This window comes from Solanum verrucosum, unplaced genomic scaffold (assembly GCF_900185275.1).
Source record: "Solanum verrucosum unplaced genomic scaffold, falcon-dt-bn FXZP01000252.1, whole genome shotgun sequence".
NCBI classification, from domain to species: Eukaryota; Viridiplantae; Streptophyta; class Magnoliopsida; order Solanales; family Solanaceae; genus Solanum; species Solanum verrucosum.
The window spans coordinates 5,589,344-5,661,432 of NW_026019988.1; the positions used below are offsets into that span (position 1 = coordinate 5,589,344).

The following is a 72,089-nucleotide window of genomic DNA, read 5'->3' on the forward strand; positions in this document are numbered from 1 at the left end:
GAAATTTGGCTAAGTGTGGAAATCAGTGAGTTTTTGGCCAACTTTGAGCAGTCATAACTCCTAGCTCAGGATGATTTAGGAGTAGTTCCAGTTATGGTTTCGAAGCTTGTGGAACGATCTTTCCAACGCCACTGAGTTTGCTCAATTCCGAGTTCGTATGAGCGAGTTATGATCTTTGAAAGTTGGGCAGTTGGCAGGGATTCCGTTCCGGAAATTTAAGGGCGTTTTGGTCTTTTCACAAATCATTTCTTTTGAGCTTATATTGTTGTATTAGGCTGATATTTGGATCATTCTGTCCCATTTTGAAAGAGAAAGAGTTAGGGTTCAAGAGAAGAAGAAGAGAAGAAGGAGAAGAAGAAGAGAAGAAAGAGGAGATCAACAAGATTGGTCAAGATCATTGTGGATTTTCGTCGGGGGTGATCCCTATCAAGGTATGTGAGTCTTTAGTGTGGGTTTATCCTTTCCCCCCACATACCAAGCTCGTTTTTATGATTTGAGAAGAGATTGGATTTGTTGTTGAAGTTGTTGAAGTTGTTAGTTGTTGTTGATGTTGTTAGTTGTGTTGTTGAAGTTATTGTTGGTTGTGGGACAGGATTGGGCTGTGTATTTGAGTTGTGATCTATTGTATGTTGAGAGATTGATGATCCTTAGTGTTGGTTGGTTCATACCCCCACACACCAACTCGTTTTTAATTCCAAGAGAAGATTTATTGGTTGTTGAAGTTGTAGTGGTGTTGTGTTGAAGTTCTTGCTGATTTAGTACAGATTTCTGGCTGTGATTTTTGAGTTGAATCTATTGTATAATAAGGGTCTTTATGGTTCTAAGTGTTGTTGCTGAAACCTTGAGGTTGAGAGGGTTTAGAATTGGAAAGAAACAAGGGGAAAAAGTCGGATTTTTGGGGAAAAAGGGGTTGGGCTGTTGCACCTCTCCTAGTGCCAAGGACACCAATCCTTCCCTTTCATTCACCATTTCTTTTTTCATACATGTTCCTAGGTATTATACCTATGTTTCCTAGTTGTTTCCAACACTCCAAGGTACTTCCAAAAGTCAAGTAAAACTACAATTCAAGTGAAGTTAGTTTCCAAGTCAAGTGAAGTCAAGCTTAGAAGTAAGTTAGTCAAAGCAAGTCTTTAAGGTTTTCCAAGAGTCTTCATTGAGCGTTTTAACTTCATTCTAAGACTCAAGTTCCAAGTTAAGTATTGAGTTTCAAGTCAAGTCAAAAGTTAAGAGTTTCATGTTAAGTTAAGAGTTTCACATCAAGCCAAGAGTTCAAGTAAAGTAAAGAGTTTAAAGTTGAGTTCTTTTCTCAAAGTTATTAGGGAACTATGTATTCCCAAAGAAGTTTTAAAGAAATGTTTTTACATTTAAACAAGGTTGGAAACTGAGATTTCCAAAAAGCCTTCGGGCTAGTTTTTGAGTAATTATCTCATATCAGCAGGAAGAAATATGTTTTAAAAACATAAGAGCCAGTACATTTTTGGGAGTAGTATCGAGCACCGAATTGGGGGAGCGTTCAAAGAACCCACAGCCCCCATAGAACCATGTTAGCCACCATGGGTAGAAAAGGATCATACTTTTTAGATGAATCCTTTTCAGATTAGACTAGTGGATCCATTAGGCAGTTCAGGTCTTATACCTTTGGCCGGGTATAAGATGCTCTGGCAGCGTGAGGTCGATCGCTGTATCATCACTATAGCTCTTATGTGATGGTTGTCGGTTAGAGAAGCTCCCACAGCAGTTATTGTATTTTTCATACACAGAGATTATTGTATTTTTATATACATCAGTTCATTGTATTTCTATATACATTTCAGTCTTATTGTATCTTTGTATACACACAGAGTTTATAGCATGTTTTAAACAGTCTTTCTTTATATCACCCTTGTTTTAAATTGCCTTATATTGAAAGAAGTCAGTCAGGTTGAGTTGAGTTGAGCCAGGTAAGCTATTCAGTTTCTTCCAGATTTCCTTCTAGCCTCTGTTGCTTAGTTTTCCAGCTTGCATACTCGTACATTCCATGTACTGATGCCAGTTGGCCTGCATCGTTTGATGATGCAGATTCAGGTACCCCGGATCAGCATCCTGCACGTCGTTGATCCAGCTGAGCACTCCAGAGTCAGTGGTGAGCCTCCTTGCATTCCGGAGGACTCAATTATTTTGTGTTCTTAGTTTTTGTTTTATTAGGATGTTCCGGGGTCTGTCCCAACATCCATCTCAGTATTTTAGAGGCTTCATAGACAGACAGTCAGTCAGTTAGTTTTGAGTCTCTCATCTATATATATATGTAAATATTCTATTTTGAGATTCGAGTTGCCTTTATGGCCATATTTTATAAGTTAAGTTGTTTTGTAATATTGCATTGCATTGAGTTATTCTGTTGAGGTTTCCGCTGAGTTAAGAAAGCCAGGCCAAGGGTTCGCTTGGGGCCAGAAATGGTCTCCGGGTGCCGGTTCCGCCCAGGGTGTAGGCTCGGGGCGTGACATAAGTGATAGATACAACCCTTCGAAACTAGCTTTCTTGCCTTAAGGTGCGAAATAAAACGACCCTTGGGCACTGATGAACTGCTACTCCACTCTATGACTGGCTCATTCGGAAACTGAAACTTGACCACTCGAGTTCTACAATCTATCGATGCATAACAAGCATGAAGCCAATCCATACCTAAAATGACATCGAAATCTACCATGTCTAACTCAATCAAATCAACCATGGTGCCCTTGTGATTGATAGAAACAGGACAATCACGATAAACTCTTTCAGCTAGAATAGATTCCCCAACAGGTGTAGAGACACAAAAGGGTTCACAAAGTCTTTCAAGAAGAACATCAAACTTATTCGCAACATAAGGAGTTACAAACGATAAACTTGCTCCTGGATCTAACAAAGCATATGCATAAAAAGCAAAGACTTTGATCATACCAGTGACAACATTTGGAGAAATCTCTTGCTCATGGCGACTGGTGATAGCATAAAGGCGATTTGCTCCTCCACCGGTACTAGAAGTAGCTCCTCTAGGTGCCATCATGTCTGGGGGAGCAACCGATGAAGATTGGGTCCTACCACCCAAACTTCCACTACCTTGATTATTCTTAGGGCACTCCTTCACGAAGTGACCCTCTTGCCCACACTTAAAACATCCTGTCTGGCCATCACGACATTTGCCTGGGTGGGTTCTACCACACCTAGCACATGCAGGAAACAAACTGCTTCTTTGTGCCACACTACCTGAGGACTGTACTGGTCTAGCCTTGAAGTCCTTCGAATTCTGGCCATTATGACCACCTCTATACCTTGGTGCGGGTGCGCTAACAGATGATGGAGCAGGTCCCTTTTGCCTTTCTTGGAAGGACGAACGATTCACATTACCTTTCTGCTGCCCAGGATCATTACCGGTCTTGGCTCTCTTACTCCTGAACTCTTCTCTATCCCTCAGCTTTTCTTCCTCAACCTGCTGTACATAGACCATTAATCTGGATATGTCCATGTCCCCGATAAGCATTGCAGCCCTACCTTCCTTGCTCGACAACCGAGACAGCCCAGCAACAAACAACTCATTCTATTTCTCATGTCTGCAACCATCTCCGGAGCATAGCGGGATAATTGGGTGAACTTCAGACTGTACTCTTGAACACTCAAAGACTCCTGCTTAAGAGTAAGGAACTCACGTACCTTGGCCTCTCTCAATTCTCGAGGAAAGAAATGCCCCAAGAAAGCTTCCTCAAAACAGGCCCAACTCGCAGGTGGTGCATTCTCAACTCTGCCCCATTTCCACTAGTCGAACCAAGTTCTAGCTACATCCTTCAATTGATAAGCAGCTAGTTCGACCCGCTCATATCTACCACATGCATCACATCAAAAATCTTCTTCGACTCTTCAATGAAGTTTTCTGGATCCTCAGTAGTGCTTAACCCATGAAACTCGGAGGATTCATTCCCCAAGAACTCACGAATCCTATAAGTGTCAGCTCCTTCCTGTCGAGCTCCCCTTTGCTGACCAATTTGATTAGTTACAGCTTGACTCAGAATTCTAATTGCCTCTCTGAACTCGGCATTAGAAACTTCCCCTTGACCTTGCACCCCAGGTGCATCAGGTAACTCTTGCTCATCAACATAGCGTCTAGGAAGACGCCCTCTGCCAACTCTTCGTGGAGGCATGACTATCTGAAACACGCGCAAGCACGGATTAGAGAAAAACTTTTTAGAGATCAACTCTAACGTACGAAATGAGTGTGAAAGAAATGAGAAATCTTCCTAAATGTTGCAGCCTCCCAATTATAGATGTGGCGCGCTTCACACCGATAACTAGGACTCTACAGACACGGCTTCATAGATTCCCTAGGACTCTTGAACTCTTTGCTCTGATACCAAGTTTGTCACGCCCCGAGCCTACACCCTGGGCGGGACCGGCACTCGGAGACCATTGCTGGCCCCAAGCGAACCCTTGGCCTGGATTTCTTAACTCAGCGGAAACCTACTCAACAGAATAACTCAATGCTATGCAGAGGCATAAACAACTTAAATGATACATATCTGGCCAAAAAGGCAACTCGAGTCTCAAAGTAGAATACTTACATATATACATAGATAAGAGACTCAAAACTAACTGACTGACTGTCTATGAAGCCTCTAAAATACTTAGATGGATGTTGGGACAGACCCCACAACACCCTAATAAACAAAACTAAGAGAACAAAATAACTGAGCCCTTTGGAAGCAAGGAGGCTCACCACTGACTCTAGAGTGCTCAACTGGATCAACGGCGTGCAGGATGCTGATCCTGGGTACCTGCGTCTGCATCATAAAACGATGCAGGCCAACTGGCATCAGTACATGGAATGTACGAGTATGCGAGCTGGACCGCTAAAAACAACTTAAGCTTGAAAAAGGAACAAGAGATCACTTACCTTGACTCTGAACGACTCATATACATAACTGGACTCAGAGTAAAGCAATAAGACACGAGCCACACATATAAAGCTTGTAAACAACTTAGATCGCTAAGGATAAAATGACAACAAACTCCACTTTTCTTTTATAAACATAAAACAGCTTTTGTGGGAGGTTCTTTAACCGACAACCACCACTACGAGCCTTAGTGATGATACAACGTTTTACCTCACGTTGCCAAAGGACCATCCTATACCTTGCCATCGATATAGGACCTTACTTTTGCTTAGTGGATCCACTAGCCTAATCTTGCGTGATCATCTAAAAAGAATGATACGACAAGTCCCATGTTGGCGCATGGTTCTTATGGAGAGTTGAGTTAATATGAACTCGTGTCCCCAATTCGGTGCTCAATACTACTCCCAAAATACTTTGGCTCATGCTTTTAAAATAACTTCTTTCTTTGATTGAGATAATTACTCAAAACTTTAGCCCGAAGGCTCCTTTAGGGAAAGAAAACAGGATTCCCTTCTTATTCAAATATAATAGCATTTACAACCTCCTTTGGGAATACTTAGTTCCCTAATAGCTTTCTTTTTTCTTTTTCTTTTTGAAGAGAATTCAACTTTAAACTCATGACTTAGCTTGAAACTAAGACTCTTACTCGACTTGAAACTTTACTTGACTTGGAACTATCTTTCCTTGAATTGGAATTATGAACTCAAGGTGTTCGATCACATGTTATGGAAGGATTCTTGAACGCTTAGACGCACTTTGGAACGTCGAAAACAACTATAAAACATAGGTGAATTTCTTTGGAACATGTATGAGAAAGTGAGAAAAGAAGAGGGGAAACTTGGCTGAGACTTCAGATTTCTGGTGACACAGATGGGACTTACGGTCGCCATCGACGGACCGTAGATGGACTTACGGTCCGTAGATTACGTCAGAGATTTTCCCCAGAATTTCATTTAAGAAAAAGACTAAGTGTTGACCTACGATCATGACTTACGGTCCGTAGGTCAGGCCACGGACCGTAGGTCGTGACCGTAGATCGATGCCCCAAAAACCAACTTCTGTTCCGATTGATGGTTGACCAGTACGGACCGTTGATCGATCTACGGTCCGTAGGTCAGTCCCGTAGATGGGGATCGACAGCCTAGAAATTTCTGCTAATCGATGGTGGATCAACCTCTAAAGGGTCATAGCTCTTAGAATCATAATCCCCTCAACATACAATAGGTTTCAACTTAATGCACGACCCAATCAAGCCTCACAACGAACAATATCAACAACAACTAACAACTTTGACACTTCAACAACAATTCCCAAATCTTTTCTCAAAGCATAGAATAAACTTGGTGTGTGTGAGGGAAAGGATCAACCCACACGGAAAACTCACATACCTTGATAGGGATCACCCCCGATGAAATTCCACAATGGTCTTGACAAATCGCCTCTTTCTTCTCTTCTTCTTCTTCTCCTTCTTCTCTTCTTCAATCACAAGAACCCTAACTCTTTCTCTTACCAAAAAAAATGGGACAAAAAAAATGATCCAAAGATCATCCTAATACAACAATAAGAGCTCCAAAGAATTGGCTAGGGAAAAGACTAAAATGCCCTTAATGATTCCCGGACGGATCTCCTTGTCAACTGCCCAACTTTCGAAGGTCATAACTCCCTCATACGAACTCGGAATCGAGCAAACTCAGTGGCGTTGGAAAGGTCGTTCCACGAACTTTGCAACCATAACTGGAATTCTACTTAACTCATCCTGAGCTAGAATTTATGGCTGTTCAAAGTTGGCCAAAATTTCACATTTTCCATACTTAGCCAAAATTTCCAAAACTTTAAATTCTTTCCAAAAATGAAAATTTCCAATTCTAAGCCTCTTCAATTATTTCATATTGCCGGATGTTACATTTCGAGTGTGGAGGAATCGCGCTTAGTCTTTGCATGTCCCACAAGGTGGTGTTAGAGTTTTCTCAGTATTTCTTTTAGTATAGTTTTTTTCTCTTTTTTCTTTTGATTCGTTCAAGTTTTGCAATTATTAACTTTTGCATATGCATGATGTCTTTTTTTCAATCCTAATAGGTGGGAGACACATGTAGCGCTTACTACTTGAGGGATTGGGCTGAGTTAACTCGAGATCCAAAATTAACATTATCTCCTCCATACTTTGCTAAGGATTCACTAATGCCATCTCCATTTGATGGTCCTCTGCTTTCCCATGTTATTGAGCCAAAAAAGAAAAGATGTATTCAAAAGAGGTTCATTTTCTCTGAATCCAAGATAAACGCGCTTAAAGTCTTGGTTGTTGCAGAATCATGCGTGCAAAACCCAACGAGGAACGAGGTCGTGAGTGCCCTTCTCTGCAAATGTGCCGCTTCTTCTTCTGCAGCCAATTTAGTGTGATCTTAGTTAGTCCTAGCCTTAAACTTCCGAAGTCAGGCAAGTTTACAACCACCACTACCACCAATCACCATAGGAAATATTCTCACTATCTTTTCCACACCAATATATGATACTACGAACGAGACCTCAAACTGCCAAAATTAGTAACCGATATAAGAAAGTCCAAACACGACCTCTCCACCAGAAACAATATACAAGAAAATATGTTTGTTAAAGAGATGTAGGAGGCATATAGAACAGGTAAGTTGACATTTCAACAAAGGGATTGTGATGTTTATATGATTAGTAGTATATTAGCATTCGAATTCGAAAAATTAGATTTTGGACTTGGGAAGCCTGCTCGCAAGCAAAGGAAGTGGTCCATCTAGTAACACTTTTATCTTAATGAATACACCAGATGATCATGACAGAGGATTTGAAGCCTTTGTAAATTTGAATGAAGAAGATATGTCTGTTTTCATCAATGACAAAGACCTCCTCCAATTTGCTACTCCATTTTAGGGGACAAGTCAAAATGAACTAAGTTGATAGCGTGCTAGTTTACTGTACTGTTAGTTTAAATACAATGTTTGTTTTGATTGTTACTTATATTATATTGTATCGTATCGTTTAAATCAATCGTTATGTAACGACCGATTTGGTGTGATCACTTTGCTACCTTAATATTTTCTTCTTATTTTATCTTTATTTATTATTTAAAAATCACATTTCATCTTTTATCCTACCTTTTCTAAAGCAAGTTAGTAACAACCATATTTTCTAAAACTTGAAGAACATTATAAAAATGATCACCTCATGACTACCTTAAGTTTTAATCTTGGGAAAAAAAACAAATAGACGATTTTTACTGATGATTTCAAACGGAATCCAATGCCGTTTGGTTTTTGTATTCACAATAATGGGTACCCATAATTCTTGAGAGTTGCAAATAATATGAATAAAGTTACTGACTTTAGGCCTATAAGCACAGAAATTCCAACACCCATTTCAGTTCTTCACCAAAAGAATAAATTTTTAAGCCAAAACAAAGTCGAAAATTCAAATGGGTTATACCCAATTCAAGAAAATACGAGAAGGGAAAATCTTTAAGGCAAATAGCCAAAAGAAAATTGAGAATCTAATGGAGAGAAAGAGGGAGAATAAAAAAGACAGAGACAAATCGCTTGATGAGAGGGGAAAGAATTAGGAGTTGTTTGGTTGGGAGTTAGGAACCTAATTAGAAAAATCATAGTATCATATAATATATATAAGAGAACCTTAGGCCCGCTTACGTGAAGCCACCACAAACCAGGAATACCTTTTAATTTATTTATTTCCAAAACCAATCTTCCCCTTTCATGAAAATTGTAACTTTTATGAAAAATGTGACTTTTATGAAAAGTTGTGGCTTTTATGAAAAATTGTAACTTTTATGAAAAGTTGTGACTTTTATGAAGAGTTACGACTTTTATGCAATATTGGGACTTTTATGAAAAGTTGTGACCTTTCCGAAGGGTTGTAACTTTTCCAAAGAGTTGTAACATTTCCGGTAAGGCACAATAAACATTTGCTCACACTTTATTTTGTTGTCTATAAATAGAGAGATTTCCTCTCATTTTAAAACAATGAAAATTCTGAACTACTACTTCCTCTTGTTCTGCACAATTAAATATTCGTGTACTTTGCTCCTTTTGAATTTGAATGACTCACTACACCTTTATTTTTGTATCAATACACTAGTGAGAAGATCTAATCCTTTAAACCTCGGGTACTAGAGGGAAATAATTTCCTTAAGGGGACACTGTGCATTCAGTGGACTCAATTTTTTCATTTTTGTTTCATTCTATTGTTACAAATCCTGATATTTTTTTTACAGTCTTTAATTTATGCTTATGTTATTAATTGTTGTTTTTGAGTATATGCTTCAAACTTTGTTGTTTATGTTTTCGCAAAGTTATTGTTATAAGTATTTGTTAGTACAGATTAAATAACACACGTTAATTGAGTATTCATGTAAGTTTTCTCTACTGAAATTATTGAAGTTACAGTAAAAAAGTCCTTAAAGATCTATACTACCATCTCTTGAAGACAAAATTTAAATTTGGTATGCCATTGTAAAGATATAAAGACCTTAAAAACTTATGTGCAAAGTGAACCAGAAAAAGAACACGAGAATTAATAAACTTTGACATGGGTTCAAGGATGTGTCAGATGACCTATAGAGGGATTTGACTAGACTACAACCTCTTTTAATCCAAAGACATAGACAACTACACAATAAACTAATTGTTCATATTCAATATAAAGTTATGGACAAATTCTCAAGTTTACAGGAAGTTGTAAATACTTTTCTTGAAGTGTAATAGATGTGTTTCTCGACATCGTGATTGGCATAGGAGTAGTTTCAAATTGAACTTAATTACTCTGGTATGTTGATTTTTAAAAAACACCCAAACAAACTGAATAGTTTTGTGTAATATTTTCCCTTTCAAGTATATATAATAAGTTGAATTGTTGTCCAATATGATACATTCTCCCTTTAATTTTTCATATTAATAATTACTTATGATACATTTAAATAAGGAACTTCAAAATGATAGATGTAAAGCAAAATGTGGGGTTGAACTTTTTACAAGTTAGAATTAGAATATTTGTTCATTTTTTTCAGCCCTGTAAAATTTATTTATCCCTTCACCAACGATTATTTATTTATTAGAAAATTTAATATCTCCGGTTGATGTTCATTTGATTCCCCAAAAATATCAAATAGTAACACTTCCTGGAAGCAAAAAGATAAATTATAAAATCAAATTAAAGATGATTGATTGAAGAATAAATGATAAGATGTTACAAATATCATCTTCCTTTACATTATCAATGTTTGTTACTACATAATCTTTTATGTAAGATAATATAGTGTTTTAGTTTTAATGACTAATAGGTTTTAAATATTATTTTATAAATTTCGTGATAGAAAATTCCCACGCGAGGCGCGGTGGCTTTACTAGTATATATATAAAAGAGAACCCTAGACCCGCCTACGTGGCGCCACCACACACTAGTATTCTCTTTTAATTTATTTATTTCCAAAACTAACTTCCCCTTTCATGAAAAGTTGTGACTTTTATGAAGAGCTGCGACTTTTATGAAGAGTTGTGACTTTTATGAAGAGTTGCGACTTTTATGAAAAGTTGTGACTTTAATGAAAGGTTGTGACCTTTAACTTTTCCTAAGAGTTATGACCTTTCCGATAAGGCACAATAAACATTTGTTCACACTACCCGTTGTTGTCTATATATAGAGATATTTCCTTTCATTTTTAAACTACGAAAATTCTAAACTACTACTTATTTTTCTTCTTCCTCTTCACAATTAAATATTTGTGTACTTTACTCCTGTTGAGTGGCTCACTACAACATTGTGTAACATCTCGCAACTAGAAAGAACTGGAAGGAAGTTTAAAATCTGGAAATTTTCATTTTTGGAAAGAATAAAGGAAATCTGGAAAATTGTAAGCAAGTAAAGTTGAGTTTTGGTCATTTCAAACGATCATAACTTCTAGCTCAGGATGAGTTAGGTGTACTTCCAGGTATGGTTGCAAATCTCTTGGAATGATTTTTCCAACACCTCCAAGTTTACGCGATTCTGAGTTCGTATGAGCAAGTTATGCCCTTTGGAAGTTAGGCTGTTGGATTAAGGAAATGTCCAAAACCGAGATTTTTAAAGGGTATTGTAGTCTTTTCACTACCCTATTATTTTAATCCAATTTTAGGAGTTTAATATGGGTAAATTCAGAACTTAGCCAGTTTTAGAAATTCAGAATTTCCACGCTAGGGCTAAGGAGAAAGGAGAAGAGAAAAGAGAAAGAAGAAAGGGGCAACTTCATCAAGAACGTTGGTGTTTTCGCTAAGGATTTGCTTCGATCAGGTATGTGAGACTCTCATAACGTTGGGATCATTCTCCCATGTGCCAAGCATATTTATTTCAGTTTGGATTCGTCCTAAAAGCATATGAATATTGATAATCTTGATGCCTATTCTTGAATTCATTTATTGTTGTTGAATTTGCCTGAGTTGGGAAGTTTCTGAGTTCTTTACATCGCAATATAGGGTCGTTTCGAGTTAGGTTCTTAAGTGCATTTGCTAGGTATCTGTATCTAAAAGTACTTTAAGAAAAAGAACTGAGTTTGGGTGAGTTGGGGCTGGAAAACAAAGAAGAAATTTTGTCGGACGAAATTTGAAGGTGGTTGCGCATCGCGCTCTTGGTCCCAGATTTTGAAAATTTCTGCTTCGCGTCGCGGAGCTGACATGAGGTGTTCTGCCTCAAAAGACATTTTCGAAACCAAAATTTAATTATGCCTCCGTGTCGCGGACCCACCTTCGTATTTTGATTTTCGGTCTTTTCTCATGTTTAGTTATCTAAAATCAATCCTAAACAACATGAGATCCTTCCAATCACAAACCTTAATCCTTGAACCCATAGTTCAATTCAAGGATCAGTTAAGAGCCAAGTCAAGGTCAGTTAAGAGTCAAAGTCAAGAGAAGTCAAGAGTCAAGTTAAGATCAATTCTTAAAGTTTTCAAAAGGTCTTTCACAAATGCTTTAACTTTGTTTTAAGACTTAAGTTTTGAGTTCAGTAAGGAGTAAAGTTGAAGTTCTTTTCTTCAAAGAATCGTATGGAGACTAAGTATTTCCCAAAGAGATTTTAAATGTTTTTCACATTTAAATAAGAATGGAAACTGAGATTTCCAAAGAGCTTTCGGGCTAGTTTTCAGAAAAGAGTAACAACTTTCTAAATGAAGCAAGCAGGGAAACTGAGATTTCCAAGATAGCCTTTGAGCTAAGTTTTTGAGCACTAATCTCAAATCACAGAAGAAGTATGTTTTTAAAACATAAGAGCTAGCATATTTTTGGAGTAGTATTGAGCACCGATATGGGGGAGAGTTCAGACAACTCACAGCCCCCATAAACCATGTAGCCACCATGGGTAGAAAAGGGTCATACTTTTTAGATGAATCATTTTTGCAATATACTAGTGGATCCATTAGGCAGTTCATGTCTTATACCTTTGGCCGGGTATATATATGATGCACTGGCAGCGTGAGGAAGATCGTTGTATCATCACTATAGCTCTTATGTGATGGTTGTCGGTTAGAGAAACTCCCACAGAAGTTATTGTATTTTTATATACATTAGTTCATTGTATTTTTTAATACATCTCAGAGTTATTTGTATCTTTGCATACACATAGAGTTGATATCATGTTTTTAAACAGCTTTTCTTTATATTGCACTTGCTTTTAAACTGCTTTATATTGAAATGAGTTCAGTCATGTTGAGTTGAGTTGAGCCAAGTAAGTTCTTCAGTTTCTCTCAGATTCTTTCAAGCCTATGTTGTTTTAGCATTCCAACTCGCATACTCATACATTCAATGTATTAATGCCAGTTGGCCTGCATCAACTTATGATGCAGACACAAGTAATTAGGATCGGCATTTCGGCGCATCGTTGATCCAGTGAGCAGTTCAGAGTCTGTTGGTGTGCCTCCTTGCTTTCCGGAGGATCCGTTTCATTGTTTTCTAGTTTAGTTCTTTAGGATGTTGTGGGGTCTGTCCCAACATCCATCTCAGTTGTTATTAGAGGCTTCATAGACAGTCATATGTTAGTCCTTTAGTCTTTTCATTATCATTTCTTATTGTTAAGACTTGGGTTGCCACTTTGGCCAAGTTGAATGTTTAACTTTTAACATTCTAAGTTATCTTATTATTTAGTTCAGTTAAGTGTTATTATTCATTATAGATATGAATATTGTCATCGCTGAGTAAGTAAGTCAGACCAAGGGTTCGCTTGTGGCCAGCAATGGTCTTCGAGTGCCAGTCCCGCCCAGGGTGTAGGCTCGGGGCATGACACATTATTTTGTATCAATACATTGGTGAATCGAATCATTCTATCCTAAGAGAATCTATTTTTTTTAAACCTCAGGTACTAGAAGGAAATAATTTCTTAAGGGGACACTCTACATTCAGTGGGCACCATTTTTCTTTCTGTTTCATTCTATTGTTATAGATCCTGGTATTTTTTTTATATAGTCATTAATTTATGCTTATGTTATTAATTGTTGTTTTTGAGTACATGTTTTAAACTTTGTTGTTTATGTTTCTACAATGTTATTGAATAAGTATTTGTTGGTACAAATTAAATTACACAAGTTAATTGAGTATTCACACAAGTTTTCTCTACTGAAATTGTTCAAGTTACAGTAAAAAAAAGTCCTTAAAGATCCATACTACCATCTCTTGAAGACAAATTTCAAATTTGGTATGCCATTGTAAGGACCTTAAAAACTTTATCGCACCTAGATGTGCAAAGTGAACCAGGAAAAGAAGACAAGAATTAATAAACTTTTGACATGGGTTAAAGAATGTGCCGGATGACCTATAGAGGAATATGACTAGACTGGAGCCTTTTTTAATCCCAAAGACATATATAACTACACAGTAAATTAATTGCTTATATTCAATATAAAGTGTGGAGAGATTCTCAAATTTACTGTAAGTTGTAAATACTTTTTTTGAAGTAATAGATGTATTTCTTGACACTGCGATTGGAATAGAAGTGTAGTTTCAAATTGAACTTCATCACTCTGGTATGTTGATTTTTAAAGAACACAAAACCAAACTGAATAATTTTGTGTAATATTTTTCCCTTTCAAGTTTATATATAATAAGTTGAATTGTTATCCAATATGAGACGTTGTCCCTTTAATTTTCCATTTTAATAATTACTTATGATACATTTAAATGGGGAACTTTAAAATTATATATGTAAAGCAAACAGTAGGGCTGAACTTTCTACACATTAGAATTAGAATATTTGTTCACTTTTTTCGGCATTATAAAATTATAAAATCAAATTAAAGACGATTGATTGAAGGATAAATGATAAGATGTTATAATTATCATCTTCCTTTACGTTATTAATGTTTGTTTCTACTTGGCCCGCCTACGTGGCGCCACCACAAACAAGGATTCCCTTTTAATTTATTTATTTCCAAAACTAGCATTCCCCTTTCATAAAAAATTGTGACTTTTATGAAAAGTTTTGACTTTTAAGAAGAGTTGTGACTTTTATGAAGAGTTGCGCTTTCATGAAAAGTTGTGTATTTTATGAACGGTTGTGACTTTTCTAAAGGGTTGTAACTTTCCCAAAGAGTTGTGACCTTCCGATAAGACACAATAAACATTTGTTCACACTACCCTTTGTTGTCTATAAATAGAGGGATTTCCTCTCATTTAAAAATAATGAAAATTCTGAACTTCTTCTTCTTCTTCTTCTACACAATTAAATATTTGTGTACTTTACTCCTGTTGAGTGGCTCACTACACCATTGTTTTTGTATCAATATGCTGGTGAGAGGATCTAATCCTTTAAACCTCGAGTACTAGAGGAGAATAATTTCCTTAAAGGGACACTATGCATTCAATGGACTCTATTTTTTTTTCTGTTTCATTCTATTGTTACACATCTTGATATGTTTTTTACAGTCATTAATTTATGCTTATGTTATTAATTATTATTTTTCTGTGCATGTTTTAAACTTTATTGTTTATGTTTCTGCAAATTTATTGTTATAAGTATTTCTTAGTACAGATTAAACAAGACACATTAATTGAATATTCACGCAAGTTTTATCTTCTGAAATTGTTGAAGGTATAGTAAAAAAAAATCCTTAAAGACCTATACTACTATCTCTTGAAGACAAAATTCAAATTTGGTATGCCATTGTAAGGACATAAAGACCTTAAAAACTTTATCGCACCTTGATGTGCAAAGTGAATCAGGAAAAGAAGACAAGAATTAATAAACTTTGACACGGGTTCAAGGATGTGCCGTATGACCTATAGAGGAATATGAGTAGACCGGAGCCTCTTTTAATACCAAAGACATAGACAACTACACAATAAATTAATTGCTCATATTCAATATGTAGTATGAATAGATTCTCAAGTTTACTGCAAGTTGTAAATACTTTTCTTAAAGTAATAGATATGTTTCTTGACATTGCGATTGGAATAGAAGTGTAGTTTCAAATTGAACTTCATCACTTTGGTATGTTGATTTTTAAAAAAAACACCCAAACAAACTGAACAATTTTGTGTAATATTTTTCCCTTTCAAGTATACATAATAAGTCTAATTGTTGTCCAATATGATACATTCTCCCTTTAATTTTTCATTTTAATAATTACTTATTATACATTCAAATTGGGAACTTTAAAATGATAGATGTAAAGCACAAGGTAGGGTTGAACTTTCTACACGTTAAAATTAGAATAGTTCACTTTTTTCAGCCTTTTAAAATTTATTTATCCCTTCAACAATGATTATTATTTAATAGAAAATTTAATATCTCTGATTGATGTTCATTTGACTCCTCAAAAAGATCAAATAGTTACACCTCCTAGAAGCAAAAGGATAAATTATAAAATCAAATTAAAGATGATTGATTGAAGGATAAATGATAAGATGTTATAATTATCATCTTCCTTTACATTATTAATGTTTGTTATGGATAGATTTTAAGTATTACTTTATAAATTCCGTAATATTAAATTTCCGCGGAAGACACGGGTGACTTTACTAGCAAGTTAATAATAGTAAAACAAAAATTCATCTAAACTATCTCGTTTATGTTATAAAATAAAATACTAAAATAAAAACAAGAAAAGTGGAGATAGAAGCAGTAGTAGAAAGAAATAAAGTAATTTTCCTTTTCTATGTCATTTTCTCATTGTTGTGTAACTTCCCTTTTTATAGGGATAGTGTTACTTGGAGTAGTTGGCCTCCTACAGTAAAGTGGGTCACAAACATATGTTATTTACAATATGGCCCATAAACATACACTATTTACAACACTCCCCCTTGAATGCTTATGTACAAAGGAAAAAAAGAAGAAATGTCCATAGTTATTTGTAATACGCATTATTTCCTGCTTCATTAAAAACTTTACCAGGAAAACCAGTGGAATAAAATTTTGGTTAAGGGAAAAAGAGTGCAGCGTGTATTTACTCCCCCTGATGATAATGTCACTTAATGTCTCGAAGATAATGCATTCCAATCCTATATCTCAGCTTCTCAAAGGTTGATGTTGATAATGCCTTAGTAAATATATCTGCTAAATTATCACTGGAATGAACTTGTTGAACATCTATTTCACCCTTCTTTTGTAGATCATGAGTAAAAAAGAATTTTGGTGAAATATGTTTTGTTCTATCTCCTTTGATGTATCCTCCTCTTAGTTGAGCTATACACGCAACATTGTCTTCAAATAATGTTGTTGGGATGTCTCCTTTTAAGGGAAGACCATATGTTTCCTGGATTTGTCGAGTTATTGATCTCAACCACACACATTCTTGACTTGCTTCATGAATGGCTATTATCTCTGCATGATTTGAAGAAGTAGCAACCATAGTTTGTTTTGTTGAATGCCATGATATATCTATACCTCCGTATGTAAATAAATAACCTGTCTGAGAACGACCTTTATGTGGGTCAGATAAGTATTCTGCATCATCTGCATAGTCAATTAATTATGAATCGGATTCTTTTGAATAAAATAGTCTCATATCGACGGTCCCTTGAAGGTATCTAAATATATGTTTAATACCATTTTAGTGCCTTCGTGTTGGGGAAGAACTGAATCTTTCTAATAAATTTACAAAAAAAGATATTTGGTCGAGAATTACTAGCAAGGTACATCAATGCACCAATTGCACTAAGATATGGTATTTCAGAACCAACAAGTTCTTCGTCATTTTCACGAGGTCGAAATGGATCTTTATTGACATCAAGTAATCTCACAATCATTGAGGTACTTAATGGATGTGCTTTCTACATGCAAAATCTCTATAAAATATTCATAGTATATGTTGATTGATGAATAAATACTCTATTTGTAAAATGTTCAATTTGTAGACCAAGACAAAATTTTGTCTTTCCAAGGTCTTTCATTTCAAATTCCCTTTTCAAACATTCTACTCCTTTTGAAAGCTCTTCACGAGTTTCAATGATATTCAAGTCATCAACATAAACAACTATAATGACAAATTTAGATCTAGACCTTTTAATAAATACACAAGGACAAATTAGGTCATTCTCATACCATTCCTTTAATAGATATTCGCTAAGGCGATTATACCACATGCGTCCTGATTGTTTCAATCCGTATAAAGATTTTTGAAGTTTTATTGAACAACTTTAATTTCCTGAGAATTTTTATATATTTCAGGTATTTTTAATCCATCAGGAATTTTCATAAAAATGTCGTTGTTTAGTGAGCCATATAAATAAGCTGTAACGACATCCATCAGATGCATGTCAAGTTTTTCATGAACTACCAGATTTATAAGATACCTGAAAGTGATTCGATCCACCATGGGAGAATACGTCTCCATATAATCAATACCAGGTCTTTGGAAAAATCCTTGTGCCACAAGTTGTGCTTTATATCTTACGACTTCATTTTTCTCATTTTGTTTTCGCACAAAGACCCATTTGTACCCTCACTGAATTTATACCTTCATGTGTTTGGACTATCGGTCCGAAAACTTCACATTTTTCAAGCGAAGCTAATTCAACTTGAATTGCATCTTTCCATTTTGGCCAATCATTTCTCTGTCTACATTCCTCAACAGATTTTGGTTCAAGATCCTCACTTTGTTGCATTATTTCCATAGCAATATTATAAGCAAAAATATTGTCGATAATTATATCATTTCGGTTCCATATTTTTCTTGATGAGTCATAGTTTATTGAGATTTCTTCATTATTTTTAGGCGCCTGAACCTCTTTCAAGGTTTCATCAATTATTATGTCTCCTTGCTCTTCTTGAGCATGTTCTTCCATATTATGGCCATCTTGATTGTTAGCTCCTTTTCTTTTTCGAGGATTTTTATCTTTGGAACCGATTGGTCTACCACGTGTTAAGTGTGGTTTAGACTCATTTGTATTAATTAATTATCCTATCAGAATGTTAACTCAAATTGGAGCATTAGTAGCTGAAATATGAGATTTAGTAACTCTTGATAGATCAGTGAATGCATCTGGCAGTTGAATTGCGATATTTTGCAAATGGATTATCTTTTGAACCTCTTTTTCACATTTATTTGTATGAGGATCTAAATGAGATAGTGATAATGCATTCCAATCTATTTCCTTTTTCAATTGCTTATTTTCTCTCCCTAATGTTGGGTATACTGATTCATCGAAATGGCAATCAACGAATCTTGCCGTAAATAAATCTCTAGTCATAGATTCCAAATATTTTATAATAGAAGGAGATTCATACCCAACATATATCCCCAACCTTCTTTGGGGACCCATCTTTGTACATTGTGGTGGAGCAATTGGAACATATACCGCACATCCAAATATTCTTAGATGGGAAATGTTCGGCTTCTGACCAAAAGCCAATTGTAATGGGGAGACTTTATGATAGCTTGTTGGTCTGATCCGCACAAGACTTGCTGCATGTAAAATAGCATGACCCTATAATGAAATAGGAAGGTTTTTTTTCATAAGCATTGGTCTAGCAATTAATTGAAGACGTTTAATCAATGATTCTGCTAGACCATTTTGAGTATGAACTTGAGCAATTGGATGCTCAACTGTTATCCCAGTTGATATACAATAATCATTAAAAGCCTGGGATATAAATTCACCAGCATTATCAAGACGAATTTTCTTAATCGTATAATCTGAAAATTTTGCTCTTAACTTTATTATCTGAGCAAGTAATCTTGCAAACACCACATTACAAGTTGATAATAAGCACACATGTGATCATCTTGTAGATGGATCTATTAATACCATATAATATTTAAATGGTCCACATGATGGGTGAATGGACCCACATATATCACCCTGTATACATGTAACATCTCGCAACTTGAAATATCTAGAAAGAAGCTAAGAACTTGAAATAATCATTTTTGGAAAGTATAAGAAATCTGGAAATTTTTAAGTAATGTAAAGTTGAGATTTTGGTCAACTTCAATCGACCATAACTCCTAGATCATGATGATTTAGGTGTAGTTACAGATATGGTTGGAAAGCTCTTGGATTTATCTTTCCAAAGCCGCCGAGTTTGCGCGATTCCGAGTTTGTATGAGTGAATTATGTTCGTTGGAAGTTGGGCTGTTCGAGTAAAGAAATGCCCAATCCGGAATTTAAAAGGGTAGTTTGGTCTTTTCCTTACTCAATTAATTAAATCCGTTTTTAGTAAATTAAGTGGGGTCAAGACTGAGTTAGTTCAGTTTACGCTTTTGAGAAATAGAGTTAGGGCTTTTGGAGAAAGAACGCAAGAGAAAGGAGTAGAGGAAAAGCAAGATTCGCCAAGAACGATCGATTTTGGTTGTGGATTTGCCAAGAAGTTGATCCTACAAGGTATGTGAGTCTCTCATAGCGTTGGGTTCATTCACCCACGCACCAAAAATGTTTAGTTTCAGCGCAATTCATCCTAAAAGAGTTTGAAAGTTGATGTTCTTGACATGAATTCTTGAAATTGAATGTTGTTCTTGAATTGGGTTGAATTGTGGAGTTTCCGAGATCTTTACGTTGTGTTTTAGAGTTACTTTGAGTTAGGTTCTTGAGTACATACACTGGGTATCGGGATCTAAAACGAATTTGAGGAAGATAATCGCATTTAGGTGGGTTGAGGTTGAAAAACGAAGAAGGAAAAAGTCGAGTAAGGTTCATGAAACAAGTCTGTGTCGCAGAATTGTTCCCACTGTGAACAACAATCTACTCCGCGTCGCGAAAAGGACGCGGACTCCTCTGTCCCAAAATTTAATTTTGTGAATAATTATTTCAAACACCTCCGCGTCGCAGACATGTTCCAAGACGGTGATTTCGTAACTTTTCTCAAGTTTAGCTATTCGAAATCATTCCTAAACATCAAGAGATCTTTCCAAACACAAATCATAATCCTTGAATCCATAATTCAATTCAAGGATCAGTTAAGAGTCAGTTCAAGCAAGAATTAAGATCAAAGTCAAGAGTCAAGCAAGAGAAATTCATTTCAAGTTTTCATAAGTCTTTTACAAATGTTTTAACTTGTTTTAAGACTTAAGTTTGAAGTTAAGCAAAGAGTACAAAGTAAAGTTTGAAGTTCATTTCTTCAAAAGTATAGGGGAACTAAGTATTCCCAAAGAGATTTTAAAATGTTTTTTTCACATTTAAATAAGAACGGAAACTGAGATTTCCAAAGAGCCTTCGGGCTAGTTTTCAGAAAAGAGTTATAGCTTTCTAAATGAAGCAAGCAGGGAAACTGAGATTTCCAAGATAGCCTTTGAGCTAAGTTTTGAGCACTAATCTCAAATCACAGAAAAAGTATGTTTTTAAAACATAAGAGCTAATATATTTTGGGAGTAGTATTGAGCACCAAATTGGAGGCGGACATGAGTTCAGATAACTCACGTCTCCATAAAACCATGTAGCCATCACTGGTAGAAATGGGTCATACTTTTTAGATGAACCCTTTTCGAAATAGACTAGTGGATCCATTAGGCAGTTCAGGTCCTATACCTTTGGCCTGGTATAGGATGCGCTGGCAGCGTGAGGTAGATTGTTGTATCATCACTATAGCTCTTAAGTGATGGTTGTCGGTTAGAGAAACTCCCACAAAAGTTATTGTATTTTTATATACATCAGTTATTTGTACTTTTACATACATCTCAGAGTTATATTGTATCTTTGCATACATACAGAGTTGATATCATGTTTTCAAATAGCTTTTCTTTATATTGCATTTGCTTTTAAATTGCTTTATACAGGTTGAGTTGAGTTGAGCCAGGTAAGTTCTTCAGTTTCTCTCAGATTCTTTCTAGCCTATGTGGTTTTAGCTTTCCAACTCGCATACTCGTGCATTCAATGTACTGATGCCAGTTGTCCTGCATCGTCTTATGATGCAGACACAGGTAACTAGGATTGGCATCTGGCGCATTCGTTGATCCAATGAGCAGTTCAGAGTCTGTTGGTGAGCCTTTTTGCATTCCAGAGGACTCCTTTACATTACTTTCAGTTTTAGTATTAGTTCATTAGGATGTCGTGGGCTTGTCCCGACATCCATCTTTGTTGTTTAGAGGCTTCATAGATAGTCAGACAGTCAGTTAGTTAATTCAGTTGTCTTTACTTTTCATTTCATATGCTAAACACTTGAGTTTGCCTTAAAGGCCAGTCGAATGTTCCTTTATAACATTCTAGTTACTTCATAAGTACGTATGTGATGAGTTAAGTCTTTCACTGAGTTAGTAAGCCAGGCCAAGGGTTCGCTTGAGGCCAGCAATGGTCTTCGAGTGCCGGCCACGTCCAGGGTGTAGGCTCGGGCGTGACAATACGTTCCAGAAATGCTGGAGATTCAATTCCCACTTTGATTACTGATGGTCTAGTAATCAATTTGCCTTAAGAACATGCAACAAAAGAGAATTCCTTAAATTGAAGAATTCTATGGTTCTTCAGAGAGTGTCCACATGAACTCTCAATTATTTTGAGCATCATATTAGAACCGGGATCGCCCAACCGGTCATACCAAATAATAAAATCATTTGATTTAGTAAACATTTGGTTTACTATGGCATGTGTTTCAATCATGCTAATACTTGTGTAGTATAAGCTAGATGAAAGAGCGGGTAACTTTTCAAGTACAAACTTCTTACCCGACATCATTGTAGTAATATAAATATATTCATTCTTTTCATCACTTGTAGTCTCAATATGATAGTTATTTTGACGAATGCCTTTGAAACTTAATAAGTTTCTTTGAGACTTACTACAGTATAATGCTTCATTGATTATCAATTTTGTATTTGCTTTTTCGGAGTCTTTAATCAATTTTGTACTACCCGATATAGTATTAATATTAGCTTCTTTCTTAATCAAATAAGAAAAATATTTCTTATCTCTTAAAATAGTGTGTTGTGGCACTATCTATAAGACATATATCATCATGATTGATTTTTGATCCAACTGATGACTAGGAAATTTTCATATTCTTCATAAAAATAAAAGATATTGTAAGAACGTGAAAAATTAACAACATAAGAAACTTTAAGAAATTATACCAAAAATCTAGAAATTAGTAAGACTTAATGCTTTAAGAAAAGAATTCAAGAAGAACAACATAGTAGTAAACATAATAGACAATAACAATTATTCTTTTTTCATAATTTTATTCCAGTTAGATGATCAGTCCTTCAATCAATATTTTCAGAGAAGCCTCCAGCTTCCAAATGAGTCATATTTGGGAGGCCTTCAAAATCATCATCTTTATAAGCAAGATTTGCCTCAATATCATCATATTTCTTTCAGGGAGCTGCTTCATTATCATCATTCCGAAAGGTCAAGTGTGCCTCCACATTACTATCTTTTCTTTTGAGAGAGGCTTGATAAAGTTTCACAAAATGATCAGGCGTACGACATTCACGTGCCCAATGATTTTTCATCCACATCGGTGACAAATATTGGTTTTACCTCGAGAAGGATTATTTTGAGAAACTTTATTATTCTCATGTTTATTTCCACCATAATGACGATAATTATTTCATCCTCTACCACTTCCTCGTCCACGTCCACGACCATGATCACAATAATTATTTTGTCTTGGTTGAGACTGATTATGTGTTGCTACAACATTCGCTTCAGGGAATGGAGCAGAACCAGTAGGACGTGCTTCATGATTTTTCATAAATAAAGTATTATTTTGCTCAGCCACAAGTAGGCATGTAATTAATTCAGAATATTTCTTAAACCCCTTCTCATGATATTGTTGTTGTAACAACACAATTGAAGCGTGAAAAGTGGAAAAAGTTTTCTCAAGTAAGTCATCATCGGTGATAATATCTCCACATAATTTTAATATAGAACTTATTTTATGAATAGCAGAATTATACTCAGTTACAATTTTAAAATCTTGAAATCGAAGGTGTATCCACTCATATCTAGCTTTTGGTAACACTGTAAGTTTACGTGGTCATATCGATCCTTCAAATTAATCCATAATTCAAGAGGGTCTTTCACAGTTAAATATTCAATTTTTAATCCCTCATGGAGATGATGTCGGAGAAAAATCATGGCCTTCGCTTTATCCTGGCTTGATGCTTTATTTTCTTGTTTAATAGTATCACCAAGACCTTTAGCGTCAAGGTGAATTTCAGCATCAAGGACCCATGACAAATAATTTTTTCCGGTAATGTCAAGTGCCACAAATTCAAGATTTGATAGATTTGACATGATGAAAACTAAAAAGAAAGATGAGTTAGAAATAATAAATTTGACCAAGACCAAATTTCTGAAGCAAATACATATGCATAAATTCTTAAGGTAGGCTCATATAAAAATAAATTGGATTATTTTCAGCACATAGATGTGTGCAGAAATATCATTGAAAGACCTCTTTGAAAGTGGCATAAAGTATTGTTAATCAATTAGTAGTACATACTTATGAGACAAAATTGTAAACACTAATAATTTTAGTAATTCGTTGGTGTCACTGTTTAACTAATTTTACATACACTATTTAACATAAATTCTTGAATATTGCTATGTAAATATTAAAGGAATTGTTGATAAAAAAAAATACGGAAAGAAGCATATGAATTTAAGGTACATAGTCAACAATATAGAAACACATAAATAAAATTAACAATATAAAAATACATAAATAATATTTTTATTGCTAGGTACATAATTTTTTTAGCTATAATAATAACATCCATAAATAAAACTTTAATGTAGTATCTTAGGACGTTCAAGAAATAAATTATGGTGACATTATTATTTTATAAGAGCAGTTAAGAGAAAATTGTATTCATACTAAAACTAATATAACCTAGTAAATAATAATAGAGTTAGATATACCAAATAAAGATCATCAAGTTAGTTTAACCAAAATAAATGAATAAATAAATAAGGAAGAACTAACATGTAAAAAATATATAAGACATGTGTTTATTATACCTGAAATATTTGAAAAAAATTAAAATTTCATGCTGATAACGTGTTATAAAATAAAAGAAAAAAGAAAAAAGAAAAAAAGAAAAGTGAAGACAGAACAGTAGTAGAAAGAAGTAAAGTAATTTTCCTTTTCTATGTCATTTTCTCATTGCCGTGTATATTCCCTTTTTATAGGGATAAAGTTACTTGGAGCAGTTGGCCTCCTACAGTAAAGTGGACCACAAACATACACAATATGGCCCATAAACATACACTATGTACAACAGTTTATCCATTATTCCAATTATATATCAATATATCTTTTTCCACAAGTTGTGCAATGATTGTTGAAGCTGCTATAATTTTTTAAGACTTTTCTCTTTATATGTTTTTCCCCAAGTTGTATAATGATTGTTGAAGTTGCTTCAATTTAAAAAAAAAATGTACTTTTTGTTCAGTGGGAAATTTCAAAAAGCTTTAATACATCTTTGCCTTTTTAACAAGTGGGCAATTTTTTTTAAGTGGTTCAAGTTTTAATTGAGGTGTCTAGCAAAGTGAATTTTATGAATAACTTTAAGAGATCACAGATGACTTAAAACCTATATTTTTCTTTAAATTCATTTTATTCTCAACCAACGATGTCAATCTCCAATTGCCTAGTGATGATACTTATTGGTCCTTAATTTTTTTGTTTTTTATAAGCCATCACCTCGGGTTGTGATTCCTTTGGCGTAGAGGGTTAGACTTGACCCCTATCATGTCGAGTAATTCAAAATTTAATAGTGAAGAAGATAATGCATTTTTTTTTTTAAAAATGTATCTTTCACTTAGCTTGTTGCAACTTTATCCTTTTTGATAATGGTTGTCTATTCATAAATTCTCTTTTCAAAATGTTTCGTTTTCTAAAAACTTAAATAGACCCTTTGAACACACTATTTATGCGTGAGTGCATATCTCTATCTCCCATTTTCTAACTTGTTTTCCAATATACAACCCCCTCTTCCTATATATAGACTTTTCTCTCAATATAAAAAATTTTGTGTACGAAAATAAAGTAAAATGGATATAAAATATGCATATTTTGCACAAAATAAAGTTCTTGTTCCTTTTCTTGAGATGTACATTTTTCATTTGGTAAACAAAATCTTTTAGTTACAAAATAAAAAGAGTGTGTTTGTAAGGTTATCAATAGTTTTGAAGATGCAACTAATAATTTGCTCCAAGTTTAGAGGTATTTTCGATACTCTCTTTTTTTATATTAAAACACACTTTGATACTGAGTGGGCATCCATATGTATGATATCTCTTATTGATCAATTAACTATTTGATCCACTCAGTATCAAAATATGTTTTAATACAAATGAAAGAAAGTCATTTGATGCTCTAACAAGATGGAGATATGAAAAATAAAAGAGAAGAGGAAATCTTAAGGAGAATATCAAAAGGAAATTGAGAATCTAGTGGAGAGAAAGAGTGAAAATCAAGAAGACAGAGACAAATCGCTTGATGAGAGGGGAAAGAACTTAACTTTTAGGAGTTGTTTGGTCGGAGTTAGGAACCTAATGAGAAAAATTAGTTAATAGTAAAACAAAAATTCATTTGAACAACTCCCTCTGTCTCATTTCATGTGACACTTTTCAGATTTCGAGATTTAAATAAGTCTATCTTTGACCGTATGTTTTTCATCCATCTTTTAAACATTTTGAATTATCAATTATTGTGACTTATAGTATTTTTTACATAGTTTACAAATATATAAATTTCATTTTTAAAAAATTAATGATTTTCAAAAGCATAGTTCCCCGGACCGTAGATGTTTTTACGACCCGTTAGGTCGTCTCGTGAACCTTAGACCTGAGAACCAATTTTCAAGAGCATGGTTCCACGGACCCACCTATGGGCTTTTTTTTTCAATATGCAGCCTCTTCTTTTTTTCAATCAAAACTAGTATTCCTGAAGATGGCTGATGCCTTTGTGTCATTTGCAGTTCAAAAATTGGGTGATTTCCTCATACAACAAGTTTCCCTACGTACAAATCTGAGAGATGATTACATGGCTGAGAAATGAACGTGGATTAATCATTTAGTTTTTCTATGTTGGTCAAATCCATGATTTTAATGCTAATAACTCTCAAGGATAAAATATGAAGATTATGTCATTTATGCATTGATTTTGTGAAATGACAAATACTCCCTCTGTCCACCAATAATTGTCCATTATTGACTTGACACACCCCTTAAAAAACAATAAATTGTTACTATTTTATCTTTTGACTACACGAAAAGTAGGATGCATGATAAATCTATTATAAAAAATGTAGGGTAAATTATAAAACATAATTACTAGTTAGTATTTGTTATATTATGAAGTTATGATGATTTAATAAACTATGAGATCTGGTAGAGGTACCTGATCCCATGAGCGACAAACATACAATACAGACAACATGGAACAACAATAAAACCGCCACAACTGTGGTGATTGGTGAACAAGGAAAAAGAGGTGCAAAGTTCTCAGCCAATGGAGTTACGCTAGGTTGTTTTTGTCCATCTTATATTGATCACTTTGATAAGGAATAACATAGTTTTTGCAAACATGATTTTTGAAATGCAAAAGTCTTCTCTCTCAACATTTATCTCTTGAGCAAGGAGGTTTTCACGTAAACATCATTGTCCTTTACTTTAAGCATTACTTTCGATATTGTTCTTAACTTTGTTAAGGAACCTAGTCCATTGACCTATGGTGGACACATATAAGCTAACAACATTTAATACCCTAACTACCATTACCACAACCAGTAGTGTACGCTGGATTTTTCTAAGCTATGTCACCATTTAAAGGATAAAAATGGCTCCAGAGAAAAGTCAATGAAGCTTTTGTTGTAGGCCTCCAAAATTTTCATCGATACTTTTTTTGACTAATTAGCTCGTTCTTCCAAATCAGTTGAAACTTGAGTTGTTAAAATTGATTTGGTACATTTAGATTTTTTTAAAAATAATATCGCTCCATCAAATTTAGATTAATATGATGTAATATGCACAATTAAAATTGCGGACAATTGTAACCAATTTAATGAATCCTAAATTATTTCATTGTAACAAGCAAATAGAAAAAAATAAAATTATTATTATGAACAAATAAAAACAAATATTTTTTTTCCACAAGTTGTGTAATGCTTGTTGAAGATGCTTCAATTTTCTCAATATATATTTTCCACAAGTTGTGCAATGGTTGTTGAAGTTTCTCTATTTTTTTAAGACTTTTCTCTATATGTGTTTTTCCTCAAGTTGTAAAATGGTTGTTGAAGATGCTTTAATACATCTTTGTCCGTTTATCCAATCGCAATACTTTATTCAGAAACCACATAAGTGATAAGTGGACCCTTAATTGTACACATTATTTGAGGTCTTACTTTTATTTCTATCACCCATTTTCCAATATACAGCCTCCTCTTTTTTTCAATCAAAACTAGTTATTCCTAAAGATGGTTGATGCCTTTCTGTCATTTGCAGTTCAAAATTTGGGTGATTTCCTCATACAACAAGTTTCCCTGCGTAAAAATCTGAGAAAGGAAATTGAGTGGCTGAGAAATGAGCTACTCTTCATACAGTCTTTCCTCAAAGATGCAGAACTAAAGCAAAGTGGAGATCATAGAATTCAACAATGGGTGTTTGAGATCAACTCTATTGCTAATGATGCTGTTGCTATACTTGAGACTTATAGCTTTGAGGCTGGTAAACGTGCTAGTCGTATCAAGGCTTGCGCTTGCATATGTAGGAAGGAGAAGAAATTCTACAATGTCGCCGAGGAGATTCAATCACTCAAGCAACGAATCATGGATATCTCTCGCAAACGAGAGACTTATGGTATCACAAATATCAATCATAATGCAGGAGAAGGGCCAAGTAATCAGGTTGCAACATTGAGGAGAACTACCTCATATGTGGATGACCAGGATTACATTTTTGTTGGACTTCAGGATGTTGTACAAACATTGCTAGCTCAACTTCTCAAAGCAGAGGCTCGTCGAACCGTCCTCTCCATTTATGGCATGGGCGGATTAGGCAAGACCACTCTTGCAAGAAACCTCTACACCAGTCCTGATATACTCAATAGCTTCCCTACACGCGCTTGGATATGTGTCTCTCAAGAGTACAACACAATGGATCTTCTTAGGAATATCATAAAATCCATCCAAGGTTGCACTAAGGAAACTCTAGATTTGTTGGAAAGGATGACAGAAAGAGATCTAGAAATTTACCTTCGTGATCTATTGAAAGATCGCAAATTCCTAGTGGTGGTTGATGATGTATGGCAGAGAGAAGCATGGGAGAGTTTGAAAAGAGCATTCCCGGATGGCAAGAAGGGCAGCAGAGTCATTATTACCACGCGCAAAGAGGATGTCGCTGAAAGAGCAGACGACAGAGGTTTTGTTCATAAGCTTCGTTTCCTAAGTCAAGAAGAAAGTTGGGATCTCTTTTGTAGGAAACTACTTGATGTTCGAGCAATGGTTCCAGAAATGGAAAGTCTAGCTAAGGATATGGTGGAAAAGTGTGGAGGCTTACCTCTTGCAATTGTTGTATTGAGCGGACTACTTTCACATAAAAAGGGGCTAAACGAATGGCAAATGGTGAAAGATCACCTTTGGAAGAACATTAAAGAAGATAAATCTATTGAAATCTCCAATATACTATCCTTAAGCTACAATGATTTGTCAACTGCGCTCAAGCAGTGTTTTCTCTACTTTGGTATTTTTCCAGAAGATCAAGTGGTCAGGGCTGATAACATAATATGGTTGTGGATGGCCGAGGGTTTCATACCCAGAGGAGAAGAAAGAATGGAGGATGTCGCTGAAGGCTTCTTGAATGAGCTGATAAGACGAAGCTTGGTTCAAGTGGCTAAAACATTTTGGGAAAGAGTTCCTGAATGTAGGGTTCATGATTTACTCCGTGATCTTGCGATACAAAAGGCATTGGAGGTAAACTTCTTTGACATTTATGATCCAAGAAGCCACTCCATATCCTCTTTATGTATCAGACATGTGATTCATAGTGAAGGAGAAAGCTACCTCTCACTTGATCTTTCTAACTTAAAGTTGAGGTCAATTATGTTCTTCGATCCATATTTTCTTAAGATGAGTCTTAAAAACTTCAGGAGTGTGTTCCAACATCTATATGTGTTATACTTTGGTATGGGTGTTAGGTGTAGTGTACCTGATGACATAGGAAGTTTGTACCATCTCAAGTTCTTAAGCTTGAGAGGTATGGATGACCTTCCTTCTTCCATTGGCAACCTCAAGAATCTACAGACACTTGTTGTTGATACGGGTGGATACACTTGCCAACTACCCCAAAAGATAGCTGACTTGATAAATTTAAGACATTTAGTTGCTCGGTACGATTCAAAACCTCTGGTACATATAAACAAACTCACCAGTCTTCAAGTTGTTGATGGCATCTGTTGTGATCAGTGGAAAGATGTTGACCCTGTTGATTTAGTCAATCTTCGAGAATTAAGGATGAATGGTATTAGCAAATCTTACTCCCTAAACAACATTAGCAGCTTGAAAAACCTTAGCACTCTCGCATTGTTTGGTTGTATTGAGGAATCATTCCCAGACCTTGAATTTGTTAATTGTTGTGAAAAGCTCCAGACATTGTGGTTAAGTGGGAGAATAGAGAAACTGCCTCATCTGTTCCCAAATTCCATCACAATGATAGCTCTTTGGAACTCAACACTGACAGAAGATCCGATGCCTATTTTGGGAATGTTGCCAAACTTAAGGAATCTCCAATTGTTTAGTGCTTATGAAGGAAAAGAAATAATGTGCAGTGATAACAGCTTCAGTCAACTAGAGTTCCTTCATCTTCGTGATCTTGAGAAGCTAGAAAGATGGCATTTAGGCACAAGTGCCATGCCTCTGATTAAAGGTCTTGATATCTATGACTGTCCAAATTTAAAGGAGATTCCTGAGAGAATGAAAAACGTGGAGCAGTTGAACCGGAATTATATGTTGTGTGTATATATATATATATATATATATATGATGTCTTCATAATCGTAGAGGTATTAATGCCAAGCACATTGGTTATTAATTGAGTGGTTTTAGTGTTTGATTTCTTATTGTTTAAAGCTTTTTGCGTGAGTGTAATTGGTTTGAACATAATTGTTTTTGCCAAAAATGATTTTGTGATGTTTTAATTAATTGTCTACTGTTCTCTTACTTGTCCACATTTAAGACAACGCTTTATATGTTAAAATGAAATTAAAAATAGTATATGGTACTCTCTCTTGTCCACAATTTAGCTTTTTTTTTGTTCCTCTTTCTAGTGAAAATGATTAAAAATACCCTTAAACTATGTGAAAGGAACAAAAATGCCTTCCATTTATAGTTTGATTTAAAAATGCTTTTACTGTCAATATTTTGGTTCAAAAATGTCCGTACAGTCAATATTTTGGTCCAAAATTGCCCATATAGTTACAAAATTCCCTTTTCGAATAAATATATTATTTTTTTCTTATTAAACATATCTTCTTCCTAATTAAAATGTTATTAAAGAACACTATTCTTGTTTTCTTTCTTCTAAAATCACTTTAACAAATAAAAGTGTAGGAAATATTTTGTTTTCTTCTTAATCTCATTTTATCAATTAAAATAGAATAACTTCATGTACCCTTTCAATGGATAATATATGTCATATACATAAGATCATAGTAAATCCATCATTAATTTATATTTATATAACGATAAAAAAATAATGCTAATAAAATAAGAAATATTTTCATTTTTTATTTTTTTCAGAATTGAAGTAAGATAAGCATTTGCTAATTTTTTAAAAAAATTATTAGAAATATATATTTATTTGGAAAATGAGTATTTTGACCCATTAAATAACAATAAGGGCATTTCTGGACCAAAGTATTGACAACAAGGGTATTTTTGGATCAAACTACAATCGATGGGTACTTTTGTTCCTTTCGCATAATTTAAGGGCATTTTTTAACCAAAGTATTGATGGTAAGGTCATTTTTGAGCCAAACTATGAACGGAAGACATTTTTGTTCCTTTCACATAATTTAAGAGCATTTTTTTTACCCTTTTTCCTCTTTTATATAAATAATAGAGAAGGGTCTAAAATGCCCCTCGAGTATTTGAATTGGTACAAAACTACCCTCCATCCACCTATCGGCCCTAAAATACCCCTGACGTCCACTTTTCGACTAAAAAATACCCTCGTTGTTAATCCTTTCGCTCATATTTGCCCTTATTTTTAATAGATCCCTAAAAGTAAAATTATTAAATATTTATTTATTATATTGCTTAATGTGATTGGTCTAAATTTAAACACTTCTCAAATAAATAACAAAAATGATATTTTAAAAAATTCTATTTTTCTATAAAACCACTTATGATTCATATTTTGACCTGATACACTTGAAAATAAAATTGAAAAATTAATTTCATGATATCTTCCTATTGCCCTATTTTAAATCAACTCCAATTTATTATAGTGTAACCCAACTCATAAATGAGGATACTTAACCCGACTCATTGTCCATCTAAAAATATTATTATTCTCATTAATATAAATTTTTCTCTCAATTATCCAAATGTCTTGTTCATTTTCTCTTTTATTTCTTTTTTTAATCTCTTAATCTTAATTAGGATATTTGGGACTCAAACTTGAAATGAACTCACATATTTATATTCTTTAAATTAGTATTATTATCATGATGGGATGAGGGTGGGGATAAAAGAAATGATTGTTTTTATTCTTTTCTTTTTAATTTTGGGTACACACAAAAAATGTAATATTATACATATTTGCTTGATTAAGTCATCTTTTATTGAACTAATTATTTCTATATGAATGTATCATTATTTTCCTCCTTTTTTTCTCTCTTGTTTGTCATAAATTTTTAAAAAAAATTAAAACTGTGGACAAGATCCAAATAGAAAAAAAAAAAAAAAAAAGCGATAGGAAGTGAAGGCCGGGGAGGGAGTAGTTTAGAGAATAGATGCCTAACCTTTTTATAATTTTAAATTTACTATGAAATTCAAAATCAAGTCAGTCACGTGAGCTTATATATTAAGTAATTTCAAATTATTTTAACGGAAAAGGGCCTAATGCCCTTAAACTATGAAATTCAGTGTAATATTACCCTCCATCCACCTAATGAGTGTGATCCGTTAGACATAAGGGTATTTTTGAGCTGAAAGGTGGACGTCATGGATATTTTAGGACCGATAGATGGATGGAGGATAATTTTGTACCAATTTAAATACTTGAGGGGCATTTTAGGCCCTTCTCCATATAAATATTATTTGAGTTAAATCAACAAAGAAGAAGTTGTCACTTGAAGACATTCACCTTCATCAACTTGGCTTCTCCAAGCGTCAATCAACTTGGATTATTTCAACATTCTGTTTTTTCTTATGTTTTGTTTTTTCAATGTTTAATTTCTTACTGTTTTTGGAAACATGTGTTGGGAGAGAACTTTTTTTTTGGATTTTGCGTTGACCTAATTAACGGAACAAAGTTTAAAATGTTCTTAAATTATGTAAAATAAACAAAAATATCCTCAGTTAATAGTTTGATTCAAAAATATCATTGCCTCCAATAATTTGATCTAAATGCTTTTATTGTTACTTAATAAGTCAAAACCGTCTTTTTTCAATTAAATATATTATTTCTCTTTTTTAAAAACACGTTCTTTTCCTAATAATGACTTTTTTTCATTAAAAAATATTTATCCTACTTCAATTTATAAAAAAATATTAATAAATAAAAATGTTTTCTATATTATTAGAATGGTTTTATTGTTATCTAAATGAAAATTAGTGACGGGGTTACTATGAGAACATATAATAAAAGAAGTTGAGAACTCGCTAAGTGTGCAGCGAGAATAACAAAAAAAAAACTTGCAAACTCGTTTGGTGTGGAAAAAATAGAGAGCAAATCGCTCATAAGTAGCGAGAGAAATTAAAGATACAATAAAAGAGAAAATCGCTCATGCTGATCAATTTTTTTATGCCGTTAACGGTAGTTATAGCACAAACATATCTCGCTCCTTCTCTAGCAAAGTGTCCCTTTTGATTAAACCAAAATTGAATGGCCCTTTATATATTTTGAAGGAAAAAAGTGATGTTTTTAATTTGGAATTCAAAATTTAATCATCCCAATATAACCCATAAACGAGTTTTTATATCAATTTTAAAATAAAAAATAAAAAAGGAAAGATAATATATACTAGCAGGGAACTACATGTGATTACTACAAAAGATAATTCCAATTTCAGGTGATATTTGGATCTGAATTGTCTTACCTTTCTATCATAACATTATCTTTGTTTTTATCCATTAAAAAATATATACATTTATATATTTATTACTAGTAATATCTTTAATGTGTCATCACATAAATATCCCTCAATCAATCAATATATATATATAAAGGAGGATCTTCAGCCCGTTGATGTGGCATGCCTCAATGAGCAAAAAAAAATATTTATCTATTTTCTTAGAATTTAGGGCCTTTTTTCTATTTTTACACAATAATATTATGTGTATATATATTTTATTTAGATAAAAATTTTAATTATCTTTACTCCTTATTAACATAAATGTGTTCTTTCTTCCATTATTTTTCATATCAATTAATCTCATTTAATTTATTGCCGTTAAAATTACAGAACATTAAAGATATTTTCTTTTTTAATATCTTCATTAATACTATTAATTCCTACGGCCCTTCCTTTTTCTTCTGTTGTATTTCTTTTATTTATTAAAAAAAAAAAAAAACACTTCTTCAATTTTAAATCAATCTTAAATTATGACAAATTTCAATCACATTTATTTTCTATTAAATGAGTTTTACCAATTAAGCATTATAATTTCAAATCAGTTACAAAATCTTTTTACCTTCCCTTCATTTTTATATTTTCATAGAATTCTCATATATAAATATATTTTCTCATTTCTGTCAAAACCTCATTTACATGTTTATTCTTTTTAATTATTCTTGATTTGTTTTTTGAGTTGTAGGAGCTTGGATTTTCGTATGCCAAGAATGAGAGGAATGTTGTGCTAAATTTTTCCAAGAACATTTAGGTTCAAAGGTGTATTTGTAATCTTTTTTTTCTTTTGTTATTATACTATTATTTATTCTCTCTTTTTTTTTTCTTTCTTGATTTGTTATTATTTTAACTTTGAATTGTAGGAGCTTGCATTTTCTTGTGACAAGAATGAAGGGGAACATTGTGCTAAATTTTTTCCAAGAAAGTTAAGGTACGAATGCTAAATTTTTTCCAAAAAATTTAAGGTCCGAAGGTGTATTTGTAATCTTTTTTTTTGCTATTATATTATTTATGTTGATCTCTTCTTCTTTCTTTTTCTTGATTTGTTGTTAACCTTTCAAAGACTTATGTATTTTATTAGGACATTTCAATATGAATAAAGAATTTAGAACACTTGGAAACATTTAAAAAGCTTTCAATTTTATTTCTCGAACGAGAGACCCATATTGTAATGAACTTTCACTACTTGAAAAGTAAGAATATAATTATTGTTGCTCTCGATTTCTCACGTAAGATACTAATTTAGTCATCCAAAATATGAGAAATATAGTTACTCACAACTCTAGAAGCATCTACATTCTTTTATAAAAGTTCTTACAAATTATGTGAATCATACATAAAATATAGACAGTACTTTTTTTATTTTTAGGAAAATAAACAAAACCCCAATTAAATCTAGCAGCCTACGTTGCAGTACCCCTCAATTAATAATGCGAGTTTATTTACGGTAAAAACTCAATTAGGCATAATTAATGCCCTTAATACTATTTATTTATAATTATCCAAATTCGTTATTTACTTCAATTTTATGTTACTATTCTTTTTTATTACTATATGTACTAAAAAGGAAGTCATTTTTACCGTGTAACATTCTTTTTTTTTCATTTCCAAGCTTTCTTTCAATTCTTCATTATTTTTAATGTGCTCCTTCATTTGAAACTCTTTTTCCTCAAAATAAGTTATTTCTTAGGTTCTTTTTTGTTTGTTTTTCTTTTGCCACAATTATTCATTTTATATTGTATTTTGGTGCAGAATTTTTTTTGTTAGGAAATCAAGTAGAATTTTCCCTTACTTGTGAGAGTATTTGTCCAAATTCAAGCTTGAAAAACAAGTCATCATTAGTAATATATCATTGTTTGCTACTCTTATTATTTATTGCAAGTTTGTATATAGTCATACTATGAATTTCAACTTAATATTTCTTTAAGGAAAATGCCCTATTATAAATCGTAGGAATAATTATGTTAATTTCATATTGAATTTTGGTAATTCTTATAACTTTGTAGAATACATTATCATTAGTGTTATATCAAAATTTTGTTATTTTTTTCATTTATTGCAAACTTGTACATAATTATAGTGTAGTTTGGAATGTAATAATTTTATCCTTTTTCTGGAGTAAATGTCTTATTGTAATTTTAGGAATAATTATATCAAATTCATATTGAGTTATGGTTATTCTTTCATTATATTTATAAATAAATAAAGAAGATTTGTATGATTTTGTCTTCTTTTTTTTTAAATGTGGATATTTCTTTTATCTCAAAAAAAGAATGACATGATGCATCTTTTTTATCAGAGAATCATTTATCATTTTTTCCAATATCATATGCAATTTAAAGTTTAATAGAATTCAATACGATGGTTATCAATAGTTATAAGATGAAAATTACGAGATTTTAGTTGTTTTAATTTTATCCTTCCTTATAGTACTATAAAAAACATTCTTAAGCAAAAGTTCAAAAATAGTAATAATTTAATATCATAATTCATTTTTGAAAACTAACAGTTATTTCATAATTTCACTAATATACTAACTTTTTTATTCGATTGTCGATATGAGCAGATTTACATTTTCAATATTCTATTTTTTTTACACATCTTAAAATCATATTAGATAGTTTATATAGGATTAAATAAAATCTTATCTTTTAGATTTATTACCAAATTTTTACGTTATTTTTTTTTCATTTCTTATTTAAATTGATATTATACATAAATGAGTAATCTCATTTACTGTCGTCTTACACATTCATTCGATAAAAAAAACATATATATAATCTAAAGGATCATGAAAAAGACAATTGTTGTTTCTTATATAAAATTATAATACTAATTAATATTTAATTATATTTATGCTCCCTTTGTCTCATTTTATGTGGCACCCTTTGACTTGATACGGTGTTTAAGAAAAAAAAAAGACTTTTAAAAGTTGTGATAAATTCTATTTAATTATAGTACAATAACATTTTTTTTAGGATGTACTATGAAGAAAAATGTGTAAATGAAATAGAGGAGTATGATTTTTAGGACAACGCGAAGCGCGGCCAGTTACTCTAGTTAGTAAAATGTTTGGATTTTTTTCATGTGAGAAACCCATCCTCATTGAAAAGGAAATTAATACATTTTAGCTCAACTTTTAATTAATTAATGTCAAGTTTGATAAAAATAAATAAAAAACAATCGTAGACAATCTCTAATTATTAGAATTTTACAATATGCATATATAATGGGTTATATGAATTTTGAGTTTGGCCTTTTTTACTTCTTCTTGTGATCCTAAGTCCTCTACTTTATTTTTATTTTTATATTAATAATTAAATATTTTTTACTCGACTCATAGATCGAGTTGGATCAGTCCAATCTTGATTAAGACTCACGAGTCGACGAGCTTATTTAAGTTAGGCTAAACAATCTCGTCCTTAAATAAATTTTTAATTTTTTTCAGCTCATGAATCCTATCAAATCGCAGATTAGGTTGGATTTGGGTGAAGCAATGGACCAAGTCCAAACTAACAGCTCCAAAATCTATGAGGTTTAGAAATAGAAAATCTTCTTACATAACTGTACAGAAGACCAAAAAAGATCAGCAAAAATGGCTGCATGCATATATAATGAATTATATGTTATGTATCGATATTGTATAAATAGTTATTTAATGTATTAGTATTGGATAATGGCATATAGTTATGTATTTATAATGTAAAACTATGTATTATATATAGGGCAAACAACATAAATCCCACTAGTTTAGGAGCTAATTACCTCTCTTCCCATGAGTTTTCGATATTACAATTTCTACCATATTTTGGTTTCAGATACATGTACATAACACGTTTAGATACATGTATCTCGGATACATGCTATGCAGATACATCTAATTATATGTATCTAAATATGAAAGGTAGTTTAGATACATGTATCTCGGATACATGCTAAGAAGATACATCTAATTATATGTATCTAAATATGGAAGGTAACGTAAACAGATCAATTTAGGAGGAAATCACGCGTTTTCCTATTAATTCTTCTCCAATTCTTCCATGAATTTCCTCTCCCAAAAATTTCAAAAAAAATAATAAATTTCTTCTCATTTTTTTGAGCATCAAATTTTTTTTCTTATAGGTACATAATCTTAATTCAGATACGTGCACACTTCATCAGATACGCAAATTTTTAATTAGATACATGTATATACACATACAACTAACTAGATACATATTTTTACCGCCATCTCTCTTCCCTTTCCCCTTCGTCTCTCTCATCTTTGGCAATAGAAAAAGTGGCCATTGATGCCACTAGTAAGAAAATAATAAGTATTTTGCTTTCAAATCAGTCCAATATCATACAAAAGTTTGATTCTTGAAGGTATAATTAATTAGATATTAGACTTCTGCATGTTGATAGTCTTAGAGAAGACACGCCTTGTAACATCCGACAATTTAAAATGAAAATGAAGAAGCTTGAAATAGGAAGTAGTAATTTTTTTGGAAAAATTCAGAATCTGGAAATTTGGCTAAGTTCAAAATCTGGAAATTTGGCTAAGTTCAAAATCTGGAAATTTGGCTAAGTGTGGAAATCAGTGAGTTTTTGGCCAACTTTGAGAAGTCATAACTCCTAGCTCAGGATGAGCCAGGAGTAGTTCCAGTTATTTTTGGAAATCCCTTGGAACGATCTTTCCAACGCCACCGAGTTTGCTCGACTCCGAGTTCGTATGAGCGAGTTATACCCTTTGAAAGTTGGGCAGTTGGCAGGGAGTCCGTCCGGAAATTTAAGGGCATTTTGGTCTTTTCACAAATCATTTCTTTTGAGGTTATATTGTTGTGTTAGGCTGATTGTGGATCATTTTTGTTCCATTTTAAAAGAGTAAGAGTTAGGGTTCTTGAGGGTGAAGAAGAAAAGAAGGAGAGAAAGAAGAGAAGAAGAAGAGGAGATCAAGGAGTTTCCGTCAAAGATCGTCGTGGAAATCGTCGAGGGTGATCCCTATCAAGGTATGTGAGTTCTTTGTGTGGGTTGATCCTTTCCCCCACACACCAAGCTCATTTTATGATTTGAGAAAATATTGGATTTGTTGTTGAAGTTGTTGAAGTTGTTAGTTGTTGTTGATGTTGTTAGTTGTGTTGTGGAAGTTATTGTTGGTTGTGGGACATGATTTGGTTGTGTTCTTGAGTTGAATCTCTTGTATGTTGAGGGATTTTATGATCCTTAGTGTTGGTTGGTTCATACCCCCACACACCAACTCGTTTTAATTCCAAGAAAAGATTTATTTTGGTTGTTGAAGTTGTTGGTTGTGTTGTTGAAGTTCTTGCTGATTTGGGACAGGATTTGGTTGTGTTTTTGAGTGGAATCCACTGTATGTTGAGGGGTTTATGACCCCAAGTGTTTGGGAAAAGAACCTTTGAAGTTAAGAGGGTTTAGAGTTGGCAACATGAAGGAGAAAAGTCAGGCTGCTTTCAGGAAACAAGTCTGCGTTGCAGCTGTGTTCCCTCTGTGAACAAAATCTGTTCTATTTTCAGAATTTAATTTCGAAATTTTTCTTAAGTTTAGCTGTCCTAAAATTATTTCTAATCATCATGGGGTCCTTCCAAACACAAATCATTACCCTTGAATTCATAATCCAATTCAAGGAGAGTTAGTTCTAAGTCAAGTAAAGTTAGAAGTCAAGTGATGTTAAGAGTTAAGCTTAGAAGTGAAGTAAGTCAAAGCAAGTTTTCAAAGTTGTTCAAGAGTCTTTAGTGAATGTTTTAGCTTCATTTTTTTAAGACTCGAGTTTCAAGTCAAGTCAAAAGTTAAGAGTTTCATGTTAAGTTAAGAGTTTCACATCAAGCCAAGAGTTCAAGTAAAGTAAAGAGTTTAAAGTTGAGTTCATTTCTCAAAGTTATTAGGGAACTATGTATTCCCAAAGAAGTTTTAAAGAAATGTCTTTACATTTAAACAAGGTTGGAAACTGAGATTTCCAAAGAGCCTTCGGGCTAGTTTTTGAGTAATTATCTCATATCAGCAGGAATAAATATGTTTTTAAAAAGATAAGAGCCAGTACATTTTTGGGAGTAGTATCGAGCACCGAATTGGGGGAGTGTTCAAAGAACCGACAGCCCCCATAGAACCATGTTAGCCACCATGGGTAGAAAAGGATCATACTTTTTAGACGAATCCTTTTCAGATTAGACTAGTGGATCCATTAGGCAGTTCAGGTCTTATACCTTTGGCCGGGTATAAGATGCTCTGGCAGTGTGAGGTCGATCGCTGTATCATCACTATAGCTCTTATGTGATGGTTGTCGGTTAGAGAAACTCCCACAGCAGTTATTGTATTTTTATACACAGAAATTATTGTATTTTATATACATCAGTTTTATTGTATTTCTATATACATCTCAGGCTTATTGTATCCTAGTATACACACAGAGTTTATAGCATGTTTTAAACAGTCTTTCTTTATATCGCACTTGTTTTAAATTGCCTTATATTGAAAGGAGTCAGTTAGGTTGAGTTGAGTTGAGCAAGGTAAACTTTTCAGTTTCTTCCAAATTTCCTTCTAGCCTATGTTGCTTAGTTTTCCAGCTCGCATACTCGTACATTCCATGTACTGATGCCAGTTGGCCTGCATCGTCTTATGATGCAGATACAGGTACCCCGGATCAGCATCCTGCACGTCGTTGATCCAGCTGAGCACTCCAGAGTTAGTGGTGAGCCTCCTTGCATTCCGGAGGACTCAATTATTTTGTGTTCTTTTGTTTTATTAGGATGTTGCAGGGTCTGTCCCAACATCCATCTCAGTATTTTAGAGGCTTCATAGACTGACAGTCAGTCACTTAGTTTTGAGTCTCTCATATATGTATATATGTAAATATTCTATTTTGAGATTCAAGTTGCCTTTAGGGCCATATTTTATAAGTTATGTTGTTTTGTAATATTGCATTGCATTGAGTTATTCTGTTGGGTTAGGTTTCCGCTGAGTTAAGAAAGCCAGGCCAAGGGTTCGCTTGGGGCCAGAAATGGTCTTCGGGTGCCAGTCTCGCCCAGGGTGTAGGCTCGGGGCGTGACACGCCCATTGATGCATTCTTCTGTTCCAGTGGAGGAGTCATCATTGTCCCGAGAGTATTTTGGGATGCGATGCGATGGGAAGGATTAGGAGAGAGAGTAGGTTGATCATTTGGAGTGATGATAAATTAGGGGAGAGGGGATGACGTGAGAGATAATTTGAATTGCTAATCAACCATAAATTAAGGAATTTGAATTTTAAGATAATTATTCAACACCATATTTAAGGAACTTGTATATCTGATTAAATTTTTAAAAATATATGATATAAATATTAAAAGTGATATTATATGTAATTATTTTAAACTAGAGGTAAAATAAGTATATATGATAGTGAAGTATGTTTAGATAAGTAGTTTTTCCTTATATATATACTAGATGGGCGTGGCCCGTGCCAGCACGGGCCCAACATTTTATATTGGATAAATTAAACAAAATTACTATTGAATTAAATTACTTATACTAAAAATACCTCACTTAAAAAAATAAACCTTTTATTACTAAAACATGGCCATTTAGCCTTTTATATCCCCAAAAATATGGCCAACGCAACAAAATCACCGCATCAGATATTGTACTTTATAGAAGTGTATTTAGCTCACATGGCTAATAATGACAAATCAAATTTAAGTTGTAACAATTTAGCCAAAGTACTACTCCAACCCTTAATTAAGGAGAGAAATATTTGTTTGAAATTAGAGTAGCACAACTATGAACATTTTTGTCGAACAAGTACTGGAGAATGATTTTATAAGTTATACAGACCTTTCATTTATCAAAAATAAGATAATAATAATGACTAATAAAACAGTATCTTCCAATCTTAGACATAGCTAACTGGAGAATTAAACTCAATCGGTTGTCTATTATATCTATGTAGATCATCTCCTTCTGACTTATATTATTAGTGTACCTTGAAATGAAAAGTAGAATGAGATAGAAGCAACACAATTATTTTTCAATCTGTAGATGTAAGAATAGCATAAAATAAACAACATACTACATTTCTCTAATTCTGCTTTGTTATGATGTTGTACACTATAATAGACATTTATCAATAGGAAGAATAGGAACGGGGTTTGTATTTGCTAACTAACTTCATTCACCATAGACTATTTTTTGTTTCTCCTTCGTCTTGAAAGTTTAAAGCAGCAAGTGCTTTTTGCTTTTAGACAACCTGAGAAAATAAAAAATGTGCTTTTATCTCATTATAATCCTCACATATTAGACATTCACTACAACAAAAACAGATAAATATACACATTCATGGAGTGCTAAAGCTTTTATCGACATTAATTAATTGTCATTGGATTTAATGTTGCTATAGGCTTTAGGAACATTTACTAAAAGTGCTAAGTGCCGCTAAAAATACATATTTAGTGGTGATTAAGCTATTGCGGTTAATTAATTGTCACTAAAGATCATTTGATTTTCTTCTCATATTCACATGTATTTGGCTACCAATGCTAATAACAATAGCCCTTGACCTTTTTCTTTCTATTTTCTTTACTCACCGTACATCGCTCTTCTAGTTGCATCTTAGGAAGCAGTTGGTTGCAATTCCTTACGTTATCTACAAAAACTGTTTACTTGAACCTACTTTTTCCTAAGACTTAACAAAAGGGATCAAATCCAATATGCTATGGAAATAATAAGAATGGAGGGGGGAGGGAGGAGGGGGGGGGGGGAATTCTTTTGAGTTCAATAGGTGGAGTACTTATTAGGCTATTAGCAGAGACACTACCATTGACTCTTGCTTTATAATCTCATTTAAGTAATTTATAGGATAAAACTACAAAAAGCTAAACTCGATCAATCTCATCATCCTCTACTGGAGCAGGAATGTTATGATTCATCATAGTCCCATTAGTTTATTGTATTGATTCTGCTGAAGCACAATCCAAAAGAATACTATATATATCCCAATATATTTTATTAATGCACGGAATGTGGTACGTTGGAAATCTAGTATTTACATTTCTTGCAACAAATAAATAATATCTACACAAATCTATTCCAGGAACCATAGGGTCACAACAAAAGCTTATTAACACAATGATTGACAGTTCATAATCTAGGTGAATGCAACTCTCTTCAACTCGTAGTAACCTTGTAGAAGACTGACATAGGAGATAATTGCATATTAAAATCATAAGATCAAACAAAAGTTTGAATAATACCTTTGATATATGCTCTTTCATTCCATCATTAACTGGCTCATCTAGTGACCTCTCAGCAAGTTCATAAAACGTTGCATTACCTCTGGACCATTAACTTTCTCTTTGTGCAAGTATTTGTGGATGTGCAAAAATCAGAACACCAGAAAGCAGAACTATGACGTGGACATGGAATCCTCTGGTTTGTCGGTTCTAACCTTTGTTGGACAATTGCTTCCAATGCTAGTTTGAGATTTTCATGGATGACTTTCATCAGTTTCAAACAATCCCAACCGTCTCAAATGAGGCCTTTCTTCAACACATTGATAGCAACAAAAACAATCAATATTGAAAGCTTACCCTGAATTTTCAGCCATCGATATCACTGCTAATTTCATGAAAGCACCAAAGAATTTGGCAACTCAAATTCTTTCTAAACAATCATCTGAAACTTGTGATATCATAGCCCATAGGAAAATTAAATCACCTCAAAGCAAAAGCCTTAACATATAAAGATTAATCAATTGTTTGGGGAACATACTATATGAAAAAAAAAGATATCACCAAAAAAATGCCTACTTATCTAAGTCCACCGTTCAACTTCACTAGCGCCTTGAATCATCTCCCAAAACAATCAACTCTTGGAACTAATAATAAGCAGGGATGACATGATTTGATTGTAACAGAGCTTCAAGATCCACATCATTGTAACAAAACTTCAAGCTTTTTGTGAGATTTTTCTTCAAAATGTAAATAGATCAAGACAATCTCTTAGGTACTATCAACTCAGTGTTCATCTGAATCAGAAGCTTTTTAAAAATGTAATGAAGAACTGAAAATGATGAGCAATATTACCAAACAAAAGAGATTGATCCAGCCACATTAAAGTAGAATGATCCTGAAGAAACTGATATCATCAAAGAAGATACAACAATATCATGAGATAGAAGAGGGGGATGGAAAGCGACAGGCAAAGCAGAGTGAAAGAGGGCATGAAAGAAGAAAGGATAGATGAGATTAAACTAAAATAACAACATGAACTGAGTAGTTACTAAAAAAGATAGGTTGCGGAGTAGGCCGAAGACGTGGAAGTAAGTAAATATGACCAAGACAAAATAGGGATAGAAGTACAAATGATTCAACATTTTTCATAGATCAATAATTGTACTACACATTCCTTTTCTTGATCTACTTTATACCAAAGGAAATTTTAATCAATTTTTCTATTGTAAAGATCGTATAATGTGGGTGATTTCTACAACATGACTATATGAGGATACATTCATAAAAAAAGTTTCATTGTATTTCTCAAATTTAAAGTAATATTCTATTGAAAAAACCACTGACATATAAATTCATTTTTTTCCTTTAGTACACATATACATTATCTTCAAGATGGCATCCACAAAATATGTTTTGATTCTTTTTAATTGTTCAATGATACTCATTCGATCATGTGGTAGAATATTTATTTATGATAGAATAAAAACACCATCTTACTTGTAGTGTTATCAAAAGTTGCGTTCATCTATCTTTCCAGTAGTAACTCCGCCGAAGTTGGAACCTAGCCTTTTAAACCGAAAATAATATGAATAAATGGCTTGTTATGAGATTAGCCTTTTTTTTTTCTCTCTTTTAACAGTCAAATACTCAAATCAAATGCATTTCTTCACCTAATTGAGGATTGATCTATGACTCAATCATATATATTTTATCAAGCTCAAATCCTAATTAAAAGCTGCTCAAGCATTAAATTTTTTCCAATGGATTAAGAATCACCATTTACATGAATGTAACGGCACAAATTTTTTATCTTCTTGAGATTTAAAATTCATAGTATTTCGAAAACTTCGAACAATAACAATATATACCCAAGATGACCCAAAGTAAATGAAGATACTAAAAAATAGGGAAAAAGAACTCTTTAAATTCAAAAGAAAACAAAGGTTTAAAAGTTAGTAAAAAGCAGATCCCAAAATACCCGTATTAGAGCAAATATTTGCAGCAGAAGCTCGGTCACTTCAGCTTCACCCCCTTCACTGATCTACCTTCATTTTGATGGCATTACCTAACGCATGTATGTGCAAATCAATATACAAAGTAAGACAAGTAACAAATTAGAAGAGTTCACCGCAAGAGTAAAACAACAGAAACAACAACAAAAAAATAGAAAAAGAAGAAGAAGAGCAAGGGAAGCAAAACACTGTAACGCGGAGGATTTTGAAGAATTGTAAATAGGAGAAAATGATACCTAAAAAGGAAAGGATCAGAGAAAATGGAGAGATCAAATGAAAGGAACAAAATTGACATGTAAGCCTGAGAGCGGACAGAATGGGTAATTAATATGGGTATTCGTTCATATTTACCTATTTTAAATGGATTGGGTATTCAATTTATTTAAAAATGGGTAAAAATGAATAATATCCATATTATCTATATCTTCTATATTTTTAACTTAAAAGCACCAACTCCTAACTTAATGGTAAATTACTAAATAGCCCCTATTCCATCCTACCCCATCGGCACTATATACACCCATTCGCATCAGCCGCCACTCCCCCTGTTGAACTTTTAACATAGCCCTTCGTACGCTATACACAACCATTCTGGAACGTCACCACTTCCAAACCACTGCCATTGAACAAACACGTCCGCCTTGAATTATCAAACATTCACAACCCATCGCTTCCCACACTATAAAACTCGCGAACTCAAATTCTTCTCCCCATCGAACATATATTACGATTAACGCACAGGTTTGCAACGACACACCCTCTCCTTCTCAACACTGCCTTAATGAATCTATCAATTTCCTTCACCCTTTAATTTGGTTTTCCTGCACGCAGATAACTTGCAACCGCATCATCTGTGTAACATCCGGCAATGTGAAATAATTGAAGAGGCTTAGAATTTGGAATTTTCATTTTTATTTGGAAAGAATTTTTAAAAATCTGGAAATTTGGTTTAGTGTGGGAAAAAAGTGAGTTTTTTGGCCAACTTTTAACAGTCATAACTCCTAGATCAGGATGAGTAGGGTGTAGTTCCAGTTATGGTTGCGAAGCTCGTGGAATGATATTTCCAACGCCACCAAGTTTGCTCGATTCCGAGTTCGTATGAGCGAGTTATGCCCTTTGAAAGTTGAACAGTTGGCAGGGAATACGTCCGGAAATTTTAAGGGCATTTTAGTCTTTTCACTAACCAATTCTTTTGGTTATATTAAAGTGTTGGACTGATTTTTATATGAGTTTGTCCCATTTTAAAAGAGTGAGAGTGAGAGTGAGAGTTAGGGCTTTTGAGAGAAGAGGAGAAGAAGAGGAGAAGAAGAGGAGAAAGAGAAGATCTAGCAAGGTTTCGTCAAGGATCGTCATGGATATCGTCAGGGGTGATCCCTACTAGGTATGTGAGTTCATAGTGTTGGGTTGATCCTTTCCCCCACACACCAAACTCGTTTTTTTTCAAGAAAAGATTGGTTATGTTGTTGAAGTTGTTGGGTTGTGTTGTTGGTGTTGTTGAAGTTCCTTGTTGATTTGGGACATGTTTCCGGTTGTGTTTTGAGTTGAAATCTATTGTATGTTGAGGGGTTTATGATTCTAAGTGTTTGGCGTTGGAACCTTTGAAGTTTAGAAGGTTTAGAGTTGGAGAAACAAGAGAGGAAAGTCGGAGTTTCGGGGAAAAGGGGCTGGGGCGTCGCGCCAGCCAGCGCGCCCCAGCAGGGGATCTGAAGTTTCCCCTATGGGGCAGCACGCTCATCAGTGTGCCAGCAGGCCCCTTCTGAAGTTTTTGGCCTGGCGCTCCGCGCCTCTCAGAGCGCCCAGTCTTCCCATTCCTTCCCCACTTTTTCATACATGTTCCTAGGTATTGTACCTATGTTTCTTAGTTGTTTTCAACACTCCAACGTACGTTGAAACGTCAAGAACTCGTCCATAACATGTGATCAAACACCTTGAATTCATAATTCCAATTCAAGGAAAGTTAGTTTCCAAGTCAAGGGAAGTTAGAAGTCAAGCTTAGAAGTTAAGTAAGTCAAAGCAAGTCTTTAAGGTTTTCCAAGAGTCTTCATTGAACGTTATAACTTCTTTTAAGGCTCAAGTTCCAAGTAAAGCATAGAGTTTCAAGCTAAGTAAAGAGTATAGAGTTTCAAGTTAAGTAAAGAGTATAGAGTTTCAAGTTAAGCCAAGAGTCAAGAGTCAAGTGCATTCTCAAAAGTTATTAGGGAACTAAGTATTTCCCAAAGAAGTTTATTAATGTTTTCACATTTAAGATGAGAGGAAACTGAGATTTCCAAAAGAGTTTTGAGAAGTTTGAGTACTATCTCTTTCTGAGAAAAGATGAGTTTTGCGAAAGAGTTTCTAAAACATGATTAGTATGACAAATCGAGTATGTCATCACTGTTTCAACAGTATGGTCTCTAGATATACCATCAATGTTTAAGCAATATGAATATCCCAAGTCATCAATAATCATATTAACAATATGGTTTTTAGATGTTCTTTTTAGAAAGAGTTTTCAAGAGCCTTTGGGCTAAGTTTTGAGTAATTATCTCAACTAAAGAAAGATGTGTTTAAAACACTTATGAGCTAAAGTATTTTTGGGAGTAGTCTTGAGCACCGAATTGGGGACACGAGTTCATATTAACTCAACTCTCCATCAGAACCATGTAGCCAAACATGGGATTTTTCGGGTCATACTTTTTAGATGATCACGAAAGTTAAGCTAGCGGATCCACTAAGCAATAGCGTTCTATATGACGGCAAAGTATAAGACAGTTCTGGCAGCGTGGACAAGACGTTGTATCACCACTTAGACATGTAGTGGTGGCTGTCGGTTAGAGAACTCCCACAGTAGAAAGAGCTTGGTTCCTCGAGAAGTTCTGCTTAGTGTGGATGGGGGTATGGGACTTCATTCATGCATTGCACAAGTAGACTTTGAGAGGAAGCATGGTATTTTCATGATATTATAAATATGATTTTTACATCATGCTTTAAATAGTTTTAGAAGCTTTATATATATGGCATGTGTCTCATTGCTTTATATTTAGTTCAGTTATTCATGAGTTGAATAGAGTCAAGGTAAGTTCTCTTTTGTATCCCTTTCAAGCTTAAGTTATTGTCTAGCGGTCCAGCCCGCATCTCGTACATTCCATGTACTGATGCCAGTTGGTCTGCATCTTATTATGATGCAGACGCAGGTATCCAGGATCAGCATCCAGCAAGCCATTGATCCAGTTGAGCACTCCAGAGTCAGTAGTGAGCCTTCTTGCTTTCCGGAGGACTCGATTATGTTGATTCTTTTAGTTTCGTTTTATTAGGATGTTGCGGGGTCTGTCCCAACATCCATCTCAGTATTATAGAGGCTTCATAGATAGTCAGTCAGTTAGTTTTGAGTCTCTCATCTATGTGTATATGTAAATATCCTATTTTGAGATTCGAGCGGCATTTGTGGCCAGATTTTATAAGTTAAGTTGTTTTGTAACCTTGCATTTGCATTGAGTTATTCTGTTGAGTTAGGTTTCCGCTAAGTTAAGAAAGCCAGGCCAAGGGTTCGCTTGGGGGCCAGCAATGGTCTTCGAGTGCCGGTCCCGCCCAGGGTGTAGGCTCGGGGCGTGACAAACTGGCTCTCTTCTCTGCTTTTAGACAAGTTGTAGGTGAATCCCTTTTCTATTTTATCCCGTTAAAACTTTAAACTCACATGAACAAGACTATTTGGCACCATATAATTGCTCATGACATTCTGCAAGCACGCAATGTGAAACACATTCCACAATGAATAATGGCTACAAGAACAACCCATTCATTCGCTTTGTTCCTCCCCCTTGCTGCAACAATACGACTGCCTCGCCTGCACATCTATAATTCCCTGCCAATTGCAACTATAAAATTCCTATATTTGGGATACTCCAAACCTTAGGATTGGCATATTTACATCTTATTACTGTTAATATATGTTCATATATATATATATATATATTTTAGTGCTAACCTTATGTTTCTCGCACATTACATCTTACTGCTAACGTCTTAATTGCATGAAATTTCCTCCAAATGTTGCATACTATTACCACACGCTGCCCTCATCAATCGTGCCCATACACATTTACGCCCAATGTTAACATTGTTACACTCATTTCCCCAGGTATGTGCATTCATCCAGATCCAACCCAAATGGCGACTGAAACAGAACTAGCAAAACAAACGATATTGATAAACAATATACCAAAAAACTCTGTTGATTGGGTGATGTGGGTCTTAGTTATTCAAAGGGGTTCAATAATACCTTACAAGAATTCAAGGCATGAAGGAACTTTCCGACTATAATATTAGTAGATGACGAGGTAACAACATTGACACTTTTACTTACCTTGTTTTACACTGGTTCATGTTGGTTGAACTTATTCCACCCCTCTGCCGCTGAATAATAGGGGACCAAGAATCAAGCAACACTATTTAATAAGCATATCGAGACATGGAAGGACTCCTTGAAGCCTAAGAGTTACTACATTGCCAAAGGGCGGTTAGATAGCGTCAACCCCAACTACTCTTCTGTGCACAAAGAAGTTGAATTGGCCTTTACAGACAATACAATCATACAGGAGACTGAGCATGCGGTTTCAACTCACAAATTCTCTGATGGCTTTTTATCATTGGAACATGCTGATAAATTACCTAATGGTTCTATTCTAGGTAACTATCCACACGACTAAGCTATTATTCTAATCTCTAATTTACATTATCTATTTCCAGACTTGATTTGCGTCTTAGTTTCGGTGAATCCCCTCATTCAAAATGCAAATTCCAAAAGACGGGAAATAGTTGTTACAAATCAGCTGTAAGTTGCAATGACGCATATTCTACCATGTGTATATAGATAAAATGATGTATTGATTATTCACTTCTAACAATTGATCCAGCATGGAGCATACAACCGTTACTCTTTGGGGAGATTTTGTTGAAAATGACGGTGCATTCCTCGAAAAGCTGCAAGATAATAAGCCTATACTGGCCTTATGTGACGTCAAAGTCTCAATCTATAAAGGTATTGGCAGTGTATTGTAGCTATTTATCAACTATAAACTACCTATAGTCATTGTTTCTAAACGTTAAAATGCTCTTGTCACACTAGGCCGATTTGGGATCTCTACTATTCCTGTGAGCAGCATCTTAATCAATCCAATGTTCCAAAAAGCAAACGACCTTCGAGCATGGTACATTACATAATTCACAAATATATTCTCCATTGTTACTTTAACCAAACTGACACAACTGTCAATTGTAAGTGAACATTGCTATAACATGACATATTTCCTCTATTATGATTGTTCTAAACTTACATATTAATACCAAAAAATTGACAATACTATACACCGTACAGACCTCACTCTAAATGGGTGATACAGTTAACTAACCACATCGCAAATACATACGTGAAATCATAAAGGCCAACAACAAAGATATTACAATAACGCCTACTAAGGTAATGAGAAGAGCCATAGAAGTTCCATTGGCCAATATTCTAGATGGGTTGTTCGCTGATTCAGAGGTACATACTAACCGATACTTCAACTCCCCGTAAAATAAATTCATTTATATGTTCAACGTGTATTCTCAAATATGTTCTATTGGCGATTTGCAGGATTGTATGTACAAGTTCAAAGCAACAATTGAAGACATACTCAATAAAGATGAGCCATGGTATTCGTCTTGCAAAAAGTGCCACAAAAAAGTGAGATTTATAGAAGACACTTGTAACACCCCAGAGAATTTTTCGAACTAAGACTCGAGACGTCCTTCATGTGGAGTGAGATTTTACCGAGGAATAAAATTTCTTGAGTGTTAAGTAAAGGTCCCTAGGTATAGCACATTGAGTTCCAAGAAGAGTTGAATTGGAAATAGTCATTTTGGAAATAATCTGGAAAATTTGGCTAAGTATGGAAAAAAAAGAGAGTTTTTGGTCAACTTTGAGCAGTCGTAACTCCTAGCTCAAAATGATTTAGGCAAATTTCCAGTTATGTATGGAAAGCCCTTGAAATGATCTTTCCAACGCCACCGAGTTTGCTTGATTCCGAGTTCGTGTGAGTGAGTTATGCCCTTTGGAAGTTGGGCTCTTGGCACAGTCGCACAGTGCAGTTTGTTTAGTCCGAAAATTTTAAGGGTATTTTGGTCTTTTCCCTAATCTTTTCTTTGGGTTATATTGAGGTGTTAGACTGATGTTTGGATCATTTTTGTCCCATTTTAAAGAGTGAGAGTAAGAGTGAGAGTTAGGGCTTGGAAGATAAGAGAGAAATAAGAGGAAAAGAAGAGGAGAAAGAGAAGAAGAAGCTAAGGATCGTCATGGATTTTCGTCGGGGGTGATCCCTAATCAGGTATGTGAGTCTTTAGTGTGGGTTTATCCTTTCCCCCCACATACCAAGCTCGTTTTTATGATTTGAGAAGAGATTGGATTTGTTGTTGAAGTTGTTAGTTGTTGTTGATGTTGTTAGTTGTGTTGTTGAAGTTATTGTTGGTTGTGGGACAGGATTGGGCTGTGTATTTGAGTTGTGACCTATTGTATATTGAGGGATTTTATGATCCTTAGTGTTGGTTGGTTCATACCCCCACACACCAACTCGTTTTTAATTCCAAGAGAAGATTTATTGGTTGTTGAAGTTGTAGTGGTGTTGTGTTGAAGTTCTTGCTGATTTAGTACAGATTTCTGGCTGTGATTTTTGAGTTGAATCTATTGTATAATAAGGGTCTTTATGATTCTAAGTGTTGCTGCTGAAACCTTGAGGTTGAGAGGGTTTAGAATTGGAAAGAAACAAGGGGAAAAAGTCGGATTTTTGGGGAAAAAGGGGCTGGGCTGTTGCACCTCTCCTAGTGCCAAGGACACCAATCCTTCCCTTTCATTCACCATTTCTTTTTTTATACATGTTCCTAGGTATTATACCTATGTTTCCTAGTTGTTTCCAACACTCCAAGGTACTTCCAAAAGTCAAGTAAAACTACAAGTCAAGTGAAGTTAGTTTCCAAGTCAAGTGAAGTTAGTTTCCAATTCAAGTGAAGTTAGTTTCCAAGTCAAGTGAAGTCAAGCTTAGAAGTAAGTAAGTCAAAGCAAGTCTTTAAGGTTTTCCAAGAGTCTTCATTGAGCGTTTTAACTTCATTCTAAGGCTCAAGTTCCAAGTTAAGTATTGAGTTTCAAGTCAAGTCAAAAGTTAAGAGTTTCATATTAAGTTAAGAGTTTCACATCAAGCCAAGAGTTCAAGTAAAGTAAAGAGTTTAAAGTTGAGTTCATTTCTCAAAGTTATTAGGGAACTATGTATTCCCAAAGAAGTTTTAAAGAAATGTTTTTACATTTAAACAAGGTTGGAAACTGAGATTTCCAAAAAGCCTTCGGGCTAGTTTTTGAGTAATTATCTCATATCAGCAGGAAGAAATATGTTTTAAAAACATAAGAGCCAGTACATTTTTGGGAGTAGTATCGAGCACCGAATTGGGGGAGCGTTCAAAGAACCCACAGCCCCCATAGAACCATGTTAGCCACCATGGGTAGAAAAGGATCATACTTTTTAGATGAATCCTTTTCAGATTAGACTAGTGGATCCATTAGGCAGTTCAGGTCTTATACCTTTGGCCGGGTATAAGATGCTCTGGCAGCGTGAGGTCGATCGCTGTATCATCACTATAGCTCTTATGTGATGGTTGTCGGTTAGAGAAACTCCCACAGCAGTTATTATATTTTTATACACAGAAATTATTGTATTTTATATACATCAGTTCAATTGTATTTCTATATACATCTCAGGCTTATTGTATCCTTGTATACACACAGAGTTTATAACATGTTTTAAACAGTCTTTCTTTATATCGCACTTGTTTTAAATTGCCTTATATTGAAAGAAGTCAGTCAGGTTGAGTTCAGTTATTCAAGAGTCGAGTATCCTTGAGTTAAATATCTTTGAGTTAAGTATATATCTTTGAGTTAAGTATATATCTTGAGTTGAGTATATATCTTGAGTTGAGTATCTATCTTGAGTTGAGTATCTATCTTTGAGTTGAGTATATATCTTTGAGTTGAGTATCTGTCTCTGAGTCCAATATCTATCTTCTGAGTTGAGTAAGTTTGAGTAGTTTTGAGTATTCCTTGAGTTGAGAAAGTTTGAAAAGAGGTAAGTTGTTCAGTTTATTCCAGTTTTTCTTCTAGCCTATGTTGTTTAGCTTTCCAGCTTACATACTCGTACATTCCACGTACTGAGCCGTTTGGCCTGCATCTTTTTATGATGCAGACACAGGTATACAGGATCATCAACAGGAGATTCGTTGATACATCCGGGAGTTCCAGTTAGCTATGACAAGCCTCTTTGCTTTCGGAGGATTTCATTTACCTTTCAGTTGTATCAGTTGTTAGGAGGTCGTGGGTCTTGTCCCGACTTCCATCTTTATCAGTTAGAGGCTTCATAGATAGACAATAGAGTTTCAGAAGTGTCTTCATTTATTTTGTTAAATGTTTTGAAGACTAAAGTTGCCTTTTATGGCGAGTTGTATATATATTCTATTATACAGAGTTTTCTTTTGAGTTAAAGATTTGTAAAGTTGAGTTTATAAACTCTTATTCAGTTTTAAGCTCTTGTATGCTTAAGTTAGTATTTCACTTGGAGTCAGCCAGGATGAGGGTTCGCTTGGGGACCAGCAATGGTCTTCGAGTGCCGGCCACGTCCAGGGTGTGGGCTCGGGGCGTGACAACACTGCTGCTTGTAACAATTGCAATAGTCAAAATGTCGAATATGAAATGAGGTTCTACTATGTTTTAACGTGATTCAATATTTACTAATTACTAAACATATTATATTAAAGTTACAGCCCCCTATTTTGCAGGTATTGCTTACGACTTGAGGTGTGCAATGGAGAACGACGTGCTAGAGTCATTCTTTTTAAAGCAGTTAAATATATATTAGGCTGCATCGTGCAAGAGTACATAGAATCAAGCTCAGTAAAGGTATGAACTGTCACGCCCCGAGCCTACACCCTGGGCGGGACCGGCACCCGGAGACCATTGCTGGCCCCAGGCGAACCCTTGGCCTGGCTTTCTTAACTCAGCGGAAACTTAACTCAACAGTACAACTCAATGCAATGAAAGGTTATAAAACAACCAACTGATGCATAACATGCCAAAAGGCAGCTCGAGTCTCAAAATAGAATATTTACATATATATATAGATAAGAGACTCAAAACTAACTGACTGAGTGTCTATGAAGCCTCTAAATACTGGGATGGATGTTGGGACAGACCCCACAACACCCTAATATAACAAAACTAAGAACACAAAATAATTGAGTCCTCCGGAAAGCAAGGAGGCTCACCACTAACTCTGGAGTGCTCAGCTAGATCAACGACGTGCAGGATGCTGATCCGGGGTACCTGTGTCTGCATCGTCATAAGATGCAGGCCAACTGGCATCAGTACATTGAATGTACGAGTATGCGAGCTGGAAAGCTAAACCACAACTTAAGCTTGAAAAGAGTACAAGAGAACACTTACCTTGGCTCTATTCAACTCATGAATAACTGAACTCAATATATAAAGCAATAAGACACATGCAATATATAAAGCTTGTAAAACTCTTAAAACATGACGTAAAAATCATATTTATAATATCATGAAAATACCATGCTTCCTCTCAAGGTCTACTTGTGGAATGTATGAATGAAGTCCCATACCCCCATCCATACTAAGCAGAACCCTCGAGGAACCATGCTCTTTCTACTCTGGGAGCTTCTCTAACCGACAAACCACCACTATGAATATGAGTGGTGATACAACGTTTTACCTCACGTTGCTCGAGGACCATTCTATACCTTGCCGTGATATAGGAAGCTAATGATACAACGTTTTACCTCACGTTGCCTGAGGACCATCCTATACCTGGTCTTGATATAGGAAGCTAACTTTACTAAGTGGATCCACTAGCTTAACATTACGGGTTCATCTAAAAAGTATGACCCATTAACTCTCATGTTGGCTACATGGTTCTTATGGAGAGTTGAGTTTAATATGAACTCACGTCCCCAAATCGGTGCTCGATACTACTCCCAAAGTGCTTTTAGCTCATAAGTGTTTTAAACACATCTTTCTTTTAAATGAGATAATTACTCAAAATCTAGCCCAAAGGCTCACTTGGAAACGATGTTCCTTTTTCTTGAAAACTAGCCCTAAGGCTCTTTTGGAATCATAGTTCCTTTCTTACTCAAATGTAAAAACATTTAGAAACTTCTTTGGGAATACATAGTTCCCTAATAGCTTTTGAGAAATGAACTCAACTTACACTCTTGACTTAACTTGAGTCTTGAGACTCTTTACTTAGCTTGAAACTCTAAGCTCTTTGCTTGACTTGAAACTTGAGTCTAAAAATGAAGTTAAAACGTTCAATGAAGACTCTTGAAAAAGCTTGGAGGACTTGCTTGAACTTACTTCTTAACATGGCTTGACTTGACTCTAACTTCTCTTTAACTTGATAATAACTTGTCTTGAATGGAACTATGGATTCAAGGTATATGATCACACGTATTTGGATGAGTTCGGGATGTTTAGACACATTTTGGGGTGTTGGAAACAACTAGGGAACATAGGTATAACACCTAGGAACATGCATGAGAAAGCACGGAAGGAATAGGAAAACTTGGCGCTCTGAGAGGCGCGGAGCGCTAGACCCGAAACCTCAGAGAGGGACTGCTGGCGTACTGAGAGGCGCGGCACCTCAAGGGGAAAACCTCAGAGCCCCTTTCGGGGGGCGCTGGCAGGCGCGACGCGCCGATCCCTTGCCCAGAAAACTCGACTTTTCTCCCTCTTTTCTTCAACTCTAAACCACCCTAACTCCAAGGGTTCCAAACCCAACCACTAAGGATCATAAATTCCCTCAACATACAAGAGATTTAACTTCAAACACACAACCAAATCATGTCCCACAACCAACAATAACTTCAACAACACAATCAACAACAACTAACAACTTCAACAACAATTCCAATCTTTTCTCAAATCATAAAATGAGCTTGGTGTGTGGGGGAAAGGATCAACCCACACAAAGAACTCACATACCTTTGAAAGGGATCACCCCTGACGAAAATCCACGTTGATCTTTGACGGAAACTTGTTGATCTCCTCTTTCTCTTCTTCTTCTCCTTCTTCTCTTCTTCTTCTCTTCTTCTTCTCAAGCCCTAGCTTTTATTCTTTTAAAATGGGATAAAATGATCCAAAGATCAGCCCTATGCAAAATATAATCCCAAAAGAAATGGCTAGGGAAAAGACCAAAATGCCCTTAAATTTCCGGACGGATTCCTTGTCAACTTCCCAACTTTCAAAGGGCATATCTCACTCATACGAACTCGGAATCGAGCAAACTCAGTGGCGTTGGAAAGATCATTCCACAAGCTTCACAACCATAACTGGAACTACTCCTAGATCATCCTGAGCTGGAAGTTATGACTGTTCAAAGTTGGCCAAAAACTCACTGATTTCCACACAGCCAATTTTCCAGATTTTTAAATCCTTTAAAAAATGAAAAATTTCAAATTCCAAGCCTCTTCTTAGCTATTTCAAATTGTCGGATGTTACATGAACTTAATGTATAGAGTTGACTGAATGTAAGGCGATATTTATATACTGTAATGTGTACCGTTATGCCAATCTTACCAACTAACATATCCAATTCCTTACATCGTATCAAGAAGGAAGAATCTTACTACTACCGCAAATTGGTGTTGAGTAAAGCCAAGAAATTCGACTTCCTTGTGAGAATTGATATGAATGACTCAAACCCCCGACGTAGCTTAATTGCTGAAGAAATACATCAGGTGGAAGATGAAGCGCCAATTATCGTGGATGACGAAGTCAAATCAGTAAGGATGTACAGGAAAAGGGCCAAGAAAAACACAGAAGGAGCGGCCCAAATCAAACAAAAGAAACTAAAAGCCAATAGAAAGTAGATGTATTTTCTGAAATATGTATCTAAACAATGTGGAGCTTTTACTCCATACTCAATGTTTGTATCTTCTTAACTACTTACTAATTGTTAATTTTCTATCTAATTCAATTGAAAATTTCATTTGTTACGCAAGTACGATATACACCATCTGGAATTACATACAAACTATTGTTGATGTCAATTCGATACTGAACTGTAAACGCTCGCACCTCAAACGTCCTACATTGTCTCTGATAGCTGTTACCTTCGATCAATAAAAAAACACACACTCAAAATAACTATTCCATTATAATATCATTATTAATACAGAAAATAACATTCCAAATTATACGTACATGTCATGTTCAAGTATTACTCTTCTTAATATATTGTTTGCTTCCACCGCGTCGACAATATCTTTCCCTTAAATGACCAATTTTCGACTACCTAATCGGCCTATTGCAACTGGTATAGAACTATCCTTTATCTTATGGATTATACAGAGTTGCCCTGACCAGTAAAGATGTGTGTGTCAAATGTTAGCAGTAATGAACTTTTCCAACAACATTAAGTAGGATTAGAATACTTGATTAAACAAATTCCAACTTGGGTTCTGATTACCTTATCTTTGGTAGGTATAAAATATTTGAACGAGTCGTTACTAAATGAAAGTAATTTGAATAGGCTTATGGCAACATTCCTTTCCAGATTTCACTCATAAATCACGCCATTTGGTACTCCCTGCCTTTGAAAAAAATGGTTATAATAATGGCCACTTTCCGATCGTAGAGGTACAATATGGACAATGGTGAATTATACATCCTTCACTCAACGCCAGATCTTAACTAACGGATTCACTAAATGTAGTTACTTTATTGATACAATATCATAAATTGAGGTGATTGTATTAATAGAAAATAAACTTTAATACCGTCCCTTCATTAATTAGTAAAGTGGCATAAACTAAATACACATTATCGGCCATTCAATTTCCTATGAAGCAATAACAATTACATACTGTTAACAATTAAAAAGAATATTATTACACCACATTCCATGTTTCCAGCAAACACCCATTGCCTGAAACTATAGAATCCTGCAAAACATAACCACTACATTTTCAAAATCCATAAAAAAATAAAACGGCACCAAATAATACGACGCATCAAGAGCAGTGACCCATCAGTCAACAGTCATGCCTTCTCTACAACATCACAATTTTCTGGAACATCACAACTTTCTGATTTTAAAATGTAACTCACTGCAAAAGTTGCCTCTTCAATCATTGCAACTGCTTGTAAAACAGCACCAAATAATACGACGCATCAAGAGCAGTGACCCATCAGTCAACAGTCACGCGCCTTATCTACAACATCACACCTTTCTGGAACATCACAACTTTCTGATTTTAAAATGCAACTCACTGCAAAAGTTGCCTCTTCAATCATTGCAACTGCTTGAACACACCCATCTTAAAAACACTATTGTACTCCAGCATCACAGTAAAATAAATCACAAAAGTTTACACCTTCATCAAGTTCTTCAATATCTTTCCGAATATTGTACCCATCACATACCATTGTTCCATCGCTACACAATACCAACACATTGGGAACCGGTCACACATTCATATAGTCTCATCGTCTGTCGATTAAATTTGCACGCTATCCGGTTCTGTTTTAACATTAAAGACAACCTGCGAGAGTTCAAAGTAACACAGCAACATCACGCATCGGGTAATAAGCACTGTAAGTTGCCTTCAATTCCCTGAACATATTTGCCAAGGGACGAATTAACATGCCCCTGTAAACTACACACAATAATGGCCTCAGAATTATTCATTTTTACAAAATTACAAATATACACACAGGGCAGCCCCTTCATCCAGGATAGTAGTAAAACAATGGCTCCATCATACATTTTTGGGTCTATCGTATGGCAGTGATAAAACATATATTCCCATTTGTAAATACACAGATAACATTGCAACCAACAACAAGCCTGAACAAGGTGTAATACAATATAATAATCCATTGGGGTTGTGGGGATAGAGAATGCAATTAGTACTTAGACAGGATAATTACAGACGCGGACATATCAAACAAATGGTCTATACCCGATTAATCTTTAAGGGCCCTGCCAAGACCTTATGGGAATATGCATTCTATTAAATCATACAGGAATTTACACCAAGGGACGAATAATCCAGCCCTGTAAACTGGACCCAATAATGACCTCGACATTATTCATTTTTTCTAAATTAGAAATATACAAACAGGGCAGCCCCTTCATCCATCGTGGTAGTAAAACAATGGCTCAATCTTACATTTTTTGGTCTAGCGTAGGGGGGTGATAAAACATATAGTCCCATCCCTAAATAAACATATAACCTTGCAACCAACAACATGCCTGAACAAGATGTTATACAAGATTATAAGCCATTGAGGTTGTGGGAATAGATAATGCAATTAGTAGTTCGACCAGATAATTATAGACGCGGACATATCAAGCAGATGGTCAGAGTATTCTTTAAGGGGCCACTGCCAGAACCTTATCAGAATATGCTTTCTGTTATTTCATATATGATTTAATTGCTTCGCTAATCAAATTATACTAAACATATCGTCTTACATACATACTTTCACGTTACGTATATATTAGGACAACTTGACAACCTATAGGACCTCCCACAATTCTACGCCACTTTATATTACTTAATTAACACCTTAAATGTTTAACTTCCTGCTGCACTAGCACACACTATAAAATTGTCAACTTCTTAATACACAAATAACACAAATTCCAAACAGGAGACCGTTACCTTCAGGACAATTCAAATAAGCATGGAAGTTCACTTGAAGCATCTGCCCAAAACAAGAGGTATGGTTAGCAAACTAACATTTTAATGCCAAATTTCACCTACCAGGCCGACTAAAGATTACAAATTATAACATCATCACATCCTATTTGCACCAGGGGTGAAACGCAAAATACTGACGGATGTAGAGAAGGCATTGCAAACAGTGGAAAAAATAAAGCCTTCGACTGATCAAATTGAAGATGGCCATGTTCATGAACCACAAGTGAAGAAGCGGAAAAAAAAAGTGAAACATTTAGCTATATCTGACGATAATGTTGACGGAGGTATATTTGCTCAAATATTATACACCTAAAGTTATATCAAAAAATTGTTGTCAACATAAAATAACATTCTCCGACTATATATTATTATGGTTTGTGTTATAGGGCTTACTCATGGAGACTTCAGACCAGCATCAATTCATAAATTGGAAAAAACAAAAGATTGCACCTACTGCAATGCTTTGAGGTTTCAATATGAGCCACCAACATTCTGTTGTGCAGGGGGATGTATCAATTTAGCGACCAATGAAATAGCAGATGACTTTTATGAATTATTTGTGGCTGATTCAGAAGACGCAAAATTATTCAGGAAAAATATATGTGCGTATAATAACATATTTGCTTTTACATCGTTTGGAGTAAGGCTCGACAAAGAATTGGCATCTTCTAGGAAAGGAGTTTACAGTTTCAAGGCACAAGGTCAGATATATCATGATCTACCATCATTAATTCCAAACAATGACAAACCACGGTACTTTCAACTATACTTCTATGATACTAACCATGAATTAGCCAATATAATGTCGGTACTACAAGATGCCAATTTATCAGAGGAAGTCATGACCAAATTAAGAAATATAATGGAGGCGAATCCATATGCAGAATTCTTCTAACAGCTTAAAGAACATACAAACTTACAAAATCTACAAATATGTTGTAACATCCGACAATTTGAAATAACTATGAAGAGGCTTAGAATTGGAAATAGTCATTTTTGGAAGGAATTCAAAATCTGGAAAATTTGGTTAAGTATGGGAAAAAGTGAGTCTTTGGCCAACTTTGAGTAGTCATAACTCCTAGATAAGGATGATTTAGGTGTAGTTCTAGTTATTGTTGCGAAGCTCGTGGAATGATCTTTCCAACGCCACTGAGTTTACTTGATTCCGAGTTTGTATGAGTGAGTTATGCCCTTTTGAAGTTGGGCAGTTGGCAGGGAAGTTAGTCCGAAAATTTTAAGGGTATTTTGGTCTTTTCCCTAACCAATTCTTTTGGTTATATTGTTGTGTTAGACTGATTTTTAGATCAGTTTTTCCCATTTTAAAAGAGAGAGTGAGAGTGAGAGTTAGGGCTTTTGAGAGAAGAGGAGAAGAAGAGGAGAAAGAGAAGATCAAGCAAGGTTTCGTCAAAGATCGTCGTGGATATCGTCGGGGGTGATCCCTACTAGGTATGTGAGTTCATAGTGTTGGATTGGTTCTTTCCCCCACACGCCAAACTCGTTTTATTTATGAGAAAAGGGTTGGTTGTGTTGTTGAAGTTGTTGGTTGTGTTGTTGATTGTGTTATTGAAGTTCCTTGTTGATTTGGGACATGATTTGGTTGTGTTTTTGAGTTGAATCTCTTGTATGTTGAGGGACTTTATGAGCCTTGGGGTTGAAACCTTGAAGTTTAGAAGGTTTAGAGTTGGAGAAAAGAGGGAGAAAAGTCGAGTTTTCTGGGGAAAGGGGTGGTGCGTCGCGCCTGCCAGTGCGCCCCAAAAGGGGTTCTGAACTTTCCCCCTTGGAGCGGCGCGCCTAGCAGAGCGCCAGCAGGCCCCCTCTGAACTTTGAGGGCTGGCGCTCCGCGCCTTGCAGAGCGCCAAGGACGCCAAGTTTCCCCTTTCTTTTCATACTTTCTCATGCATGTTCCCTGGTATTGTACCTATGTTTCCTAGTTGTTTCCAACACTCCAAAGTACTTCTAAACGTCAAGAACTCATCTATAAACGTGTGATTATATACCTTGAATCCATAATCCAATTCAAGGCAAGTTTGGATCAAAGTCAAGTGCAATTAAGGGTCAAGTCTAGTAGTTAAAGAAGTAAGTCAAAGCAAGTCTTTAAAGTTTTTCAAGAGTCTTTATTGAACGTTTTAACTTCATTTTAAGGCTCAAGTTTCAAGTCAAGCAAAGAGTAATGAGTTTCAAGTTAAGTCAAGAGTATAAAGTTGAGTTCATTTCTCAAAAGTTATTAGGGAACTAAGTATTCCCAAAGAAGTTTTAAAGAAATGTTTTCACATTTAAACAAGATTGGAAACTGAGATTTCCAAAGAGCCTTTGGGCTAGTTTTTGAGTAATTATCTCAAATCAGCAGGAAGACATATATTTTAAAAACATAAGAGCCAGTATATTTTTGGGAGTAGTATCGAGCACCGAGTTGGGGGAGCGTTCAAGGAACCCACAACCCCCATAGAACCATGTTATCCACCATGGGTAGCAAAGGATCATACTTTTTAGATGAATCCTTTTCCAGATAGACTAGTGGACCCATTAGGCAGTTCAGGTCTTATACCTTTGGCCGGGTATAGGATTCTCTGGCAGCGTGAGGTCGATCATTGTATCATCACTATAGCTTTTATGTGATGGTTGTCGGTTAGAGAAACTCCCACAACAGTTATTGTATTTTCATACACAGAAAGTATTGTATTTTTATATACATCAGTTCATTTGTATTTCTATATACATCTCAGGCCTATTGTATCTTTGTATACACACAGAGTTTATAGCAGGTTTTAAACAGTCTTTCTTTATATCACACTTGTTTTAAATTGCCTTATATTGAAAGAAGTCAGTCAGGTTGAGTTGAGTTGAGCCAGGTAAGCTATTCAGTTTCTTCTAGATTTCCTTCTAGCCTATGTTGCTTAGTTTTCCAGCTCGCATACTCGTACATTCAATGTACTGATGCCAGTTGGCCTGCATCTTATGACGATGCAGACACAGGTACCCAAGATCAGCATCCAGCACGCCGTTGATCCAGCTGAGCACTCTAGAGTCAGTGGTGAGCCTCCTTGCTTTCCGGAGGACTCGGTTGTTTTGTTCTCTTAGTTTCGTTTTATTAGGATATTGCGGGGTCTGTCCCAACATCCATCTCAATATTATAGAGGCTTCATAGACAGTCAGTCAGTTAGTTTTGAGTCTCTCATCTATGTATATATGTAAATATTCTATTTTGGGACTCGAGTTGCCTTTTTGGCCAGATTTTATCAGTTAAGTTGTTTTATGTCCTTGTATTGCATGGAGTTATTCTGTTGAGTTAGTTTCCGCTGAGTTAAGAAAGCTAGGCTAAGGGTTCGCTTGGGGCCAGCAATGGTCTTCGAGTGCCGGCCACGTCCAGGGTGTAGGCCCGGGGCGTGACATACGCATAGCTGCAAATGCTTCATTAGATCAAAGGGTGTTTAACAAACCGTCGGTGGATTAGGTCGCGGCAATTTGGGTAGATGGAAACAATCCAAATACACCGTTTGAAAGAGATATCGCAATACACGAACATTCAGGAAATAAATAACGAGTAAAACATTATTATGGTTGTTATGATCCACTTCAATATCCTATAATTCTACCTAAAGGAGAAGGATGTTGGCATCAAGGAATACAGAAATGTCACAAACAGATAAACAACAGCCAAAATCCGACAATTACAATTATCGAATCAGCAAGATTATCATCCACAACTGTTGCTAGGATGTTGGCCAATGAAGCCCAAGGTAAGCACCTTTCAATATAGCCAACAATAATATAATTTCATTGGACTATCATATTACAAGTTTAAACTTAAAATATACTGCTACTACTAACCTGATGTGGATAAGTTATCTAAGTCTAATTCTTAAAAATTGATGTAGCTGTAGGACGCGAAACAAAAGGTTGTATTTCATGTAGGGAGTACTACTGTTATAGACTACAAGTACGAACGGGTGACAAATCCATACTATTATTGTGTGGGAGATTGTTGCAACAATTTGTGGTGGACATATACATTAAGATAGAAACAACCAGACTAGAATATTATAGATTCGAGCAATCAAATTATCGAATGGAGATACTCCAAGGTATTGTTGATAATGTCAGTGCCGGTAAGTGTAGAGGAGACAAGGTAGGACAAAGGGTATTACTACCAGGATCGTTCATTGGAGGCCCTAGGGATATGCGTCACCGGTATATGGATGCAATGGCTTTAGTTCAGGAGTTTGGACGACCATATATGTTCATCTCTATGACATGTAACCCAGATTGGGTTGAGATTCAGGAACAATTGCTTCCAGGACAACTACCTCAACACAGACCCGATTTGGTAACCAGAGTGTTTCGAGCAAAATTGCAAGACTTGAAAGATCAAATTTTAAAGAAAGAAATATTTGGACCAATCGCAGCACATGTTTTTGTTGTAGAATTTCAGAAGAGAGGCTTACCGCATATACACCTACTTCTAATATTTAAATAAGAAAACAAGATACGATCACCAGATGAGTATGATAGATACATTAGTGTAGAAATCCCTAACAAAGACACACATCCAGAATTGAGCGCATTAGTTATCAAGCATATGATACATGGACCTTGCGGGGAGAAACGTAAGACGAGCCCGTGTATGAAATATGGACAGTGTAAATTCCACTACCCAAGAACATTCACCAACAAAACTACACAAGAAAAGGATGGATACCCGATTTACAGAAGAAGAAATAATGCGCGAACAAGTGAGGTACGTGGAATGAAGATGAATAACCAATGGGTTGTACCTTATAATCCCTATTTGTTGATGAGATATAATTGACACATTAATGTTGAAGTTTGCTCAGGAGTTAAAGCAATAAAATATCTTTACAAATATATATATATATATAAAGGCCATGATAAATGTGTTGTATATATAGAATTTGACGATGGGGAAAAATTCATTGATGAAATTAGAAGCTTCTAAGATGCACGATGGGTCTCACCACCAGAAGTAATGTGGAGAATATATGAGTTTAACCTAACTGAAATGCAACCGGCAGTTATCAACCTACAATTACATCTTCCGGGCAAACAAGCAAGTATTTAACAATTTCATGAAAAATAAGATTTACACTAACAGTTAATACCCTACATAGAACATCAATTTATGTTATACTGACTAAGCCATATGTAGTGTGCTACTGGAAGAAGTCAAACTACAAACTATCGTGCAATCAGACTTTGTACAACAAACTATGCTTACAAAGTATTTCAGGATGTGCTCTATAGACATGGATGCTCGCAATTATCTTTACAGAGAGTTCCCCGAGCATTATGTATGGAACTCACAATCCAAAATATGGACAAAAAGAAAATCACGCACAGTCATTGGCCGCATAAATATTGGTAAGAGAATTACAATTACTGTCCATGTTAATTAATCACACAAAATGAAGATACTAAATGAATCTACTCAATATCACAGCAAATCCTAGAGAAGAAGAAAGGTATTATGAAAGACTATTATTGAATCACGTCCGAGGAGCCACATTATTTGACAACTTACTAACTGTTAATGGAAAGCAGTGTGAAAATTTTAAAGAGGCAACCAAAGAAAGAGGGTTATTAGAATCGGATAACAGCATTTCAGAATGTTTACGCGAGGCGGTCACCTTCAGGATGTCAACATCACTTCGAAAATTGTTTGCAACGATCTTAGTTCATTGCAACCCTATGGATGTGAAAAGTCTCTGGGACACATATTAGAGTGATATGTCTGAAGACTTTCAAAGGAGCCATTCCACCACAACTGAGGCACAACTCCAATGTACCTTGAAAAGTATTAATTATTACTTGGAGAGTATGGGACAAAGTGTTGACAAATATGACATACCATAAATAAAACAACAATTACATCAAATAGACCCACGTGATTGTAGAGAAATAATAGAAGAAATGAATGTCAAGGTGCCAGTTGAAGATGCAGCCGCCCAATCCAAGTTGAACCAACAACAAACACAAGCTTTCACTACCATTCTAGAAAGGGTCAATTCAGAAACACAAGGTTTATTCTTTGTAGATGGGCCTGGGGGAACCGGGAAAACTTTCCTATATCGGGCATTACTGGCCAAGGTGAGATCAAAAGGTATGATAGCATTGGCTTATGCAACCAATGGTGTAGCAGCAACACTATTGCCTGGAGGGCGCACGATACACTGAAGATTTGGAATACCCCTACAAGCTAATGAGACAACTATGACACAATGTCTAAACAAGGCGGTGGAGCAAAACTAATTAGACAGGACAAATTAATAATATGGGATGAAGCACCCATGGCGAAGCGGCAGACGATTGAAACAGTCGACAGAAGCTTTCGCGATATAATGGATAAAGATGCACCGTTTGGAGGAAAAGTCATGGTATTTGGAGGCGACTTCCGACAAGTACTGCCTGTTGTACCAAAATCTACACGAGCAGAGACGGTAGATGCAAGTTTAGTAAGGTCGTATTTATGGCCTTTAATGGAAAAGATAGAACTTTCAACAAATATGCGAGCAAGAACAAATACAACTTTCAGTGAGTTCTTGCTGCGTATTGGAAACGGAGAAGAAACCACAATAAAAGAAAACTTGATAGCGCTGCCGCAACAAATGATTGTCCAACAAAGTCAAGATGGTAATCCAGAAGAAACATTGGTCAGGGAAATTTTCCCAGCCCTTGAACAAAATTACAGATCCGCTGAGTATATAACAGAACGGGCCATCTTAGCAAGTCGAAATGAATTTGTAGATAATCTAAATGAATTGATGATTGGAAAATTCCCAGGAGAAACAAAAACATACATCAACTTTGATGCAGCGGAAGATGATACCAACAACTACTATCAAGAAGAATACCTCAACACCTTAACACCAAATGGACTACCGCCACATAGGTACATTATCAAATACATCAAAAGTTATACATATCTTTTATTATTATGTTAGCTCATAACACAAATGAAAAACCAAAAATTGCTCTATTACAAATACAAAACAATTGTTAAATCCTTAAATTATATACGATAGGTTGGTTCTGAAAGAAAATGCACCCATAATGATGCTGAGAAATCTAGACCCATCAAATGGGTTGTGCAATGGGACACGATTGATTTGTAGAGGCTTCGATAGGAATGTCATACATGCAAAAATAACAACAGGTCAATATGCCACAAAACAAGTGTTTATTCCGAGAATACAACTATTACCACCCAAGAACGAAGGATATCCTTTCAAATTTATTCGGAAACAATTTCTAATACGTCTATGTTTTGCGATGACAATAAATAAGGCACAAGGTCAAACAATACCAAATGTTGTACTTACCACAACATGTTTTCTCGCATGGTCAACTGTACGTGGAACTATCCAGAGGAATATCTATGGCGACAACTAAAATATTGGTCATGACTGAACAACCAGAGCGACACACAAGGACATACACAAGAAATATTGTCTACAAGGAAGTTTTAGGAGATATTTGATTAATACCACCATTCAAAGAAATCAAACAGGGATAAGCATACACACCGCATGAAACTAATAAAGAATTGGTGGATGCAATTCGTAAGTTTGGTGGAAGAGGAGAGAATATGAACAACAAAAGGCAACTACCAAATAAGATATTACTTTTGTGTGTATTCAATTATGTAAATATACAGTAAAATTATTATACCCTGTTGTAAAGGGGTCATGCCGTTCATGACAGAACATAAGTAATAGAAATATACAGTAAAATGATTATACCCTATTGTAAAGGAGTCATGGCGTTCGTGACACAACATAACTAATACTGCAGATTATTAAGTCATGCACAGTTACTTAACAACAAATAACGTACAATCAAATTAAGAGGACAACGCTCGACTATACTTGGCATAAAACAAATAGTAGAGTTGTGTGTCTGGTCACTAAGTATGGCGTAATGAATAAGGACTTACAAAGCCATAGTATATACAACTAAAATGTAGATTAACAAAATACGGTTTACGGTACAGGGATCGAAGACTAGACATACAACTACAACACAAACAGACATGACTTCCAACTCTACCATTCTACACAGACACCAGCCTTCATCCACCAACAGACGCAATTACTCGCTATCCACTCATTAAAACAGTCCACTGCATATTCTGCAACAAAGAAACACCCAATATCAAGAAACACCTCCAACTTCAGCGAAAAAGAAATAGGTATGCCCTGTTAATGCCTAAGTATAATACACAGTCAACTGGCGTTTCAAAAATACAAATCACAACTTAAAGTACACGACAAGATGAAGAATGCACTTATCAGTTTGAATAAAACTTTACACAAAGAGTAGACATCAAAACCAAGCATGTATGTTACCCATGTGTAACATGCAAATAAACATCGTAGGACCATCTATGAGATGTTTCCCCACATACATGTAAAAAGATATATAAAAAAATTAACAAGGAAATTATCCAAAAAAAAAACAAAACAAAACACACGACTAGTGCAAACAAGTACAATGCCACATACTACCAACTTCCAAAAAATGGTCACGCATGCGACTAAAACTCAACACTTCCGGCTGGCGCCCAACGTGGAAACCCAAATCAAATTTTGCCAAATATAGTACCAATAAATTATCATACATGTAACAATCTTAAGACGAAGAAATCACGTGCAACGCACGTGCAGTAGATCTAATTTAATTTAAAGTGGATAGTTAAATGCATAAAATGGGTAAAAGATGTGCATTCATACAAAAAAAAAAAGTGATAAAAGGTGGGATAGTAATAAAGTTTTTTTTTTTAAAAAAAAAAAAAAAATCTATAAAAAGAAATGAAACTTATTTTTACATTTTTTTTGGGATAGAGGGGTGGGGGGTTAGTAAGGGGGTAGGGGGTAGGTTGGAATTTTTTAAAAAAAAAAAAATTATTGGAAAAAATTTAAAATTTGTAATTTTTTTTTGCATGGGGTGTGGAGGGGGTGGTAAGGGTAGGGATGTGGGGTGGTAATTTTTTTAAAAGAATATTTTTAAAAAATTTAAAAAAAATTAAATTTGTTTTTGGGATGGGGTGTGGTCGGGGGGGTGGTAGGGGGTAGGGGGCAGGTAGGGGGTGGGGTGGTAATTTAAAAAAAAAAAACAATTAATGAAAGAAATTAAAATTTTGTTAATTTTGTTTTTGGATTGGGTGTGGAGGGGGGGTGGTAGGGGTAGGGGGTGGGGTGGTAATTTTTTTAAGGAAATTTTAATGAAAAAATTTAAAATTTTTGTTAATTTTTTTTTGGGATGGGGTGTGGGGGCGGGGATTGGTAGGGGTGGGGTGGTAATATTTTTATTTTTTTAAAACATTTTTTTGGGATAGGGGGGTAGGGGGACTGGTAGGTGGTGGAGTGAAGTGATAAAAAAAAAACTTTAATTGTTTTTTTGTTTTAAAGCTTTTAACAAGATTTCTATTATAATATGAGTAAATATGGATATTCATATTATTCATTGTGTAACTCGTTTTTACCCATTTAAAATGTGAGTCGAGTTGAGTAACTTATCCATTTTTATTTAATTCGTTTTTTGATCGACTCATATTTGATTCGACTCGCTCGTTTGTCACTCCTATGTAAGCCAAATGAAGAAAATGGGACACGTGGGGACGTTAAAAGATACACACACATAATTTTGGAATTCCAAAAGTAGCCCTGATCTTTCCAAATTCATGGTACAATGTTTGTTCCGTTCTGTACAACCTTATAAAGTTGTGTTCATCCTCCCTAAAAGAGATATATATAAAAGAGATAAAAGATAAAAGAAGAAGAGTAATTATTAGCCTTACATATAAGTCAACAAGAAAAGGATTAACACTGCAGTTCTTAATTGTAGAACATGTTTTGTGAGATCTACTGCTTATTAAGTGTACTATAAAGTGGGGCCTTTCTTTATCCTTTTAATATTAAACATGTGTATTACTCTTTCATTAACACGTGTACGGTTAATTTTCTCTTCATCAGATAAATTCATTTCTATTCCTTCTCTCATTCATAAATAAAAATAAATAAATTGATTCATCTTCCCATCGGTAATTTTTTTCCTCCATCAGATGAATGATGGTTGTATATAATTTTTTACATGATTTCTCTCTATAAAATTATACAATTTTCTTCTTAGTGATTCTCAAATCTCATCCGTTCTTTTTCTGATATTGAGGAATTTGTCGTTCAAATTGCGAGTTATTTATATTTTTGAGGTTTTAAAGCAATTTTCTTTATTATTGAACTTTTATTGTCTGTAAGTGTCATTTCCCATTGGATTTGAATATGCATGTACTAATTTTTCTGTTATACTTATTCATGTTTGGATTTAGGTAGTGAGATGCTTATGGATGATTTTGAGTACAAACTCAAAGATAATGGACTATTGTAGGCATTTTCTCCTCCATTTTCTCTTCAGGTTAAGAGTTGGTGCAAAAAAGGTGTTTGATGGTATGCTTGAACCAAATAAAAGATTTTTCTTACAGATTTTCTACAATATAATTTCTCTGTCAATTCTGAAGATTTTGGTTCAGTATTGACTTCCTTTGGTTTCTGATGGTGAGTCTAAGTTGTTATGATTGAAGATAAACAAAGATTATTATTGCACTTATACATAGTAAAAATATACCTACTTTTATGACAAATTTTTTTGGTGCTTTAGTGATTGATTGGAAAAACTTTGGCATATTTGATGAGAGAAAAGGAAAAAGTTAAGCTATTGGAGTACAGACGTCGCCCTTGACAGTGTTGGCTTCGTTCCCTACATAGGATTTCTATGATGAGTCCAATATGGCTACCAATCAACTGCTTTTGTTATGAAAAATACAGGGATCACCTGCTCAAATTTATTGATAATGAGTCAAGGTATGCATAGATTTTAAAATGAATTTTATTATATGCTATGCGTCTATGTTGTTTGAACTCTTCAAATATGTCATTAGGTGTGTGTCGGGTTCTCCAAAAATAGAGTATTTTTAGAGAATTCAACACCGATAGTGCATCAAAAGTGAAGAGTCTGTGCAACTTAGCTATGCACTGCTCTATAAGATGGCTATTAACTTCTGTTCTTATGAAAAATACAGGGAATATTTGCTTGAGTTTATTGGTAGTTTTTAGAATTCATTCTCTTCCTCTAACTAAAAGTCCATTACAACAACCTAATCTTTTCCATGGCGGTCAGTGTCTATCATATGTTCTTTACTTCGATAAATGGCATACATTGTGAAATGAAAATGTTGATAGATTACTATTTGAAAGTGAATATAATTAGGCAAGTTATTTTTCGAATTTTAGTCTTTAGACTGATCAAACATCTCTGATTGATTTCTTTATACTGATATATTTACAAGTAATTTGTAGCTCCGATTTAATTTTTATGTTTTAGTCGAACATTTGCAATGACAACGTAATAGATGGAGCTGACCATGTGTTAATCAAGTTAGAGGAGACAAAGCATAAGTAATGAATTAGTGGTGATTGAATTGATTAACAAGGATAAAAAAAAAAAAAACTACTGCTAATGTATAAGTTTTCTATATTTTGTGTTCTCTCTACCAAACATGTTACTGATAGTCCCGTTGTATTCCATTGACCTATTGTTCCAAATTAATATGTTCCTTATTGTAGTTTTGAGCAAGCAAGTTATAGACTATTGAGTTGGTTAGCAGTGTCAATCCGGTATGAGTAGATTTGGATACGTTTATGTGTGAAATGCCCATTTGGATTTATAGATGTGTTTATGTACTTGAATCTTTCGATTTATGATGTGGGGTTCTTTTTCTTTACCCGGAATAAGTGAAAGCTGAAATTTTTGTGTTTTTATTGATTTTTCTTGGTTTTCTTGTTTGTTCCTTTTTGGGTATGGGTGAATTAGAGCGGAGTGGATGTAGAGGATTGATAAGTTTAACTTTACTGATTTGGGTATGAGTGAATTAGAGCGATGGATATTATTATCGAGGATTAATCAAATCATTTCTGACTCAGAGATTGATCATTTCAATTCTATTGAAGCTCGTCTTTTCTTCTCAAAGTTAATCACACATTCTTTATGTGTTGAGTCACTTGCTTTGTTAGTTTCTTGTCATAACTTAAATGATAATATATATGACAATCAATTCACATAACTTTCATTTTGAATATCAAATAATCTTCTAGTATTTGCATAACCAACAATCTGTAAGTGCACCAATTGCACTAATACATTACATTTTAAATCATTTTCATAGGTCGAAAAGATTCTTTCTTTGTGCTAAGCAGTCTCAGAATCATTGGGTACTCAATGGAATTATTTTAAGACCTTTTAAATCTTTCAAGAATTTTCATAAAAACCTTCATCGTCTAGCTAGACATGATAGTCATTCATTATACATATTCAAGTATTTTATCTATTGTCAGACTGAAATAAGTATCATTGCATCCACCACAGGAGAATATATCTCCATTTAATAATGTCAGGACTTTTGCGAAA

At 34.8% G+C, this 72,089-nt stretch overlaps 1 protein-coding gene and 1 pseudogene across 1 annotated transcript; both read left to right on the plus strand.

The window, feature by feature from the left end:
• Window positions 1–27,719: 27,719 nt before the first annotated feature.
• Window positions 27,720–28,735, plus strand: LOC125819109 (disease resistance protein RPP13-like; annotated as a pseudogene).
• On the plus strand, window positions 28,714–50,545 carry LOC125818967 (putative disease resistance RPP13-like protein 3). Its single transcript, XM_049498474.1, has 6 exons — window positions 28,714–30,285; window positions 49,241–49,502; window positions 49,563–49,647; window positions 49,730–49,854; window positions 49,942–50,023; window positions 50,452–50,545. Exons 1-6 carry the CDS (start codon window positions 28,774–28,776, stop codon window positions 50,543–50,545), a joined length of 2,160 nt encoding a protein of 719 aa, XP_049354431.1. The 5' UTR covers window positions 28,714–28,773.
• Window positions 50,546–72,089: the final 21,544 nt, after the last annotated feature.

What these genes read in the sequence shown, in the direction of transcription:
- LOC125818967 (XM_049498474.1), top strand. Translation starts at nt 28,774, where the DNA reads ATGGTTCCAGAAATGGAAAGTCTAGCTAAGGATATGGTGGAAAAGTGT. An exon ending in ACCGGAATTATATGTTGTGT is followed by an intron (nt 30,286 to 49,240) that starts GTATATATATAT and finishes GCTGAATAATAG; the next exon opens with GGGACCAAGAATCAAGCAAC. An exon ending in ATAGTTGTTACAAATCAGCT is followed by an intron (nt 49,648 to 49,729) that starts GTAAGTTGCAAT and finishes CAATTGATCCAG; the next exon opens with CATGGAGCATACAACCGTTA.